This window comes from Acinonyx jubatus, chromosome B3 (assembly GCF_027475565.1).
Source record: "Acinonyx jubatus isolate Ajub_Pintada_27869175 chromosome B3, VMU_Ajub_asm_v1.0, whole genome shotgun sequence".
Taxonomy (NCBI): Eukaryota; Metazoa; Chordata; class Mammalia; order Carnivora; family Felidae; genus Acinonyx; species Acinonyx jubatus.
In genome coordinates this window covers 71424393-71496481 of record NC_069386.1, presented here as the reverse complement: position 1 = coordinate 71496481, position 72089 = coordinate 71424393, and the positions used below count along the sequence as shown (strand labels likewise).

Here is a 72089-nt window from a genome sequence, read left to right as displayed (position 1 = left end):
CTGTGCCAGCCAAGGGGACCTCATTAAGTAAGATACATGGTGCAGAGACCATGGTGCAGAGAAGGACGTGGTTGAATCTCAGGGGATCAGCAACTTCTGCAAGAAAGGAATTGGGAGTCAAGATAGCTGGGACAGACTGAAGAGCTTGCATGCTTGGTCTTAGAGAAATTCCTGAAGTTGCCACATGACATTTACACTTACATTTCATTGACCAGAACTCAGTTCATGGCCATATCTAGCTTCCAGGAAGTCTGGGCAACACCGATTTTATTCTGAGACTGAGTAGAGGAGGGAAAGAGAGCAGAATGGATATTGAGGGGGAAATAGCAGGCTGTATTTATTACACAAGGTGAATAAGAAATAGATGATTTTCTGGGCATTATGCTAAACAGACAGACTTTATGGAGAGATGTGTCATAAACCATAGTCACCAAAAACACAGAAGCTCGGTAAATGAGAGAAAAAAAGCAATTTGCGAGAAGAACCTGATAAAATAAGTAGAAGATTTCAACAGCCCTCTTTAGGAACGTGACAGATTCGATAGAAAACAAAACAAGGGCATAAAAGAATTTAATGATACAATCAAAAAGGTTGAGTACACAGCTATATGCACATATACAAATTCATAGCTTTCAGATAAAATTAATTATGGTTATGTACTTGGCCTCAAATTAAACCTTAACATTTTTTTGAAAAGTAGAGCTTTTATAGGCATATTCTCTGATCATAATCCAATTAATCTAAAAGTATAAAAAATATATATAAAAAGGTAAAATACATTAACTCTTGAAATGAAGAAATGAATTTCTAGATAAACCTTGGAGCAGGGTCAAAATTAAAAGTAGCCAAGGATGCCAAAAGCAAAGGAAAAGAATAGTTCACACCAAAACCTGTGGGACAGAGTGGAAGAATGTAAGACATAAATAGCATAATTGAGGAAAGTTTCTCTTTTCCCAATCCTTAGCATGAACAGACTTGGTAACTGGTGCATCTGATCAGGATGAAGCTCTGCGTGTTTTATGGACCTTCTTGTTGGTAAAAGCTCTGGTCATTAGCAGCAACTGCTGGAAGCTGGGATTCACACCACCAGAAACATTTACGGATATCCCGCCAGGGGTGAACATACTTGGTTTAGTATGCTCTGCTATGTTGATGATGTTTTCAACTCTGACAATATTTTCTTACTATACCATCATACCCTTAAAATCAACTGGTTCAGTTGTGAACACCTGGATTTGTAACACCTAATGATATATTTTCATTAAAACTAAGTGATCCTAGGAGAAGAAAATAAAAAATCTGTGTATTCACAAGTTGTGCAGGGCCAGTAAGGGAGGTGAGAAGAGCTTACTTTTTTATGTTTTAAATTTCAAGTTAATGGCTATCTGTAAAATGTCTGAATCATGCGTGCCTGGGTGACTCAGTTGGTTGAGCACCAGGTTCTTGATTTTGGCTCGGGTCATGATCTCATCATCTCATGATCTCATGGTTCATAGGTTTGAATCTCCCATCAGGCTGCAAGCTGGTGGTGGGGAGCCTGCTTCGGATTTTCCTTCTCTCCCTCTCTCTCTCTGCCCTTCCCTCACTCATGCGTGCTAGTGCTCTCTCTCTGTCTCTCTCACAAAATAAATAAATAAACTTTAAAAAAATAAATGTCTGAGTCATATTCATCTATTTTGGGGTTTGCTTATATTCTTGACCCTAAGAAGACTCAAAAGTTAATTTCAGAATCCAAGTCCTCTCTATACTAAGGACGAGATTTGAGGATTCAAGTGAATTATTTGTTCCTTCAGTAAACTCAATCGGATTGAACAATGATTTTTTTTTCCTGTCATGAATGGTTTCCTTGTGAAACTGCTTTCAACGGCAAAATCAAGGCGTGGTGACATGATGCTAAATGTTACAGAAAGGTTATAGGAAATTTGATATAAAACAATTGTCTGATTATAACAATGCAGAGAGTGAGTTCATAAATGCAAAATAAAAATTTCCTCACAGGAAGTCACTAATAAGGAAGCTTGCTTTGGTAGCAGTTCAGGAAACTTGAAATTCAAGGTACATTATGAACATTTATAAATTTAAGGTCAGAGTTCTTTTAACCTAATCTGTAGGAATGGAGCCTCTGCTTGACTTGAGGGAAGATGGAACCAAGTCAGTTTTTCATGAGAAATTTCATTTTGTCTAAATATGGACGTTATTATAGTCAGTGCTGGAGGTTGTGAGTGGTTTGAAGAGCTTTTGGTCTGTACATGGCTGGAGCTGACCTTTCTTAACCCACCAGCATGTTGCTGTGGATGCTGATTAGCCTGTGGAGATTCTGCCTATTTGGAAAAATAAGATTTTTCATTTTTTTTAAAAATGTGCTGTTGCTTAAGAGGGTCTGAATATTGAAATGTTAAGGTCAGCTTTTACATTGTATTGTTATTTCTGGAATATTTTCACTTAAAGTCCTGACTGAAGCAAGGTTATTATTTTTCTAAGAGTTTTGGAGGAAAATCTGATGAGACTGGTATCTGAGGGTACTGATTAAGCCTTGTGCATCTCTCTTGTAGACCAGAAAACTTGTCTTCAATTATTTTTATGTAAATCTCATTCTTATAGGATGATTTTTCTGACAGGAAAATTTGTTCTTATCTAGCAGAAAAGGGCAAAGTTTAAGTAGATTTCACAATTTAGCAAAATAAAAACAAACAAAAATAGAGGGAGAAGAAGAGGGAACCGGTGGATAATAAGAAAAAATATTATATTCTTCAGACTGGCAAGGACACTCAGTCTTGAGGCAAATCTAGGTCAGATCCAAAAATTAGATTTTTCTGAGATTCCACCCTGCAACATCTTTAGGAGGTGTTCTATGTAGTAGAGAGCTTGGGAGCATGTGAAAAGTGGCTCACAAGGATGTTGGGTCACAATTGCTAGTGGCAAAGAAACAGCCACATTTCAACAGATTTTTTTTTAAGTACAGTTTTGTTAACTGGTAGCTGCAGTATCTTATTTTTCCAAAATTGCTCCTCGGACTGAGAAAGCTGCTCAATCATTGACCCTATCCCATAGATGTGGAAACCGTGGAGGACAGAAAACAATAAATTCCACCATCAAAGACAGTCACTACTGGTGTTTACATAGAACTTTGCCATCTTCCTCAACTTCAGCTTGTCTGAGGTGAGACACCACCATGCTCAGGGCTCTTATACACCTTCTATTTTCCATTCTCCCTCTGCCCGCCACCTGCCCCCCCCCCCCGCCCCAGTGCCAATTAAAAAGGTGGAAAGTTATTAAAAATCTGATTTGCTTTGTGGTGCGCCTGGGTGGCTCAGTCCATTGAGAGTCTGACTTCGGCTCAAGTCATGATCTCATAGTTTGTGAGTTTGAGCCCCGCGTTGGGCTCTGTGCTGACAGCTCGCCGCCTGGAGCCTGCTTCAGATTCTGTGTCTCCCTCTGTCTGCTCCTCCCCCACTCATGCTCTGTCTCTTTCTTTCTCTCTCTCAAAAATAAATAAACATAAAAAAATTTTTAAAAATCTGATTTGCTTTAGAAGATAAGCTTCATGATGAATGGCTCTCTTATTCAATTTCTTCCTTTAAAAAGTTTCCAAGTTAGTCATTAGGGTTTTCTCCTGACTTTATTTCATAAAAGCTATTTCAAATGCTGCTGGAGTAATTTTGGCAAAGAATAGTGTCCTTACTGTTTCCTGTTGCAACTCACAGCACAATTGAAGCCCCATGTCATTTCTGAGGCTTTCACATTTACGAATTTGGGATGATCAGGGAATCTTTTAGTCAAAATAACCTTGTTGGGGCACCTGGGTGGCTTAGTCGGTTGAGCATCCAACTCTTGATTTCGGCTCAGGTCATGATCCTAGGGTCATGGGATTGAGCCCTGAGTAGGTCTCCATGCTGAGTGTTGAGCCTACCTAAGAGTCTCTTTCTCTTTCTCTCCCTTTGCCCCTCTCCTTGCTCTCGCTCTCTCTCTTTCTCTAAAAAAAAAAAAAAGTTTCTTGTAGCATATTTTCTCCTATTCACCCAGTCAGTAAGTTGGGTCTCCCACTCAGTATTTATCAACCAGTAGGGTCTCTCATTCATACAAAAAATCATATTCCTTTGCTATAAAGTTCCAATGATAAAATATGAAAAGAAGAGGAAAAAAGAAGCACCAATGCCTTTAGACCAAGCAGTCCTGCTGTGTTCTCTTAAAATTGTTATTCAGCGACTATAGTATCAAATCCAATGTACAATATGAATAAATCTCTATTTTTATTTGTTGTATCTGTACATTGCTCCTTATCCATTCCTGAATGATGGTGAAAATGGATCACAGGTTGCAGATACAAACACTACTGCATACTCAACGACCAAGAAGCCACATCCCTGACGTTTTATGGCCTGTGTGGATTTTACTGATGTTCATGTAGTGTCACAGGATCTATTGTTCTATATAGTGGAGGAATCTGTTTGAGCTCGGGATTTTGGTTAGTAACTAACCCAGCCCACTCACAAGCATTGCCCAACAGGGAAGAGGGTGCAAAACAAACCACCAGACTCAGGATAGAGACTCTGCTATGTTCTTCAGGAGAGCTGTGAACAGTGCCAATGTGGTAAGAAAGGCAGCCATGGACATTTTGTAGAACAATTAGAGGGAAGCAAAGCCTCTAAAACAATACAGAATTGATATTACGACTTTGAGAAAGTGTATACATAAACACTAGAAATATTCCGAGGTTTCATCAGGGTCTTTAAACCAGGCAGTGACCTCTCATTGCAAACTGTTGCATTAATGCAAACGAGAGCATTACAAGACAAGTAGAGGCATAATGGGACCTGGAAAAAGGTAAACCTAGGTTATATCAAAGTAGATACTACTTTCTTTGGCAATAAACTAACGTGTTGTAACCAATCCCTTAGCGGGGAGATTAGAACTTAATGTGTAATTTTATTTCACTGTATTAAATTGTGCTCAATTCACTTCACAAAAGCACATAGTAGGGGACCTACCAGTGGTAATGTTTGGGTTAGTTCTATTATTTAGGAAGAAAAGCCAGGAAACTATTGTATAGTCGCTGAAGTTATCATCCTTTAGAAAAGGAAGATTGATACTATGGAACCATTATGGTTGCCCTCTTAGAAAACTAGCATAGATCACCTCGGAGAGTCTCATTTTGGGGATAAATCACCCTTGAGTCTCTGAAAGTAACCTTGATTGAAGAGAGGCTGTAGGATTCTCAGGGGTTTTTAAGAATATCTTTCCTGAAGAGGGTCAGGGCATAACCCAATAGTCACTCTGGAGAAAGTGAGCGTAATCAGACCCACAGGGCCTGAGACTTGCAAAACAAAAGATATTTATCACTTAGCTATGGATCTCAGAGGATGGAAAAGGCAGTGTTGTGTGGACCCACCCTATGAATGCCAGGATTACTCTGAACCCAGCGTTCTTTGGTTTTCCAGGGTTTGGGTGATGGTTTTGTGTCTACGAAGAAGAATACAGGTCTCTGTAACCCTGGGAGCCCAAGCGTGAGGCATCCCTTGGCCAGGCTGACCCTGAAGGAGTGGGGTCACCCTTCAGGGGCTGGATCAGTAGATGTCCAGCATTCCTTCTCAGACCATGGGGGGGGGGGCAAGTGCCAGCAAGAAACAAGGCAGGAGTCCACTGTGGCGGGACACTTCGTGGGCGTGGAAGTGGGGCTAGCCCTTTTTGCACTGCCTAAGTCTGTCTATTCTGACAGGTCAAGGGCGGGAGTGGGGAAAGCCTCAAGAGGGAGACAATAAACCTGCTGCTTATTTGGCAGATAGTTGCTCTAACCATTAGCTGGAAAAATAAAAGAGACCTGACGATATTTGTATCCTGGGTTTATAGATCAGGTATGTGCATAACGTTTTCATTTAACAGTGTATGGTCTGCTCTGTCCAATTATTCTTGTCTTGTCTTTTTTTTAAGGCCCTACAATAAGAATATCTCCACTCATTGATATAAATAAGTATCTGGACCATATGGATATTAACTACTGTAGTCAGTGCTTTGGGAGGAAGGTAAGAACCTTCTTGTAGAATGTTCTTTTATAAAGCATTTATTTATTTTCTCCATCCATTGGTAAATGCTGTATGCTGTATTCACATCTAAAACAAATAATAGGTCCATGTTTCATAGGAATTATTTGTGACAGTTGCACTAATGCGAAATCATTCTGTATAGAAGACTAACGGTTTTGACTGAGGCCGTAAAGAAAGAGATCTCATAGTCTCAAAAAAGTCACATTTAGGATTTTTTTCCTCCTTGAATCCTTTTTCCTTTTAAGAACATTTTCACAGTAAGGAAAATAAAAGTGAAAGCCACCATCTTTTCTCATTCATTTTAGAATTTTCCTTGCAGGAAGAGTTAGAGTGACAGTTCAGTAAGCCTCATAACTGTAGTCTCTGCAGCAGGGGTGGCCAGAGCTTCAGCTCAGGTCTCGGTACAGACTGAAAACATGAGGGACAGTGAGCATCCATGGCACCAAAGTAGGTGGCAGAGAGGCCACCTGGGAGGTGGAGGTGTGCAGGATGCCACCACGGGCTTTGGCATCAAGTGAAGCTGTGAATCCTCCTCCTGCTTCATTGCCCCTTTTGAAGCCAATAAAAACAGATTCCAGGCTCTTCTCCAGATCCTGTCTGTACCCTGCAGTCTGAAGTAGCACTTGAATCATTGCACCAGGCAGAACAGTCTTTTCCCTCCTGTGTGCTCAGGGGCAGCAGCTTTGCTCTGCTTTTACCTCTGCATTTAACCCTGTCCAAAGAGAACATTTCAGAAGGAGGAGTATCATTATCTCTGTGATCCAGTTCCTCCCCAAGGAACCTCAGATGAGTCACATGGAGCCGGGTCTCCATCCCTGAATGTTGTATGACAATTTCTTTGCCTCCATGGTTCCCTCTCCAATAAACTCTCAGCTCACAGTCTAGATGAAGCCACAGAGTCACTGTTGGCAGATATTTCTTCCTTCCTTCCTTCCTTCCTCCCTCCCTCCCTCCCTCCCTCCCTCCCTCCCTTCCTTCCCTCCCTCCCTCCCTCCCTCCCTCCCTCCCTCCCTCCCTTCCCTCCCTCCCTCCCTCCCTCCCTTCTTTCTTTCTCTCTCTCTCTCTCTCTCTCTCTTTCTTTCTTTCTTTCTTTCTTTCTTTCTTTCTTTCTTTCTTTCTTTCTTTCTTTCTTTCTTTCTTTCTTTCTTTCTTTCTTTCTTTCTTTCTTTCTTTCTTTCTTTCTCTGTCCAGTTCAGTGAAGACTCAGATTTGGGTGCCTTAAAAGTTAGCTGGGGATCTCCAAATATGTAATATTTGCTTTCTCCAGGGAAGCACAATTTCAGCAGATGTTAAAACTGCTTGGAATCACCTCATGCAATTCACTCGGTTCCTCCTCTTATGCTTTGAACAGAAGTTGGTGTGCATGTATGTGCGCACATGGAAACGGTGTCCCTTGCAGGATATTTTGAGAAATTACTTAAAAAGTAACCCATAGAATTATTGTGTACACAAGTAGAATTTGCTTTTTGTAAGCCAACAAGGTGTTTCTAAATATTTCTTAGCAGCGACGCCTGGGTGACTCAGTCAGTTAAGCCTCTAACTTCAGCTCAGGTCATGATCTCAGGTTTGTGGGTTCAAGCCCCCACCATGAGCTCTGTGCTGACAGCTCAGAGGCTGGAGCCTGCTTCAGATTCTGTGTGTCTCTCTCTGCCCCTCCCCCGCTCGTGCTCTGTCTCTCTCTCTCTCTCTCTCTCAAAAATAAATAAACGTTAGGGGCACCTGGGTGGCTCAGTCGGTTAAGCGTCTGACTTCAGCTCAGGTCACGATTTCACAGTCTGTGAGTTCGAGCCCCACATCGGGCTCCGTGCTGACAGCTCAGAGCCTGGAGCCTGCTTCAGATTCTGTGTCTCCCTCTCTCTCTGCCCCTTCCCTGCTCATGCTCTGTCTCTCTCTGTCTCAAAAATAAATAAAAACATTAAAAAAAATAAAATAAATAAATAAACGTTAAAAAATAAATAAAATAAAAATTACTTAGCAAATTAATCCTTAAAAATCTGGTTGATTAGTCAGGACATTTAGTCAAGTGACAGAAATATAATACAAATAAGCTCAGGCGAAACAAAATAGATGAACATAGAGGAAGGGAAGGAAAAATAAAATAAGATAAAAACAGAGGGGGAGGCAAACCATAAGAGACTCTTAAATACAGAGAACAAACTGAGGGTTGATGGAGGAGAGGTGAGTGGGGGGTGGGCTAAATGGGTGATGGGTACTAAGTAGGGCACTTGTTGATGATCACTGGGTGTTGCACGGAAGCGATGAATCACTAAATTCCACTCCTGAAGCCAATACTGTACTGTATGTCAACTAACTTGAATTTAAATAAAATTGGAAGGAAAAAAAGAAAAGGAGAAAGAAAAGATATTTACAATCACAGACAGCAGATAAACCATGATTCAGCAGTTTAGTACCCTTTCGGCACAAATAATGTTTGGGCTGAATTCTCAGCTGTAAATACTCTTCAACGTAGACAAAAGCAGAAGCAACAAAATAGCAATCATTATATATCTGAAATATATATACAAAAAAAAAATCTCTTCTTGGGAATATATACTGTGTTTGTATGTGCATGCATCTTTTTAAATTTCTTCAATATTTTATTTGTATGAACTACAGTGCCCGGTTAGGAAATGAGATGGAGATTTTGGGGAAAGAGATTTATTAAGGGAGTGCTCTTGGGATAAGCCTGTCAGGGAGTGAGGGAGGCAGGCTTAGGCAAGTGGGGAAGGCTCAGCCAGGATGTGGCCTCCACGGGAGACCACAAGTGTGATCACTCACCAGTGCAAGAGAGCTAGCATTTTGTACCCGTTGTGCAGGGTTTGCAGTATAGAGAATGGTAAAAAAATAGGGGCGGTGATCAACTGAATATGACTCCCATTTGGCCAAGGGTAGCTATCCGGACAAGGACGCTGCCGTGAGTTGTTAGCAGCCAACACTCAGAGCCACTGGGAGCCAGAGCTATGGACTAGTGGTGGGTGAGGCACTAAAAGCACCAACACGATGCACTATTTTTAAAACAACAACTGAACCCCATCCATAAATAAATAAATAAATAAATAAATAAATAAATAAATAAATAAGGATATGTACCGACTGACTTCAATTAGGTAAAAGTGTATTTAAGAATATGTATGAAACATGTCTTTCAGGCGGGGCTCCCTGTCTCTTTGTTGGGTTATCTTCTGCTTCATACATAGTAGGCAAGCAATAAATGTGAAATCAAACAGTTAAAAAATAAACAAACAAACAGAAAACCAAATAAGCTTAGGCCAGAAAAGAAATCCATCGGCTCCTATAACCTTGGCAAACGCAGAAGTACATATGGGTTTCAGGTATCCAGGGTGCCAGGGAACTGAATCCTGCAAGGATTCCTACTCTCTGCATATCAGCTTTACTCACTCAGACCACAAAAAAGGAGACATGGTGGCAACCATTCTCTACCTGGAGTTCATCTCACAGTGTAGCCACCAAGAAAGGACCAAGGATCCCTCTTTCCCACCCCAAATTAAAAAATTCTGGGGTAGGGTTTTGCTTATATTAGTCTGAGTCAGGTTTTCCTCCAGGGGGTCAATCTGTGACTGCAGCAGAGTGTACATGATGTGATTGGCTCAGCTCGAGCATGTGTCCTTGTCTGGGTCATTTGGGGGTGTCCCAGGTGGCTATGTAAGTAAGATGACAGCCTCCATTCAGACCACATGGTTAGAGTTTTTATCTCTTACCAGGAGGGAGTTGCTGTTCTAAGCAAACAAAATATTAGATGCCCACCACAACAGCGTTGTCTCAATTGTATGGACTCTTGGGGGTGGGGGTGGAGATTGGGAGGATGAGAAGGTTTCATTTCTTTAGGACTCCCCTAAACATGAGTAGCTACTTCTGATGAACTGGGTTAGTTTCTGAGATCATTTTGGCTTTCTACAAGCCGTATACCTTTTCTGACTCACATTAACTCTTGGAGAACACCATCACAGCTGCTGCTGCTGCTGCTTCTTCTTCTTCTTCTTCTTCTTTTCTAATGTTTATTTATTTTTGAGAGAGAGACACAGAGAAAGAGAGAGAGAGAGAGAGAGAGAGAGAGAGAGAGACAGAGTGCGAGCAGGGGAGGGGCAGGGAGAGTGAGACACACACACAGAATCTGAATCAGGCTCCAGGCGCTGAGCTGTCAGCAGAGCCCGATGTGGGACTCGAACTCACGGACCATGAGATCATGACCTGGACTGAAGTCGGGTGCTCAGCTGACTGAGCCACCCAGGAACCCCCCATCACAGCTTCTTTAGGTCCTCAAATACCTCTTACACAAGTTGTGGAAAAAAGACAAAATACGATAATAATCATAACTAATATATACAGACCAGTGCTATACTCTAAGCACTGTGTTAAGTGAATGAATGATAGCATTTACTCCTCAGAATATCTTTAATTTATAGAAGAGGAAAGTGGGATTTACAGGGGTAAATGTTAAGCTTAAGATCACGCAGCTGGTGTAGTGATGGGGTGGGATTCCAACCCAATTGCCTAATTACTGAGCTAATGCCTAGTCTTGTGCTTTTCTGTGTAACGAGCTTCTGGTTAGGATTTGGTGGCAGTGATTTTTTTACCCATTGCCCTCACTGCAGTCAGTGTGGGACAATGTGGAACAGCTTCATCCATCTAATTTCTCTTTTTAAAAATCCTAAACCCAATCCTCTACTGTCTCAGGCAAATTCCCACTAAAATTCCCTTTCCTGCATGAACTCTCTATAACTGATAGACCCATTCAGTACTGATTTTTCTTCTTAACAAGGACACCTGAGGAGAAAATGAAGAATATTAGAAGAACTAAAAGACATTATAGTCAAAGGTATGTACCAAGCACCCACCAAGTGTCAGGTAATGTGATAAATGATGGGATGGGAGTATTAAATAATTTCACAAGATCTAGTCTAGGTCTTAATGGAGTTGTAAGTTAGGAAGATTAAAATAACATGCAAAGAGCGAAAGTTAAAAAGTGAAAGCAGTGCAGTTTTTGGGGGTGGGGATGGGATATAGGCTTTCTATAAATTCAGAAAGGAGAGACAGATTATAGGAGACTGCAGGAAACTGATGCAGCCATTTTGGAGGAATTGAGACCAGAAGAATACATAATGTTTGACACAGAGAGAGACAGAGGCATTGCAGGGAACATAGGGAGGTAGCAGTGAGGAGGATGAATTTGTGAGAAAGTGATAAGAAAGGTAGGACTAACATAGAAAACATAGGCTAGGAAAAAGCCTCTGGAAAAGGAGGTGGGTTGATAAAATGACAAGTGGATGATGGAGGTCACTGAAAGCTAGCCAAAGGGGCTTACTTTTGTGTAGAAAATCGGAACTACTATGAGATTTTGAATACTGAAGTGATATATAATGAAAAGATACTTTCTAAAAAAGGGTGTGGCAGTGGTACAGAGGGTGGTTGGGAGTGGGTGAAATGGGGCGAAGGGCAAGAAAGACTTCAATACTGGCAAATGTTTTGTTCAACTTGGTGGGAGGAATTACACATATATGTAGTAAGTTGCTGGGTGTGTGGGGAACATAGAAGAGACAGGTTTTGTCCTTTATAATTTAATGCAGACTTTGGAATTATAAAATAATATAAATTTTTAGGAAATTAGGGTTCAAATGAAAAGTTATAGATTTTTAAAAATTATCCATGTCATCAAAGTCTATTTACACAAAGTATCGATAATTTTAAAAATTCCTTCCTGAGATGGTCTTATATCACCTTTGTCATTCTTAATGTGTATTCGTGTTTTCTCTTTTTTCTTAACAGATTTTCCAGAACTCTTGGCTTAATAAATTCCAACTTTTGTTTTGCTTTTAAATTAATTCCTACTTTTATTATTAGACTTTTCCCTTCTTCATTTTGGCTTATTTTGCTTATTATCCTTTTTTAATTTCTTGAATTGAAGATTTGGCTCCGTTATTTGACTGTTTATTAATAAATGTATCAAGGCTGCACATTTTCTTATGGGTTTTGCTTTGAACAAATCCACGGGTTTTTATATGTAGTGTTATCATTAGTGTTAATTTTTAATGACCCGCAGTTTTAACTTTTAGTTCTTTGAACTGGAAATTATTTAGAATAACGTAAGTGGTTAATTTCCTTCCAACTCATTTATTGACTATCTTTTAATTATTAATTTCTAGCTTTATTGCATTTTCAGAGAATATAGCTCTTATGAATCTTTCCTATTGCTTCTTTGAGTCATAATATATGCTCATCTTTTGGTAAATGTTCTATAGCTGTATATATGTGTGTGTGTGTGTGTGTGTGTGTGTGTGTGTGTGTGTGTGTATACACAAGTTTATTTTTCATGTCCCTCTTTCTCTTTCTTTCTCTGAGAAATATATATTAAAGTACCCCATACTTATTATTGTCAAATTAGTCTTATATTTCTGACAGATTTTGCTTTATAGTTTTCTGATGCAACCTTGTTTTTGAATAAAAGTGGGCTCATTCATGAACTCATTCAATCCATTTTTGAATTCAACAAATAACTGTCGAGAACCCACTGTCTTCCAGGTCCCGGGTTGAGCTCTTAGATTATGACAATGAGTAAGACAGACTCAATCCCTAGTGTCCTGGAGTGTGCAGCCTCCAAAGAAGGTGACATGAACACGACTCAGTGATTGTCACTAGGCATGGAGGATGAGTGACAGGAGAAGTACATAGTGCCATAGGAGATTTAGCAGGTAGTTATACATGAATCAAAAGGGCTAGGAAAGGCCTCCCCGAAGAAGTAACATTTAAGTTCAAATAGGCACATTTTAGGATCTGAAAGCAGACCCTGTCAGCCAGGGTTCTAGCAGGAAACTTGTGCACACAAAAATTGCAAAATTTGAGGAGAGTTCATGTGGCTCTAGTTATAAAAGTACAAGCAAGGTGTAGGAAACATATAAAGGATAGTGCTATGCTCTGGGACAAGGATCCGTCCAGGCCTTAAGTGGAACAAACTGATTACTGGAACCTGGAGCTAGAGAGGCTGTTTGGACAGACCATCTTAAAGAGCTGACCTTGTGATAGAGGGTCAATGTCAGCCTAGGTGAATGTCACAGGGAAGACAGGGAAGATGCTGGGGGAATAGATACCCTGACCTTATGCTCCTCTTCTTCCTCTTTATCTCTGCAGGTGCTCCCCTTGGGCCAAAACCAACTAATGCAGACAAGAGAGTCTGTTGATGCAGTTCCTACAGTTCAGCCATCTGGGGCACAGGGTGCAGAAGGATGGAGAGAGGACCCGGAAAAGCAAACAGGAGATACTAAACACACAGTCCAAGGTGGGGGAAACTGAGAGATGGGAGATAAGCCCAGAGAAGTAAGCCCAGATCAAGGAAGGCTTGTGAGACTTGGTGATGATCTTAGGTTTTGTCCTATGGGAAATGGGCAGTCATTGGTTAATTTTAAGCAAGAGTAAAATTATCACCACTGTGTGTTTCAATAACTGGCTGTAGTGAGGAAAATACCTGGATGGAATGATGATTTCCTTCACTTCACTAGGATGGGGACACTGGAGGAGGTGGAGTGGTGAGATAATGAGCTTAATTAATTTGGGGCCTTTCAAGATTAAAGCATCTAGGTGGGTTTGTACTGAGAAGGGGCTGGGTCACTGACACCAATGTGTCAGTAGAGACCAGTTAATAGGTATTTCAGAGGTTAGGAGTTGATGAGATGGCTTAGAATCTGTGTGTAGTCTAGGGGCAGAACGTTTTTCCTTTCTTCCTTTCTAGGTTCTCTGCCTGGTCCAATAATTAACTTGATATAAGACAGATTAATAGGAGGAAGGAAATTTAATTTAGTGCATATGGAAGCTTCAAAGATAGGAGACCTGAGGGCAAGTTGAGCAGTTGAGGCTTATTTGCCATCCTGAGCTAAGGAAAGGGGAAGGGATAGGGGCCTGGGGCTTCACTAGGGAGGAGGGGCATTCACAGGATGTTACAAAGAGCAAATATTTGGAAATCAGATGTTTGCCCTGCCATATGAATAGATTTTTCAGATATAAAGTTGTCCCTGGTAATTCCTCTCCTGTGCCAGGCTCCCTATCTAAATTCCTTTAGGTAGTTTAAGGGGGAAAGTAAAAGTTTTTAAATCTGCTGGATTTTGATTGACTTCAGCTCAAAATAATCCTCATGCTAAAGTGGCACATTTTGAGGTGGCATATTCTGTTCCCCTTTAGTGGAGGGATTAGGAACCCCAGAACTCAAGAAACTGGTAGAGAAGGTACAACCTTCAAAAGAAGAGAAAAGTAGGGAGGGCTAAGAAGGTAGGAGAAAAAGCTGGAGAACTTTCAGAAGTCATGCTTTTGAGTTCTTTCATGACAAGTGTACTCCCAGCATGCACTGAGTCAGGGTGGGCTTTTGTTATGCCGGATACCAGGACAACACTAGTGAGGTCATTTCAAGTAAGGGGGAAATTCGTGCTGACATTTGATAGACTTTCTTTATCTCCCAGAGTAACTGTGCCCTAGAATTCTGAAACCCTTTAAGGAAGATATGGATTTGAGTTTTCTTTTTGGAAAATCTGCATGCCTGCAGATTCTGCTTTTGTGAAGCTGGTGTCCAAAGCCAGAATGTGCCATGTGGTTGGAGAGAAAGGTATACAGTCCATGGGATTTGACAGTATTACTATAAATGAATCATCTATTTTTGTTTCCCTTCATCACTAAATCCAGACTATTGAAAAATAATTAGGAATGTCTCAAGACATGTGGTCCATTAGATCTCCTCTCACAAAGAAAACTTTAAATGTCTGGATATCAAACTAAATAAAAAATGGCCAGCTATTTTTTCTGTCCAACCTAGATGTGTATGGAGCCAAGATTTTATAGTTTAGGTATCAGGAAGGACTTACCTGATTCAGAGCCAGAATGGCCTTACATGTGCTAAAAAATAAAATTCTCATACAAATAAAGAGTGAGTCTGTGTCCAAGTTTTATTAAAGTTTTTGGTGAGAGAACATTAATAATCAAAATAGCTGATTCCACGAGTGCTTACAGGAAAAAAGATATAAATGTACAGATAGCAAAATAAAATATCGGTAGAGTTGATACAAAAATTTGAGGTTAATTTGTCTTCCAGGCTATGAACTCTTAACACCTCTTCCATTTCTGTAGGTTAACCTCCAATACACAGGAGTGTAAACCATATGAGCCTTTCTCAGTTATGGATTGCTAGGTAAATATGCTGTGACAGCCAAGTTACATTCCCCGAGAGTGTCAGGTAAGTTCTTACTGGGAAATGCTCTTGCATGATAGAGAAAAAAAAAAAAAAAGATCTGGCAATCATCATTTTTTTCTCCCAAGGGACAACTTTCTCTTTCACAATGTTATTAATGAATGGCCATGGCATTTAAAACTGCCTTTCCCAAGATAAAGACACATGTGTGTTTTGTTTTGAGGAGGCAAATTATGCTCAGAGACTGACTTTGTCTTTGTCAGCAATCTATTTAATATGGATTCACGGAGGGAATTTCACAAGCCAATAGCATGCAGGAAAATGTCTCTTAATAAGCCAATAAAGAAATAATATACTCTGAACCAATGATAGATTAATCACACTATTGTCCCAGGCAAGGGGAGATGAAAGGAAAAAAGTTCATATTTAGTTGAGGTGTACTTTTTTTTTTTAATTTATTTTGAGAAAAAGGAACAGCACAACTGGGGGAAGGGCAGAGAGAGAGAGAGGCAGAGATTGAGAATCCCAAGCAGGCTCGAAGCTGCCAGCTCAGAACCCAGGAAACTGTGAGATCATGACCTAAGGCAAAACCAAGAGTCAGAAGCTTAACTAACTGAGCCACTCAGGCACTCCCTGGAGTATACATTTAATAGGAGTTGGTACTTGGGGAGAGATGGCTTAGCCCCACCAAAAGCTGATGTCCAGCTGCGAGCCCCAGAGTAAAAGTCTCCTGTTGCTAGAGCATGTTGCTAGGGAACTATGGGGTTGTTGTTGAGGGACAGGTTGTTCTTCATGGGGCCACTGTATGGCTTTCTTCAATGTTGGTAAAACAGATCTTTACCTTGGCAGAAGCTAATTGCCCCATGGTTTTTTCAGAGATCTCTTTAGGTCAGCAGAGGTCCCTTGTTCAGACCAAGCACTCTCAGATACTCCTCACAAACCCTTGGTAATTATGTTCTAAATGTACCCTTGACATAGTTACTTCTTCTGTTTTTATTGATAAGCCCTCAGTGGGGCCCCTCAGTAGCTCAGCTACTGAGTTCTTATTGGTAAAAATAGATAATATGATAACACTCTGACACAATGTATTTCATTCTTCTACCAAAACAACTTTCCTCCAAAAACCACTTCATTCTTTTTTGTCTGTCACAAACCGGTGGATTAAAACAACTTCATTTAAGTCATAAACAAGTTGATTTGAATTCATAACAAACCAATACACATTAGTGTGCAAAATGACTTTGTGTCACGCAGGAACTCAATCCTTATTGCTTTCTAACTCCTTAGTAGCTATTCTTCCAATCCAGAAATGTCCAACAGATTTGAGGCAATTTATTAGGCTGATTGAAATTTAAGGCTCTTTCCTTCAAATTCCCAGCTTATTTTCCTCACACCTCCTTCCTGAACGAAGACTTCCACTTACTGAGAATGAATCAGTAATATTTAGAGCAGTCCAATGCAGTGATCTTCAAACAAAGGAGCAGATAGATGTTTTAAGGGAATCAACATCTAGATCCTCAACTTCTCTGTGTGTGCTTTCCTGAAAATGATCTGCCGGAGAACTTGACTGTAGTTTTCATTTCACAACTGTGCTTCTTCACATTACACAAGAAAGAATCTTTCTTCTGCAGTTTAAAAACCCCAGGACAAAAAAAAAAAAAAAAGAATGAATGAAAAGAAAAAACAACTCTAAGACATTAAGGAAAGGAGTACTTCGTTTTGTTTGTGTAGGGGAAGCCTCCTTCAATCAAATCATTATAGATCCCAGTCATTTCATTAAGATATGCATTTGCAAAGAACTTTTTACCTTTTATGTTAAAAATCTTTTTGAAATGGTTGTATCTTTAAGTAATTTTTATCAAATGTGCATTATTAATAATTGTGTTTACAATTCAACTCTGAAAAAAAACAGAGCAATATGGTCTGAGGAAATAAAAAGAATAATAATTTCAATCTCATACAGGTTTTTGTCGCAGAAATTTTGAGTCAATAAAAGAATTTTAATGAAAAATATGTGATATTAAATCTTCAGGAGTTGAAAGGAAATATGATTTTAAGGAAAGAAAAAAAGCAATTGTTATTGTATCTTCAATTGTTAATGGAGACTTTGTTCATAAATTTTAATTGGGTATTTATAGGTAGCAAATCACTTTAGTATTAAGATTTCATCACATATATTTAAAAGCTCTTCTAAAATTTTATTTGAAAATGTCAATATTTATAATACAGTGGAATTTATAACCTCCATAGCTATTTAAACATTTATAGTAATGATCAAATATTTTAGAACTCATCTTCAAAATGTGTGATCACATAGTTTCCCTAAGTTTGACTGCCATTAATCTAATGCACTGGTTGGTCTACAAATATGAACATGACTTGATGGCATGCAGAATTACTGTCAATGTATATGTGTGTGTAATCCTTTAGCCATTCTTAAATTTGTATCTTCTGTAGGCTGGTGGAAAATATCACTGAAATTCATGAGGCCGCTTGAATGTTTCTCCTTAAATGTGAGTATGAATGAAGTAAGACAGAACAAGGGACTCTTAGATCTGACAGCATTCATCCTTCTCAATTTGCAGACATTGTGTGCGAGAAATTATCAAACTGTCATTCTGAGATACTGTCTCTACAGTATCTAAGGTTATCTGCCTTAGCTTCCCCATTAAGCAGAAGTGTTTCCTTCTGTCAAGAGATTGAAACTTCTGTTTAAAATGACTGATTCCTGGGGCGCGTAGGTGGCTCAGTCAAGCACCTGACTCTTGACTTCGGCTCAGGTCATGATCTCATAGTTTGTGGGTTTCAGCCCCACATCAGGCTCTGTGCTGACAGTGTAGAGCCTGCTTGAGATCCTATCTCTCTTCCTTTCTCTGCCACTCCCCTGCTTGTGCTCTCTCTCTCTCTCTCTCTCTCTCAAAATAAATAAATAAACAAAAAAAAATGACTGATTCCTGGTGGTGTAGAGAATAAATTGTCCAGAGAGGGGTAGATCTAGGAATAAAAGCCCAAGTTAAGAGGAGAGTGAGTGCTTTAAAGCCTCATGCTGCCAGTTTTTGTTTACCACCAAAGCAGGCTACAAGTGATAGCAAAGCACATTAGTAAGAAGCAAAATAGGCATAGGGATTAACTAATGCAGTCTCCATACCTAAAGGTTCTACTCTGATCAAGTTCTTAAGCAAAGGCTAAGATTAATATAGGCATGTGTAATATTTGTGATTTATAATTAGAAATATATATTTGATCTGTGTCCCCACTTCTGACACACAGCATCCAAAACTCTTGGAATTTCATTTCGTGAAAGGGATAGAGGTGTCTTTTGTTTATGTTAATGAAGCAATTTAGGAAAGGCACCTAAGGATGGCTGGTGGCAGAGGAGCCAACCATATGATTAGAGGGTTGGAACTTCCAACTGAACAGTAAACTCCTGGCTTAGTAAGGGGTCCCCACCAGGACTCTGTTCTAACACTATGACTGTCTCCTTCCAACCTGTGTGCATTCCGATATTCATACCAAATCCAAACAGGCTATTAGATATCAGGCTAAAAGTTTTTAATATCATCCCTACCTGGAGGGAAACACAATACATACAACACATGACAAATATAACAAATAGTCTAGTAGGTGAGAAAAAGCTAATGTGGGCTAATGGAGAAACACAAAGAAAAGGTTTTTAAAGTTTAAATTAAGTATATTGAGATGGGGAAACTATCCTGAAATACCCGGTGTGGAGGCCACTTTCAGGCAAGTAGGCTTGAGCATTGGAATGTAGAAAGGACCACGGCGTCCACCTGGCTGAATATAAACAGGCCCATCAGATGACCCACCTCAAAATATCCATCAGCCCTAACTGACCAATGGGCTACTTACAACCAGGCACAGTTACCAAAAAGGAAGATTCCATATATCACCATACGGCCTCATCTTCTCCCTGTAAATATGGCCCCCACCCACTGCCTTGTTGCAGACAGCCTGTCCTTTGCTGTCCTGCCCACCACTCCCTGGCAGTGTATTCAATAAACTTTTATGCCTTTGTTCTGCCTCAGGTGAATCTTTTCACTGTCCACCGGCTTCCACCTGATCGTCACCCCACATTTGGGGGCCTCCATCCTATCCTGAGACACCCCATTGAGACACCACCCCTGGGTGAGCCCAGTGTAACCACAAGAGTCCTTGTAAAAGGGAAGCAGGAGGGTCAAGACAGAGAAGGACATGATGTGGCAGTGGTAGTAGGGGTCAAAATGATACACTTGCAGGTTTTGAAGATGGAGGTCAGCCACGAGCCGGAAGTGTGGCAGCCGCTGGAAGTTGGCAAAGTCTCAAGGTTTCACTACCCTTCCCCCAACCCCACCCTGAGACTCTAGAAGTCATGCCGGCTCTCTTGCCAATGCTTTGATTTTAGGTTGGTGTGACTTCTGACCTTCAGAAGATAAGATAAAAAATTTATATTGTTTAAACCACTAAATTTGTGATTATTCGTTTCAGCAGCGATAGGAAACCAATACGGCAGGTTATAAGTCTGAGGCTGCTGGTGGCTGTTTTTGCCATCACTTGGCCAAAGCTTACTTCGGAATAAAGCCAAAATAAAGAAGAGCCAGTGCAGGGCAAGTTATGGGTGACATCATTTGAATACTTGGACCCAGACTTCTTGAAGAGGTAGTTAGCTTGGGTTTTTCAGTTTTTTTACACCAACTAGTTTTTTGGTTTTTTGCTTCAGTCACTTTGACCTGGGCTCACTCTTACTTGCATATGATGTGGAAAATACTGGGGCTCAGAGCTGACAGCTAAGAAAGAATTCTTGAGCCGTCTTCAGTGCAAAAAGGTAGTTTTATTGAAGCAAAAGGACAAGACCTGTGGGCAGAAATTGCTGCATTGGGGTTGTGAGTGACTGATTCTTCACTTGGGAGTTGGGAGAGGTAAAGACAAAGGGAAGTTTCCAAAAGGACTTTCATATGTTAAAGAAAACTCTCAAGATCCTGGAGGCCTGGCTATTGTCAAGCTAAGGTTGTTTTCCCTCTAAGAAAGTATTAACAGTAAGACAGTAGGAGTTCCTGGAGGAATGTTCTACTCTGCCTGCCTCAAGTATTTGTCAGTGGGCTGCAGGTTATAAGGAAATTTAATTTGATCTACATTTCTTTCTGCCTTTGTTCCCTACATCACTATACAGCTTATGTACAGTATTTTTCTTTAATACTTCAATTTTACTCATAATAACCCTGGTTTGGTAACAATATACTTGTGCTCATCTGCAAAAGCGACTGATTGAGCAAATTAAGGTACATCCCAAAGATGTAAAATTTTACAGCCATGGGAACTCATGCAATGGAAAAACTATTTATGTGGGAAAGTATTTCAGAATATATTAGTTTTGCACTAGAGGTAAAAAAAATCAGAAAAAAAAGAGCACTCACAGCAATACCCAGTCCTATGAAAAACAGCTCAAAAAGTTACAAAAAAGGTTTTCCTATGATAATTTGGGTTTTTTAAAACTACATTCTTCATTGAATAACACAGTGTGACACTTGGAACATTTATGGAGCACCACTGCCAAAAACCGTGTTTTAAATTTAAAATGTAATTGGGGCTCCTGGGTGGCTCAGTTGGTTGAAGGACCAACTTTGGCTTAGGTCATATTCTCCTGGTTCAGGAGTTCAAGCCCTGAATTGGGTTCCTCACTTACAGGGTAGAATCTGCTTGGAATTTTCTCTCTCTCTCCCTTTCTCTCTCTGCCCCTCCCCCATTTGCACTCTCTCTCTCCCTCTCTCTCAAAATAAATAAATAAACTTTAATAAATAAATAAATAATTTTGAAATGCTATTGAAAAATGCATCAGACAAGTTAAAAATATTAAAAATTAACAAGCCAAATAAGTATAAACTAGTATTAAGGTACAAATTCTCTATGTAGAAGCATAATAATGGTACTACTGTTAATTCTACTTTAACTTTAACTAATAATGATAAATGAAATCAGGTAGTATGCAATTATACCCTAGAAAGAGTGAGAACAGTGTGCATATTATACAAGTGTGTGCACATTATAGCACCATTTTCATGCATTTCTTTCTCAAAATATATCTATGTATCTGTCAAATTAATAAGATTGACAGGCTGTAGCATTTGCCACTCTCTGGGGATGCAGAATGTCCACTGATTAATGAACCATACACACAATGTGTGATTTTAGGCAAGTTAGCCTCTCTGAGGTTTAATTCCTCATATCAAATAGGGTTATCAAGAGTACCTAAAGCATAGATTTGCTCAAACTACTAAATGAAATAATCCATATTCTGCACCTATCAGAATGTGGGGCACACATACATATGCAATAAGTGTTAGCTACTATTATTATTATTACTATTATTATTATTAAGTATTAGCTATTATTATTATCAATATAATATTGTCATTATTAGTCATTTTCTGTATATCATATAGTCTCTGTTTTCTCTGAGTTAGCCCAGAATCAACTTTTGTTGTATCATGTTTATTGAGGAAATAAGGAAAATACTATCAATGAATTAACTTCATTAAAAAAAATCCTATCTGTGAATTAAGGAATATTGTAGGTATTGTTGCCATTGAAATGAATAAAATTCAGTCTCTAATAAGTAAAGCTTGCTCTTAAAACAAACAAACAAACAAACAAAGAATACACTTAGAGTTGAAAACCTAAGGGAAAAAAGAAGAAATGGTCAGCACTACCTGGGGTAGTGCAAGTTGGGGTACAAGTTGGGGACAAGGACTTCGAGAAGAGGAGACACTTCAGAACACCTTGAACACTAGAGAAGTGGCTGAGTGGGGATGGGCATTCCATGCTGAGGGACTAGTTATTTTTATTACTATTTTGAGAATTACTAAGGCTTACAGACATCCTTTCTGTGTTTCCTCTGGTTCGATAGAATAGTATGTTTTTTCTCTGGAGAAGCTGATGATTCCCTCTCTATGCTCCTGGTACCCCAACCACTCACCCTTCCCCTTCCCCCGACCTCTGCACAGATGCTGAGGTCTGAGGTTTCTGTAAACCTCCCTCTGTTGCTCCTGTCACTGTGCCCTCCATGAGAGCACACAAATACATCGCAGCATCCTCCAGCTGGGCGGCTGAGATCCTGAGACTGAAGGATTTGTCTGCCTTCTGGAAGTTCACAGAGAAGCGATTATTTGTTGCATTCTCTTGCTTATTAGCTTCTTGGCGAATAATGAGAACCATCTCCCTGCTGGGAGGCTGTTTGTACCAGAACAAATAATAATTACTGTCACTAGTGTCAAACATGCAGTCCAGGGTCACAGTCTCTGCCTCGTGCACAGACATTTCTGGTTGAGTCTGGGTGACCTTCTGGGCCATGCTGGATCCTATGGGAAAGAGGAGAGGGTATCACACCAGACAGATAAGGCAGGCAGACTCACAAGCTGATCCCATTCCCTACCACCTTTTGTCTTCTTGATCAAACTTCAGGCAGTATCCATAAACTTCTTTGCCCCCAATAGCCAGCACCAATGAGGAGGTAAGATGCCTGTGTTACTGATCTTTCTTCCTATTTCCCAGTCCTGTTGGATAATAGTAAAAGCAAATACGTGTGCCTTTCTTACCAAGATAGGTGGAAACCACGAATACCCACAGCAAACCAGAGCAAACCATGCTGCCGGCTCTCTCTTGCAGGGTGAAAATTCTCCTGCTCTGATCTGAAACTGGGGGATCAGCTGTGCTCAGTGACGTCACTGCTCCAGACCAGGAAATGTATGGCAGGTGGGTGGTTGGTTCTGTCTTGCTTAAAGAAGTGCATCAAAGCTTTTTGTCTTTTGCTTCAGAGAATGAAAGTTTGGTTGTAGTGGCAAATGAAAAGAGATGTCAGAACTGTAATTTATTCTGAGATAACAATCAAGAAGTGAAGGAGCTGGCACATTGTTTTTGTAAAGATGTAATCTAGGAGGGGAGGATGGGGTGGGTGGGGAAAAGACAAGCAAAGCTAATGTAATGACCTCAGTTTTCTCTGACAGCTTTCTCTCTCTCTCTCTCTCTCTCTCTCTCTCTCTCTCTCTTCTTTTCTTTTCTTTTCTTTTCTTTTCTTTTCTTTTCTTTTCTTTTCTTTTCTTTTCTTTTCTTTTCTTTTTTAAAGTTTGGAAGCCAATATCCTAATGGTCTCTGGGTTGCCATACACAAGTTTTGGTTATATTATTCTTTGACTGATTCTGTATTTTAATTATTTCTCCAAACTTCAAAATAATGATAAAGACAACAGCAATGCTCAGATAGTCTAGAGAAAATTGGAACCAGGATTTTGATACCTAATGCACTGTTATTTGCTTGAAGAGTTTATTTTTTATTTTTTTGTAATTTGAGAGAGAGAGCATGTGGGGGAAGGGGACAGAGCAAGAGAGAGAATACCAAGCAGGGTCCACACTCATCCTGATGTGGTGCTCCAACCCATGACCTTGGGATCATGACTTGAGCTGAAATAAAGAGTCTGAAGCTCAGCTGACTGAGTCACCCAGGCCCCGCTCTCCCTTCTTAAAGAATATCTAGCTTAGGTGAGGTCAATGAGCTCTAAAATACCAGTGGCAAATGTTCCCATAAGGACTTTTGTGCACATGTATTCATGGCTGCGTAAATGAAGAATCAGAATAATTGGTATAAAACTTATCTGGGAACAGTCTGTGCTGCCCATTTGACAGTGTTTCATTGGCGCGCCATTTTTCCTCATGCACACATTCTCCTATGAGGAGACAACGGGGCTAAAATGAAAACTCATACGTATGGAACCACCATTTGCATTAATTTTCTCTTCCTACCGAGTTTTTGCCATCCAGTCTTAAAAAAGGCCATCTCTGTGGTCCAGCTTTATGTAAACTTTCCCTCTGCATAACAGAAAGGGGATCAAAAGATAAGTTAAAAGCTGTCTTGCTGTATAGGGCACGGTGGCCTTACGTCTTCCAACCTGTTTATAAGTTCCACTCGGGAAGTGTGGTAAATAGTAGGCATTTTGCCACCGACGCTGCTCTTAACATCAGAAAACTTAAAGCACAGCCTGGTGAATTGCTGTAGTTGGTACAGTCCTTTCTCCTGTTTGTTTTGTGACGAAATTTCTACCATGCCTACCATTTTCTGGTTGGGGTCATACGACATTTGCAAAACTGTGATTATTTTACAATTTCTCCCTTTTTCTTTTTAGTTTTTATAGGAAACTCTAGATTGATGGACTGTCTTTTGTCTCCATCTCAGTCCCACTAAAGCTATGAATTCACAAACGAGGCTCTCAGGAGGGAGTGTTTTCTGCCTCTTGCCTGCATTCACTGCACACGCGATGATGTTTGGGGATCCCTAGCCAGAGCGTCTTTTCCTGATCCTCTGGGCCCCACCAATCAGAATTTTAATATCTTCTATCCATCATCTGGTCAGCCCCTAGCTGCCACAGCTGATCAGGCCATTGAACTCTGAAGATGGAATAAGATAATTCATATGAAAGAATTTTCAAGTGGGCAAATATGGGGGTGGGCAGAAAGCTGAATTTACCTTTCTCCTTTTTCTTTTTTTAAAAGATAGATATTATATCTAGATGATCCTTGCTTTTGTTTTTTTTTTTTCTTTTAAGTCAGAACAGTCATTAGGTTGGGTTGTTTAGGAAACCTATAGAAGGAGGTGAGCAAATCCAGATTATAGATTATTAAGCAGAAAGGAAGGGTGAAGAGAATAGAGGAAGAGGTTAAAAAACAAAAAGCAGGGGCTCCTGGGTGGTTCAGTCGGTTGAGCCTCCGACTTTGGCTCAGGTCATGATCTCAGTGTCCATGAGTTCAAGCCCTGCATTGGGCTCTGTGCTGACAGCTCAGAGCCTGGAGCCTGCTTCCGATTCTGTGTCTCCCTCTCTGTCTGCCCCTCCCCCCACTCATGCGCGCGCACTCTCTCTCTCTCTCTCTGTTAAAAATAAATAAACATAAAAAATATTTTAAAAAAATATATTAAAAAAACCCCAAAACAAAAAGCAGTGCCCCATGCGGGCAGTCTGAGAGAGTTTACTGTGCTCCCTTGGGATAGCAATAGTATCTGGCAACTACCATCACAGGATTCCTCACAGGATTTGACTATAAAAAGTAAAAACTAGGAGAAAAATATGTGGACATCACATGTCTACTCTCACGTTCTCATGGAAGAAGTTTGACAGAGGCAGAAACTAAGGCACTTCAACAACTCATGGCCCAAGTGCGAGAAGCTGCTCGAGACATCAGGACACTCCCTTTCGGCTGGGTGGATCTCACGGAAGAACACTGAGGGTCCCGGCCCCAGTCACGTCTGCCATCTCCTGTGTAGTATTCTCATGATCTCATTTCCGTATTTGAAAATACAGTGAACAAAAACACTGGTGAAAAAATCTTTTTAAAAAGTTTTATTTATATTCTTTATATTCATTGACAATTTTCTTTTGTCAGAGGAGATGATGGGGACTGTTTACTAGCTTCCGACTGGTGGTCCCCATGCAGGGTGTAAGTCCCAGTGCACTTGGGTGCTCTTTGGGGACCGTGAGCTTCCTCTAGCACAGAGTTAGGTGGCTGAGTCTCTCAAGTGCACAGTCTGGATGTGCAGGGAGGCGGGGAGCTGGGACTAACACAGGATCATCCCTTGTGCTCCAAAGCCCTGCTGACCCAGAACAAAAACAAAAGCATTAGATTTATTTTACATACTTTCCATACTATACCCATGGATCTGAAATACTGTTCAAGCAATTACAGTAAATATTAAAATTCTTTCCTTCTTGGATCATCAGTTTTAGGAAGGATTTTTTTCTCTTTTTTCATTTGGTGATTAATTTTCTTAAAAAGAAAATGTTAAAGAGCGGATTACAAAATTCATTTGTTCTTTGAGTCCCTTCTACAAAAGATAGACACTAGTTCTTGGAATCTTCTGGGTCCTCTGGGTTCCTGATGACATAAATTCTCCCAGCTGAAGCCACCAGATCATAAATGTGGCTCCTAGAAGCTCATTTATATTTGGCCTTCCTAAGTCCACGGAAGATTTGATTCTGGAATGTGGAAATCTGACCTAGACTCTTCAGATAAAGAAGGGTTTGTTCCAGAGTTTTCATATGTGAGGGACAGAGATGCTGGAATAAGAGACAGGTTTTTGCAAATAACTGTTGTCAATGAATGCAAGCAGTGCTCTCTTCAGGTCAAAGAAATAATAACAGAGGCAATTCCTATGATTTAGTCCTCTACACAAGAAGAACTTGGTTTTGTCAAGAAATCTGTTCTGGAAGTAATCTGTTTACATAAATTTCAGAATTCTGTTTACACTTAATGAAGAGAACTTGATATTTAGAATTACCTTATTCTTCCCTTTATCACTGCTTTTAAAAATCCTACCTTTTATCCTGTCTTACCTTTTCAAAGAAAACCTTCTGTGACAAGGTTAGAATGTACCGATTTTTCTGCTTAATATTCTGTCATGAATATATGATGATTATTAAATATGTTTTAAGCATAATCTTTAGCTTTACCGAACACTTCCCATCTGCCTGACACTGTGCCAAGAGCATTGAGGAATGTTGAAGTATACAAGGCAAAATTCTGTCCTCCTAGAGACTAGAGTAAGAAGCAAGATCGGTACCTTGAAACAATACCAAATGCTTACAAAGGTAAGTCACGTGGCACTTGGGTGGCTCAGTTGGTTGAGCATCTGACTTGATTTTGTTTTGGGTCATGATCTCAGGATCGTGGGATCAAGCCTGCATTGGTTGGGCTCCATGCTGAGTTTGCAGCCTGCTTGGGATTGATTCTCTCTCTCTCTCTCTCTCTCTCCTTCTGCCCCTCTCCCCTGGTCATGTGCAAATGAACGCGCACTCTCTCTCTCTAAAAAAAAGAAGGTATATCACTAAGAGTCAAATTGTATGGTTCAGATTCAATGTCTAATTGCATGACATTAGAAGAAAAGGAATTCAAGGATTCTCTGTTAGAGACGAATCTTTGGATGAGATAGAGCCTCAAGGTGTGCTTATATAGGACTAATATGATTTAGCCAGCCTGAGATATACATAAAAGTATATTTGGTAAATTTGGGTGAGCAGAACAAGCAGAAAAGAAATTCAAGAGCTTGAAGTGTTTATGGGTCAGTGAGGAGAATAGACTGAAATAGAGCTATGTTTTGGGAGGAAGTAAGAATGAGGTTTAAAAAGTAGAGGGTGAGCAGACATAGGGTAGGGGATAATGATAAAGAGAGTTTAGATTTGGTACGTAAAGTTTCTGTGCAATGAAAAGACATGATCACACATCTGCAGAGCCTGGAGTTTCATATATGTGACCTGTTTGAATCAGATCAAACAGATCTGTTGAATCACATGGAAGATTTCCAATTAATCACTCAAGTACCCACCTGCTGTTATTAGCAACCAGCCCAGTAAAGTTCACCTCAAACTCTCTTCTGTTCTTTCTCTATTAAATTTTCAAAGAATGTGTTAATTTTTCTTGTCCCCAAATAGAGCCTGAAGCAAGGACTCAGGTGAAAGTAGTTTATTTAGGAAGCGATCTTAGGCAGCAGGAGTAAGAAAATAGGTAGCCTAAGATTGGAACTTGATTCTGCCCGGATCTCCTGGTAAGCACACAGGAAGTCCCTCTGGGACCCTCTGCTGGAAGGCAGGGAGCTAGGGCATGCCTTGGTCTTCCCTCCCACTGGTTGGGACTTGCCAGCGGAGGTGGTAATTCTTCTTTCAGGCTGTGCTTACCCACAGCCTGAGTGAGCTCCTGAGGAGTCAGAGAAGGCTCTGGGGTAAGAAGTAAAAAAATACACAGTGCATGTGTAATGTTGGATGTTATCAGCTTGAGATGGGTGTGAGTGTCCACAGAATTATCTACCATACCTATTGATAGAATCAGAGCTGGGCATTTGGACATGGCCAGAAAGCACATCAGATCTTGATTACAATGCTTTCTTTGCACTACTCAGGTGGGTGTTTGCCCTGTATTATTTTCACTACATCACTGAGTCTTCAAGGTTGTGGTGGACTGAATTCCATCTAAAACACTTAATACATGACCTTCAGGCCCCACTTCTTTAACTGGTCCCAAGGCTGTAATTAAAACTCTTCCCCCCCCCCCCCCCCCATTCTCTAGATTTCCTTGCCATTGGATAGCACTTTACTGGACTTAGATTGCTTGCCTGATAGGGCCTTCATTGCTCAGGGGTCTCAGTTCTTGTTTACTTTGTCCTTTTCAAGGCACAACTGCCACTTGCTCTTTTTATTGGGCATGAAATACTACTCAATGTGAAACACAGATTCCAGACACATTCCTTTTTGCCCCCATTGTGTAATAACAACCTGATGCTTCATGATAATCAGAGTCAATTACCCCTCCTTTCTTTGCCTGCTGGACAATTGGCACGAGGAGTTTGAAATGGCGTAGGCAGTGGTCATAGCTGCAGGTTCAGTGGAACCCTTACTGGATCCTCTGGTGGAAGCATTCTTCTGCAGGGTCCTAGGAACTCTAATCCAGCAGAGCCTAGGGCTGTAGGAAAGGGCAACACAAATTCTGGAAATGAGTTACAGGGAGTGATAGTAGAAGAGTCTAGTCTACTTCTAGCTCTTCATTTCTAAATTTGCATAATTTAGCTAGGAAGCCAGAGCACCATGTATCAGCCATTGGCATTCCAACCACTAAGGGTGATGCCGTTGAGCTGGCTTCTTAACTGAGCTTTTAACAAGCCATTCCATCCTTTTTCTAGGTCATCTGACCTAGGTACCATGGGTCTAGGTCAACTTTTTGGTTCACGGTAGGACCAGTGGATCGTTTCCTTGGTCACGCCTTCAACAGTCACATCCACTGTGTTGTAAAATGGGTACTTTGTTCTGAGAGATTCAGTTTTGGACATGGATGGACAATTAAAAGAAGAAGCACCAACCAGCAAAATGGAAAACATTATGAATTTTGGAAGCATGAGCTCCCAGGCAAATTATAAAGATTTGCTGGGCAGAGGACATGCTTAGGAAGTCTGATTTGTCACGTATACCATGCAAAGCGAGAAGGTTTACATGTGACACAATGTATGAAGATACTTCGTAAAACTGGAAAACACTACATATGTTATTATTTTTACTGTTATTTTAAGGATTGTAGCTTACAGATATCCATCTCTCTGTGTTTCTTATATTTGGATAGAAGGAGCTTTTATTCCAAGAGAAGTCAATGATTTTCTATGTTCCTGGTGCCCTAGTCACTCCTCCCACCCTGACCTCTGCACAGATGCTGAGGTCTGAGGTTTCTGTAAACCTCCCTCTGTTGCTCCTGTCACTGTGCCCTCCATGAGAGCACACAAATACATCGCAGCATCCTCCAGCTGGGCGGCTGAGATCCTGAGACTGAAGGATTTATCTGCCCTCTGGAAGTTCACAGAGAAGCGATTATTTGTTGCATTCTCTTGCTTATTAGCTTCTTGGCGAATAATGAGAACCATCTCCCCACTGGGAGGCTGTTTGTACCAGAACAAATAATAATTACTGACACGAGTGTCAAACGTGCAGTCCAGGGTCATGGTCTCTGCCTCGTGCACAGACATTTCTGGTTGAGTCTGGGTGACCTTCTGGGCCATACTGGATCCTGTGGGAAAGAGGAGAGGGTATCACACCAGACAGATAAGGCAGGCAGACTCACAAGCTGATCCCATCCCCAACCACTTTTCCTCTTGATCCAAACCCGAGGCAGCACATATCAACTTTCTGCCTCCCCATAGCTGGGCTCTGAGGCGATGCAGTTCCTGTGCTGTTAATCTCTGGTTCACAGCCCCATTAGATAACACTATGCATGAAGACCTCCACCTTCCTTACCAAGACAGGTGGACACCACGACTGCCCACAGCACACGGGCCAGCGGCATGCTGACATCTGTCCCCTGCAGGGTAAGAAGAGGCTCTGGCTCTCAGCTGGGTGTTCTGTGCTCCGCGGCACTTCTGTTTCAGAGCAGGAAATGATCTGACAGGTGGGTGGCTGATTACGTCTCACTGAGGAAAGTTTTCCTAACACTTTCTGGTCTCCCTTTCAGAAAATAGAACTTTGGTTGTATCATTTAAATGAAAATGTGAAATGTTTTCTGCGTCCTTCTATTCTGGGATGAAAATAAAAGAGACAGGGAGCCAGCAAATTTATTTCTGATATGCCCCAATCTCGGAGACGAGAGTGGGACCTTGGGTGGTGGCTGGAAGTGGCAGGGTTTCCTTTGAGACAATGGCAGACTCTAATTTTTCTTTAAAAAATTTTTTTTTGACATTTGTTTTATTATTGAGAGAAAGAGAGAGACAGAGCATGAGCATGGGAGGGGCAGAGAGAGGAGACACGGAATCAGAAGGAGGCTCCAGGCTCCTAGCACAGAGCCCAATGCAGGGCTCGAACTCACAAACTGTGAGAGCATGACCTGAGCCACCCAGGCACCCCTCTAATTTTTCTTTTTTTTTTTTCAAAAATAAAAATGACAGGGCGCTTAGGTGACTCAGTTGGTTAAGCGTCTGACTTTGGTTCAGGTCATGATCTTACGGTTTGTAGGATTGAGCCCCACAATGGGCTCTGTGCTGACAGCACAGAGCCTTCCACAGAGCCTGCTTCTGATCCTCTGTCCCCCCCTCTCTCTGCCCCTTCCCTGCTTGTGTTCTTTCTCAAAAATAAATAAAACATTAAAAAAAACAAAAATAAAAATGACAAAACAAATATGAAAGTATGAACAATTAGTTATGAATGATGAGAATATACCTGTTATATTAGTGTACTGAATTTTTTTACATTTCTACAATTTCCTAACATACAGAATGAGATAAAGATAGATTTTTTTTTTGAGAGAGAGTGCACATGCACATGCATACACACATACAGTGGGGGTGGGGGCAGAAGAAGAGAGAGAGAGAATCCCAAGCAGGTTCTGCGCTGTCTGTGGGATTTGATCTCATGAATGGTAAGGTCATGACCTGAGCCAAAATCGAGAGTTGGACACTTAACCCGCTGAACCACACAGGCACTCCTAAAGACAGATGTTTGTAACTGGAAAGAGCACTGACTATATTCAGAAGCGGAACATGTGTCTAACTATGCTCGTATTTTCCATGGATTCTTTAAGAAAAAAAAAAAGTCCTTGTTTGTTCTGTATCAGGAAATGCTAAAACAGCTAGCACTGAGTTGCCTCACCCAACTCATATGAAGAATTGTTTTCCTGACTCTCATTCCATCTTGAGGAAATGTTGTTGAACAAAGAATGTTTTAAAAAAGCATACTATGATTCATTAGAATATTGCTTTTCCAGACAGAGTGACAGAGATATTTATGTAATTCCAGAGTTAGAGTCCCCAAGCTGGGAGTAAGAATGGGGTCTTGTCGCAGACAAGTTAGTGTCTGAGGAGCATGGGTTCTCTGTGACACAGAAGTAGGTGGTTGAGTCTCTCCACTCAGAGAGATGTGCAGGGAGTCATGACGGTTGGGACCAGCCCTGAATGAGGCTAGAAAATCCCATGTTCCACCAAACCCAGTTTGATAGCAATGGAGGAAGGAACACCATTATTTCTTCTAGATCATCTCCATCTTTGCCCTATGATTTGAATTCCTGTATCTTGGTTTTGGATCTCTGAAAGTCAGTTCTAATACAAGGATTTGTGTGTAAGCAGTTTATTTCCAGGTCATTCCAGGAAACATTGGTAAGAAGTAAATCAGGAGGGGGAAGGAGGCCAATACAGGATGTTGTCAACAAGCCAATTAATACCATTGGCAGTTGGAGCTTAATCTAACTGGTAAATCTGGGAGACAGCATAGCATACCCTTTGGAGTTATTCCAAGTGAGGCATGAAGGAGCTGGAGAATTCATCCGTAAACTCATTGTTCATCACTGAGTGAGGGCTGCTTTGGGGGCATTAACTCTCCAGCACATCTGGCTAGCCCTGCATGCTGGCCACATGTGTTCCCATGGCCTGAAAATAGTCCTCAGAGTTGCTAGGTTTTTCAGCATGTAGAGGTGACTGTCAAGGGGATATGAACAGAACACCAATAGCCACTGTACAGCCCGTCCCTTGCACTGCTGGTATCCACTCATGCTCTGTGTCAAATCCACCCAGATCATTAGTTCTTAAAAAAGATTAACAAAAGGATTAGTGAGACAAATTGTAATCGCAATAGTTGATTTCATGGCTGTGATTCATATATACCAGCTCTCTCCATCTACCTTCTATACCACTCATTCTTGATCCTCTCCACCTTTGGCTAATACATCTATTGGTCTAAGTTTCTATCTCAGTGAGATAACCAAGATCTTTACCCCTGATTATCAGGGTCTAAGCCCCTGATTATTCTTCCCTTGTCAGGTCATAGTTGTTACAATTGCCTATTTATAGTAATCACTGCCACAAAAGCACTCAAAGTCACCCCAGTAAATCCCCTGAAATTTAGCCGTATTTTCCCAGTGCCCATTAGGTAGCAACCACCCTATATCCTCATGATAATCACAGTTGATTGCCCCTGCCAGTGTTGTAACCCCCTTCTTGGCCTTCTGGTCTTCTGGCACGAAGACCTCCAAATGACCAAGCGATTTATGTAACATCAGGTTAGGTGAAAAACCTCTGTGTTTCCCTAGTAGCAGTGCCCTCCTTTCCCCTTCAAGGGCAACTGGGACCCCTGGTTCAGAACAGTGTGAGGACAGGATACATCAACATCCAAGTGAGTCACTGAAGGTGAGAGTCGATGGGGAGATAGTCCTGCTTCCACCCCTTGGCTCCAGATAGATGTTCCTATCTAATAGGAACATAGCATCATAAAGAATAGCTCTCCAACCTCTCAGAGCACTATCCCTAAACTGGTCCTTTCACTGAAACTTTAAGTGATCATTCCAATGTGGTTTGTGGATAATACTCCATAAGCGTCAGCATAACCAATGGTCACATGTCCATTGTTACACCTCCTTACAATCAAGCGGATCTGTTGATGCAAAGGTATGTGAAATCCTTTACTCATCATGATAATCAACCAGCCACTCTGAGTCCTCAGTCCATGTTTCTGTGTGTGGCAGTGTGGAGGGAAGGCAAATCATGCCCAGGGTATGCATTAACCCCAACAACCCAATAAGAAAAGATTTCTGCTATCTGCAGGGTGGAAGTGGTCTAATGTAGTCAACTTGGCAACCAGCGGCTGGCTGGTGCCCTTGAGGGGTGATTGCATATTAAAGGCTCAGTGTTGTATCTGCTGCTGACAGGTTGGATGTTTGGCAGCAAAGTAGCTAAATCCAATGTAGTGAGAGAAACCCATGCTTCTGGGCTCATGGAGAACCCCTACTCTGCCACCTTGGCTAATGTGTTCACAAGCCTATGTAAGCACTGAAATGGACTAGAGGGGCACCTGGGTGACTTAGTTAGCTGAGTGTCTGACTTTTGATTTTAGCTCATGTCATGATCTCACGGTTCATGGGATTGAGCCCAGAGTCGGGCTCTGTGCTGACAGTGCAGAGCCTGCTTGGGATTCTCTCCCTCTCCCTCTCTTTCTGCCCCTCCCCTGCTCACACTTGTATTCTCTCTCACTTTCTCAAAATAAATAAATATTTAAAAAAAAGAAAAAAGAAATGGACTAGAGACAGGCTGGTGATGTCCTCTGAATGGGTCATCTTTTCCACATGGACATTGAGCTCCTTGTAGTGAATGCTTTGTGGTGGGTATTGATGTGAGACACAATGACCAGAACACCGTGCTTGCACTCACTGCTTCTTGAGTTCATCGTTGCCCCAAATGTGACTCGTCCTCCTCCCACTCACCTGCTCAGGGTTCTGATCCTAGAAAGAGCAGTTGTTTGGGACTTTGAAAGACCTCTGGCTAGTAAATTCTGATTATACCCCTTGACTCTTCCCTAACCAGCCAGCCTCCACTTTTCAGGAGGAACCAGACTTTCTATCATACTGTTATCTTTACACTTTGTCCTTTATAAATGTTATACCATTTTCCCTCAGCTTTTTGTTCTTGATCTTCTAAGCCAGCCTTTTCAGAATGTCAAAATATATTTTCTTTCACTACTGAATTTGATGGTCATGGCTTTTAAGATTTTGTATTTTCAATGTATTTGTAAAAGTCTACAAAAGAGCTCAAGGGCAAGAATTTTATTCTGTTCTCTCTTTGTTCTTTAGTGCTCTCCCCTTTCTGGTATTAAGCCTCAGGATCTTGGACTAGGTTTAATGGAGTAAGGACTTCACACTGAGAAACAAAATACATTAGATGGTATTTGAAAACATTATCCCTCTGCCCAAGATCTTCAAATGAAATATTTGACATCAGGTTATTAAAAGTCCCTCGTGTTTGCTCAAAGTTAAGTTCAGCGCCCTGGAGCCCTTGTAGAAGTTGGCGCAGGGCTGAGCAGGGTTTGGGTGCAAGGCACAGGTGTCTGAGAAGCACTGTGCTATCCACTGCACACAGGAAGGTGGCTGAGTCGTAGAGGAGCGAATCTTTCAAGTGCAGAGAAAAGTGCTGGTCCCCTTTGTTAGACGTGGCTGTAAATCTTCCTCTGATCTTCTCTTTCTCATTTGATCGAATATGTATCAGAGTGTGGATGCCTTCCGTGGGATCCTGCCTAAACCATTGGAAGAAATCCAGAGTACTGTCTTTGTAAGTGCAGTTTATTGTGAAGCTCTCGCCTTCCTGGACTGTCAGGGAAGGAGGGCTCTGTTCCACTGGACGCTGTCCATTTGACCCTGTTCAGAGAGAGTGAGAAGACTTTCATACATAAGAAACTGTTTTGTTTTGTTTTGTTTTAAAGAATTTTCCCTGAGGGACCCCGAGGATCCCTCTGGATTTCATTTCCAGAGCTGCACCCTATCCCTTCCCCTCCCTCTCATGCACAGGTTAGCTTCACACACAGGAGCATCAGCAAGGCTTGTAGGGCAATCTCCATTCCTGCTTCTTCCTGGAGTCTCTGACCATTCAGTTTGGAGCCCTGGAACTGACAATGTTCATTGAGCCTGGTTCACTGTTCTGGATTCTTCTGCCTCTTTTGGTTTGGAAGCTTAGGTGATCTTCATACTGTTTTCACAACCAATCAAAAGCTGACCTGTCACGTCAAACTCATCATTGAACATACTCTTTCCTGCTTCTCCCATCACTCAGTCTAGTTCCCAGCCAATCACTTTTGCCAGTGGAATCACTGCCCCCAGGTGGTCTGAAGTTTTTTTATTATACTTTTTTCCTTTTTTTTCCCCTTTAATACAATGTAACTCATTATGCTAGATCAAAGGATGATAGAACATACAGAGAGGGGGGAAGCAAACAAAATAGAAAAAAACCAAAACATAGTGTTAAAATGTTCTCCAGTAATGACTGTCTGAATCTTCTTAGTGCCTGGAATGCTCTTCCTTCCACTGCTCACCTTTAATGAAAATCTACAAAGTTCATTGCCTATATGGCCCCATACTACATTCTAAGGGATATAAATCAAAGGTTGAGAAAAGACCTGATCCTTCTCCTCAGTTGATTAGGGTCTGTCATGGCTTTGTTGTATCTTTCAATCTGAACAGGTTAAATTAGCTGAAAAAGTCAGAGCTCTTCCAGATTCTCCCTGAAAATATAAAGGAGGGAAATATAATATATATATTTTTAATTTAAAAATGTTTTTATTTTTTATATTTTATTTTTATTAGAAAGAGAATATGCAAGGGGGAAGGGGTGAGGGAAAGGAGAGAGAAAGAGAATCCTAAGCAGGTTCCACACCCAGCACAGAGCCTGACATGGGGCTTGATCTGATGAAAACCATGAGATCATGACCTGGGCAGAAATCAAGAGTCAGATGCTCAACTGACTGAGCCATCCAGGCGTCCCCAATATCTTTTCTTTTAATACATTCTCAGATGTGAGAAAGCATCCTGGTGTCTGGCTAACTCTGAAAATGGTAGTGCTTTTGCAAAAATCTGAGTGTTTCTTATATTTCAGTCTGGGCACCTGTGCAAAGTCCAGTAATTTCTCCTATTTAGTTTTTACATATTAGTTATCTGAAACCCTGTTTTATGGTCGCCTATATTTACAGAAAGGATTAGGAACTGGAAGAGGAGAGATTAAGGAAGAAAGTTCTCTTCTATCCTTTGCATCCAGTCCTCACTCTGATGATTCTAGATACCGACCTAGAATCGACTTAACCACATTTCCTCAGGTACCTTCCATGGCCGAAGCCCTGGCCCTGGCACACCAATCCCCATCCTTCCGTCCTTCACTTCTTGCTGTGGGGCTGAGCTAAGTGGCTGAGAGTTGGTGATGAGTAAAGGGCTGTGATCTTCTTTGATGTTCATTGTGGATGTCAGTCTTCCACTCTGCATGTATGAAATTATGTACAACAGGGAGACTGTTGTCTCCTGAAGCTCCATGTCATAGTAACTCAGCTAGGAGTTAGCTCCCTCTTGGATCTGCAGAGTCAGAGGAGAACTATGCTTTACCTTCCCCTGTCCTCTGATTTCTGCTAGAGAAGAAAACAACAGACCCATGGGGTGGTCAGCGTAGAATCTGGCTGCTTGTAAATTGCTGCACTTTCTTGGGAACATGATGGTTCTTTTCCTAATCAGAGCACTGTCAAAGGGCATCAGATCTGGAACCACAAAAATACTAGCAAAACTTCTTCGTGTCTTTTTAAAGATTTTCTCTCCACTGGTGAGGAATGTTCTCAAAGGTGGGAATTTTAGTCTGGGAAGAATAAAAGGAATTGTTTCAGTTGTTTGGGAGAAGTAGCAATTATATGAGCATTTCCCTTGGAATTTTTTTCTTTCCTGTCTCAGGTATGATAATTTCAACCTGCCAGATAGGTGCCAACAGGAATATGTCTGGTTAAAGGTGATTTAACAATTTTCCTGAGCAATGATGGACAGGGGTTGTAGTAGGTCAACAATAAATGTTGAGTGCCTGCTATCAAAAGCTCTTTCAACTTAACCCTGTGGGGATGTTTAATAAAATGTACAAAATAGAATATGCTAATTATGCAGTTGGGGGAGACTGGAAAAACACGTGTAAAATTAACTAACTCTAGAGGGCACTGGATGATAGGTATTAGCACTTATAACAATATAAGCAAAGTATAGGAGTGAAATATTTGCAGTTAAGAATGAATAGCTTTGGGATGCCTAGACGGCTCAGTTGGTTAAGTGGTTAAGCATCTCACTCTTGATTTCGTCTCAGGTCATGTTCTCATGATTTGTGAGTTCGAGACCCACACTGGGCTATGAGCTGACACTGCAGAGCCTGCTTGGGGTTCTCTCTCTCACTAGTGCTCTCTCTCTCTCAAAATAAATAAATAAATAAACTTAAAAATTACTTTTAAAAGAACGAGTAGCTTAATAACTGGCATAAGAGCTAGCAAGAAAAATCATGTTCATCTCCATTGATATGGAAAAGGCATGTGACAAAATACAAAACCCATTCATGTTAAAAACACTAAAAAAAAAAGGAATTACTAACAAATTCCTTAACACACAAAAAATGCATATGCATATGTCACAACCCCAAACCAACACCTACTTATGGGGAAATGCTAGAGACTTCCTTATGAAAGGTAAGGGAAAGACAAAGTCTGCTATCCTCACCACTATTTAACAGCATTTTGGAGCTACTAGATAATGCAGTCAGCTCAGAGAAAAAGAATTTGAAGCATAAGAATTGGAAAGAAGTAAAACATCATGTGCACGTTTGCAGAAGAAATGATTATATACCAGAATATCTAAAAGAGAAAAAGACAGGTTATAATATAAACAACAGTTTAAGTACAGTATTCATAGCATTCACATGCAACCCCCCCCAAAAAAACATAAAAAAACATGTAGAAGAATTGAGCACATTATTGCATAAAAGTAAAAAGAAAGAGAAAGGAAGGAAAGTTCTTTTTTTAAAAGTTTATTTTGAGAGAGAAAGAGCAGGGGAGGGGCAGAGAAAGAGGGAGAGAGAGAATCCCAAGCAGACTCAGCACTGTCAGCTCAGAGCCTGATGCAGGGCTTGATCCATAAACAGTGAGATCATGACCTGAGCTGAAATCAAGAGCCTGACAGTTAAATGACTGAGTTACCCAGGTGCCCCAAAAGGAAGGAAAATTCTTAAGTGCAAACAGACTAGGCAGACAGGTGAGTTAAATGGAATGGCAAGTTAATAAATCGGCCCAACTGTGTATGGGTATTTAGCACATGACTGACAGCATCTCATATCAGTGTGTGTGGGTGGTGGGGGGAATGACTCCTCAGTATGCTGTAATAACTTGTATCTCTTCTAACTGCTTCTATTAGATTGTGATAGTGTCCCATTTTAGAACCAGTGGTCTTCAAACTGGGGTTTATGTGCTCTTGGAGTTGTATGAAGAGTTTCCATGGGTTCTGCAGGCATAGATAATTCTAGAGGAATCCAACTATATATGATTTTCTTAAAACTTATCTGCTCTAGAAATGCCTGAGATCCAGATGTCATGCTGCTGCTTCTTTCCCATTTCCCTTTCCACTCTACCCTTCCCTTAAAAAAAAAAAAAAGAAAAGAAAAAAAGTAGTATACATCTCAACCATCCTGAATCTTAGTATGGTGTATTACTTCAGAGTGCCAAATCTCCAAGGTACCATACAAGGAGATAATTCAATGGCTTCTTCAGAGGGAGAATTCTTAACAGCTAAGCAAGAACTATAACAAGACAGGGCTATACTTCAATTAGACAACAACCTCTAGACAAGATTCCTTGTTTCTATCTATCTATCTATCTATCTATCTATCTATCTATCTATCTATCATCTTAGAATTAGTGTTTAGAAATGAATTGGTTGTTGCAGGAGAAAGGGAAACATTTCCTTTCTTCCCTTCTAGGTTTTTTGGCTGGTCTAATAATTAAAGTGACATAAGACAAATTAACAGAAGAAAAACATTTATTTATTTGTAAGGAGTTCAAAGATATATGAGTCTCAAAGAAGGACCAAAGCAGGCAGCTTTTCTTTTAGACAAAGAAACAATACATTTGTCAGGAATTGACAAGACAAAGGGGCTTGGGTTTGAAGTAGTAAATTAGTAAAGAAGTAGCAACTTTGTTTATACAGCCTTCTCAGCCTTAAATTCCCTACCCCTAGTAATAAGGATCCCTTTTACCCTCCAGGAGCAGGAATGGTGGGCTTCACATGGGGAATTTATTTCCTGCTTTCAGGAGGCCAGAGGAGGGTCAGAGTGACCTTCTTGCCCTGGCTGTGTCTTAAGTGACTGTAATTCAAAATAACCAATATGCCACAGTGGCATAATTTGGGGTGGCCTGACATGAACCCCATTACTGTCACTGAAACCCAGCATGTAACATCATTATTTGAATTGAAAAACGAAGTCAGACTTCTTCTGACAGGAAATAAATCTTATGTGGCCAGTTTGTTTGACAGTGTGGGGTATGAAGAAAAAGAGAATTAAAGACTCCAAGGTGTTTGGCTTTAATATAACTTCTTTTCTTTTCTTTTCTTTTCTTTTCTTTTCTTTTCTTTTCTTTTCTTTTCTTTTCTTTTCTTTTCTCTTTTCTTTTCTGTCTTCTCTTCTCTTCTCTTCTCTTCTCTTCTCTTCTCTTCTCTTCTCTTTTCTTCTCTCTACTTTTCTTTTTGAGATAGAAAAGAGCAAGGGAATAGCCTATGGAAGGGAATCAGACATTATGTTTTGGATATGTTAAATATAAGATGCCAATTAGACATCCAGTGTAGATATTATACCAATTACAGTATATATAAGCCTGGCTTTCAACAGAGAAGGCTGGGTTGGAGATGTAAATTTGTGAGTCATCAATGGGTAAGTCAGTGGTAATTAAAATCATATTTCTAGATGAGATTGTAGGGGAGGCAGAGCTTTACCTTTTCCTCCAGCTAGGCCTGAAAATTAACTTGAAAGAAAATGGATGAGCAGGGGGAAAACATGTAGATTTTATTTAATAATTTTTACATGTACAGGGAAGCCTTTATAGAAAAATGGGAACCCCAAGAAGTAGCCAGGCCTAAGTATTTATATGCTAAGTTGAACAAAGAGAGACAACTGTGGACAAGTAATAAAACATATGGGTAGATCGAAGGGGAAGAGGGGAGTGACTTTAACAAGGTCTGTTTGCACAGATTTCCTTCAGCACAACCTCCATCTTTGGTGTTATGAATGCTTCTTTTCTGGGTGAGGGAGGGTATCGTTTTTCACCTCCTTCTCTCAGGAAGAAAAAGAGGTGGTGGGAGAGGGGTGGCATGCCAAAAGCGCTTTTTGCACCTGCTATTTTCCAAGTGCCTTCTGCTCAAAATAATCAATATGCCAAAGTGGCACATTTTGGGGTGGCATGTCCTGACCTCCTTTAAGATTATTTAAAGAGAACGAATGTAGATAGAGAATATGTTTGAGAACTGAACCCTGCGACAACACAACATGTAGAGGTCAGTGGGAGGGGGCAGGTCTAGGGAAGGAGACAGGGCAGGAGTGGTTTGTGAGGCGGAAGGCAAACCAGGAGGACATGGACAAAGGTGGGATTCAGGGAGAAAGTAGCTGTGGTGTCACATTCTTCAAGATTCAATGAGATAAGGAATGGTAATGGATCATTGGGTTTGTTGATGGGAGACTCATTTGGGACCTTAGCGAGAGTAATTTCAGTGGAAAGGTAGGAATGAAAATCTGACTAGAGTGGATTCAAGTATAAAGGGGGTAGGGTGTAGAGATCATTAATTTAGAAAACATTTTAAAGGAGTTTTGTTTTTAAGAAAGACAAGAAACAGAAAATGTGTAAACTGGTTTTACCCATTGAGCCACTAATTCTAGTTCTAGGGTGCTGTCCTAATGAAATGATGAACATTTTAAATTAAAATTTAGATTTAAGGGTGCTCGCTTTGGCAGCACATATACTAAAATTGGAACAATACAGAGAAGATTAGCATGGCCCCCGCACAAGGAGGATGCGCAAATTTGTGAAGCATTCCATATTTTTAAAACATAAGAGGGGCGCCTGGGTGGCGCAGTCGGTTAAGCGTCCGACTTCAGCTCAGGTCACGATCTCGCGGTCCGTGAGTTCGAGCCCCGCGTCAGGCTCTGCGCTGATGGCTCAGAGCCTGGAGCCTGTTTCCGATTCTGTGTCTCCCTCTCTCTCTGCCCCTCCCCCGTTCATGCTCTGTCTCTCTCTGTCCCAAAAATAAATAAACGTTGAAAAAAAAATTAAAAAAAAACCAAAAACAAAAAACATAAGAGACTCATAAATATGGAGAACAGAGGGTTATAGGAGGGGGTGTGGGAGGGGGATGGGCTAAATGGGTAAGAGGCATTAAGGAATCTACTCCTGAAATCATTGTTGCACTATATGCTAACTAATTTGAATGTAAATTAAAAAAAAATAAAATTAAAAAAAAAGAAATATCTGTAAAAAAAAAATTAGATTTAATTTTAGTCCATGGAGTATGCTACTATTGATCTCGGGGTTGTGAGTTCAAGCCCCACGTTGGGTGTAGAGATTGCTTAAAAAAATATTTAAAAAACATTTAGATTTAAGATGGTTACCATAATGCTATTTAAAATTATTTAGGGGCACCTGGATGGCTCAGTGGGTTGAGCATCCAACTCAATTTCTGCTCAGGTCATGATCTCACAGTTCGTGAGATCGAGCCTCAAGTCGGGCTCTGTGCTGACAGCAAGGAGCCTGCTTGAAATTGTCTCTCCCCACCTCTCTGCTCCTCCCCAGCTTGTGCTCATGCTCCTTCCCTCTCTCAAAATAAAAAAAAATTAAAATTATTTAAAATAAGAAATAAAGAATCAAAATATATCAAAACATGACAATTATAAAGTTGAGTATGGTATACTTATGATGTAGAACAGTAGATCATCAATCAGTTTAAACTATGAACGCAAGGCTTTAAAAGACAGAAATGGAACTGTTAATAAAAGAACATAAAATTTTTCCTACAATACGATGTAACGAAGTACAAAAAAGTGAAAGAGAAAAAGTGAAAATAATGAGTGCTTATCTGTGAATGTTTTTAGTATTTTTTTCTATTTTTTCCACTCAGAAATTTGTAAACATATCTCAGACTAACATGACTGATGTTCACTATAATGAAGGTAAACTGATGATTATCCGCCTCTATATAATTCCAACTATTTTGACTAGACAATGCTTCTAGGCACCACAAATTCAGCCCATAAAATAATGCAGAATCAATCAAGAGTCTCTCCCCATCTCTGGGTATTAATTATGGATCTATTGGTTGTAAATGACAAAATCTTGACTCATGCTGGCTTGTTCCCCAAAGACAGTGTTTTGACTTTTGCAGCTCCAGGCAGAGCTGGATCTACAGGTTCAGATTATGCTCTCTGAAATCTGTCCTTCTTCCTGTCTCAGCACTGTCTTTCTGAGTCTTAGACTAAGATGTGAATGATACTCCCAAATGTTGTGCAGTGAATAACTTGCACAATTCACAAAAATTTGGAGGCTTTACTGGACAGAAAAAAACCATGAAAGCCACAGGTATCCACTTAAAGAAATCTGTCTGCAAAGCAGTTATACTAACTGACTTCTTGCGTCTTTGTGTTTACTCTCTTGTCCACAGTGGTTTCAACTTTTGAGATGCTGGAAGCCTATTTAATAACAAATCTTAAGTGTGCCCTTTTGGACAAATCTTCTCTGTCCATGGCCCATTCCTATTTCTCCTCTCTTTCCTTTGAATTGTTCTTGGTCTCTTCCACCACTCAAGATCCTAAATGAGTCTGTCATAGCATTGCCCAACATTCTGCACCAAGAAAATCTTCCCCTGACAGGAACAGTGGTGAGTGACATAATTCTAGCTCTAATGACTGTTTTTTCAGATTGGATTGTAGATATTTGATGGAAATAAAAGGTGCAGACTTTGAAAATTTCTACATCTCTCACTTCATCTATCACCAAATAATGTTATAGAAAGCCTTTTATTTGATAACATAGATTTCTCTTTCTCACTGTTATCAGTCTCTAATTTTAAAGAATGTCTTTCTTTTCTGAATGATGTGGAGATAAGATGAAATCACCAAAAGGCAGAGCAACCATTTTAGTTTTACTATAGAGTTGGTGTCTATTTTTTTTAAATGTTTATTTATTTTTTTGAGAGACAGACAGAGTGCGAGCAGGGAAGGGGCAGACAGACAGGGTGACACAGAATCTGAAGCAGGCTCTAGGCTCTGAACTGTCAGCACAGAGCCTGACACAAGGCACGATCTCGTGAACCACGAGATCATGACCTGAGCTGAAATTGGTCACTTAACCAACTGAACCACTCAGATGCCTCTATGTCTACTTTTTAAAGTGTTTACTTGAGTCTCAAAACCTGCATCAATTAATAGAAAAAAAGAACTACAAGTCCCCTAAAAACTTAACATATTGCTGCCTGAAGAACCATTCTGTTTTACGTACACCCAACCATATTTTTCTAAGAGTTAATGTGAAACAGAATGTAGCTATGTTTTATTTGTTTGGTCTGTAGTATTTGATTTAAAATTTTGTTCTTTATGCGGTTAATGAATTGAAAAAAGCAATTAGTCTTCCCCTTCCTGCAAACAAAACTCAGGCTGGAAAGTGATCATAAAATTGAAACACACTTGAAAAAGCATTTAGATTTTTCCTTTTCTCCAATATGGGCTATTCATTGGTGGTTGAATTGCTCAGAGAAAAGAAAATTTATATGTTCATTGGATCAATTATTACAGTAATCCAGTATTTCCATACATTTAGAAATGTGCTTATAAAAGTAAATCTTTGATGTTATTTAACAATTTAAATTTAGACGAACATCTCATTCTGAAAAACAATTTCAAGTTATTTAACAATTTAAATTTAGATGAACATCTCATTCTGAAAAACAATTTCAAGTTATTTTTTAATTTTGTTTATGGTAAAGACATATAATCTCATGATTTCTCTTTGTCTGGGAGGAACCCGGTTCTGGGCTGTGTGTAGTCTCTTGGATTAATAATTGGCTCAAACTGACATTTCGTATTATCTCACAGTACTACCCAATAAAAATTATCCCCTTTAGTAATACTAAAAACTTCTAATTTTCATTCAGTTTCCATGAATCTGGAAGTGATTTTTTTTTTATTGGTGGCAAAGTTTAGAAGCATTTTAGTTAGGTTCTTTTATGGCATTTTCTCCATTCAAATCTTAAATTCTTAATTTTGCACAAAATCATATAATTTTGTAATTCTTTACAATCACTGGGAAATGGACATTCCACTTTTCTTTGAATATTTTCTGTAATGAGGAATATTTTACACTTCAAAGCAGTCTGTTTTGTTTTGAAAAACCTCTAGCTGAAAATTGTCTCCATATAAATTCTAACTGTTGGCTATAAAGGTGGTTATTAGCTATAAATATGACACGTGGGTCATTCATTCATTCAACCATCATTTAGTGAATGCTTATTGGTAAGAAAAAATTTGATGTCTTCAGAAAGCTTAAATCAGACTATTGGCTAAAAATCTAAGAGTATTTGTATACATGTGGATTATGGGAGATGATGTAAGTAAGGTAATGTTATTTCAAAACCTTGGGAGCTTCCTAAGTGAAATCTGAAATTGACCCTGATACACAGGGAGTGAGGAAAGACAGAACCCTCCAGATTAGTAGGTAGCAAGTTTAGTAAGCAAGGAGACTTACATGTGAGGTTTGTCTTGGGTGGCCTCAGGACGAGTAGATGTCTGCCCCTGCCTGTCTGAATCTTAAGGTCATATAGAGGCCAACTGGGTTCAGTCACATATTCAGCCCAGATGGTCTCAACAACACAATGCTCTGTCTCTCTTTTTTAATGTTTATTTTATTTTTGAGGGGGGGAGGGACAGAGACAGAGGGAGACACAGAATCTGAAGCAGGCCCCAGGCTTTGAGCTATCAGCAGAGAGCCTGATGGTAGGCTTGAACTCACGAATGGTGAGATCATGACGTGAGCCTAAGTCAGACACTTAACCAACTGAGCCACCCAGGTTCAGCCACCCAACACAATGCTCTCTTAAGGCTGCATCCTTGAAGTGACTGCTAGTGTGGGAATGGTGGGTAGAATATACATTTCAAAGATAGGGAAGGGGGTGAGAAGCCTCCAATTGCTGGGGTCCAGCTTGAGGTCCAACCAGTGGTCGTATTGCTTGATGACTTCCTCTAACAGGTGGAAATCAGAAGCTATAAAGAAACAGTGTATTTGACTATATGAAATTTGAAGTATATTCAAAAACAAAATATACCATGCCATATACTATTAAAAAAGTCAAAAAACAAGTGGACTGAGGAAGTGTTGGAAAATTTGTACAGCCCTAGCATATATTTTATTGATGAGAAGTAAATAACCTAAAAGAAGAATGGATACAGATACAAAACACAATTTACACAAGAGAAAACCCAATCTGCCATAAACTTTTGATCTTGCTGGAAATCAGAGAAATGCAAATTGGAGCAACAATGAGTTAATTTTTGGCCTATCATATTTGTAAATTTGAAAGACTCCATATTGTCTAAAACTAGTGAGAATAAAGGGAAAATCCACACCAATTGTGTGACATGCTATACCTTTATTTGAAAGTAATCCAAAAGTCTGTTAAAAATAAATATGAAAATATCCTTTGATCCTGTAATCTAATTTTTAAAAATCTATATGTAATATAGATCTATATAATATAGATATAGTTATTTATCACAGCAGTTGTCCTAAATAGACAAGATAATATCTATCCATAAAGAAATGCTTGTGCCAGATGCATGGGTTTGGGCCCAAGCTCAGGGCCTTGGAAGATTATAAAAATATGCACTTTTATTTATTTTTTGAGTATATCTCCTGAGGACTCTCAGTGATATTGCAAAGAGATATGGGATCTTCTGGGTCCAGCTGTGTCAGGCAAGGACAAAAAGAAGAAGGTGGTGAGAAGATCCTTAAGAACCTTGTTGAATAAGAAACATACTTATTGAGAGAGAAGCTTAAAGAAAACAAGTGGATTTAGTGGGAATCAGAGTGAGAATACTTGAGGAACAGGGTGATGGTCTGTTTCTTTAACTTAGTATTACCCTATAGACATTTCCTATTTCACTTTATAATCTTTATATTTTAGAGGTGTTTTTTTCTAAACATACTCTAACATGGCTAAATATTAAAAATAGTTTTAAAATTTTGGAGGCAGCACCTCAAATTTCATGTTTCTTGTGCTCATTGCTCTCTTGGCAGATTTTCTCCTTAGGGAAAATGCAGTGGGATGCATGGGTCACAACTCATGGTCGTTTACCTTTTACCCGTGTGAGTTATAGCCAAGAATGAGAATGACCTTGACCGGGTAAAAGCCTGTGTCCCAGTGTATATCATTGCATTCAGCCATGTGTGGGAAGTCTCATAAGACCCCTCCCTACTACGCATGAAAGAAATGTCTAACATTATGAAATATTTTAAACAGATTGAAAATCCGATAAAATAATTTAATAGACTTCGTTTACATGCTATATGGATCTAATAACTGCTGAAATTTTGTGATCCTTTATATCAAGCCATAGGTAGGCACTTCTATCCATCTGACTGTCTTAAATGCACTGGAGACTAAGCCTCTAAGAGGTGTCTTGTATGGGAGAACTTGAGGGCATGTGCACACTGTAAACAGCTAAGGGTAGGATGGTTTTTGCAGTGAATAATTAGAGTTGATGTTGTGAATTTTTTTTTATTTTTCAATTTTTGCCTTTTATAGATCTTGATGACTAAAGGGGGGATGATAAGATAAAAAATCCAGTTCACACACCACTTTCGGGGAACATACCTCATGTGTGAACGATGGCCACCTGTAGAGCGATTACTTACTCGTCTTCCTTTGACTCTTTTCTTCCTGGGTCTTCAAATGAAACAAAACAAAACAAATATATCTTCTTCCTATTGTTTTTACTTTACAGTATTTCCCTTAGAAACACTGGGGAGACTTACCCAGGATTTCCCACTTCTATCTTATAATCTTAAATAAAGAAAAGCTGGATTCTCCTCCCATCTCCACATCTTGGTTTCTGGCTCTTGGTGTAGATAGAAAAGGGGGAAGAAGAGAAAACGGGCAGAGGCATGTGCAGGCTGAAAACCAGCAGGTACATTGCAGTCGTTTTTATCCTATTTCTTTTCCTTTTCCTTGAATAACTACTGGCCCTTTTCCCACACTGTCTCATTTCCTGGACAGTGGAATCTAAACTGCACTCAACTGCAATGCATTTCCTAACAAACTCATGAGTTCAAGCTGCCTTTACTGTCTTCACTCGCCTATGATAATAGGGCATTAAAACACTCCACGTACAGGAATAGTCATTAAAATCAATTATCAGGAGAGGTAGGTCTTTTTGTAACTTTTACACCTTCCCCACTTAAGGGAGCATTAGTCCACAGTGATTTGAAGGGCTAGCAATCAAAAATCTTGTTGTAATACTGTGTCGCTTGGTCATGTATAGTTAATCATTGTAATCCAGCTAAACATGAGTGTCAGATAATAACCACAGAATGCAGTTTCGCCTTACTTGGGTTTTGGCATTTTAAAATAGAGGGTATTGTATATTTTTTTCTATTTGTGAAATAATCCTCGGTATTGAGTTCCTGTGGGGTTGTTTGAAAAATAAAGACTATTATAAAGTAGAAAATAAACAGTGTTAAGCCCCATACTCAAAAAATACCGATACAGTGATAAACATTGTGGTGTTATTGTGAACATGTTATTTTATTCACATGGCAAGCACATCTTATTCCAGTGTTTCATGTACTTTTTTGGTATATAACTGTGGTCACACTGTTGGTAATTATTTTTCTCCTGGGATATTTAACATGGGGCATGTAATGGAAAAAGCATGGCCTTCAGAGTCAGATGGACTTGATTTCAAATTCTAGCAGTTATTTTTCAGAAGGCAACTTTAATCTTCCCAAATTTGCATTTCCTAACCTGTTAACTGAGAAGAACAATGATCCATCACAGTTGTTTTGAAATTTTAATGAGGTAATATTTGCCAAGCACAAGGCCTATCATGTTTACTCTCAAAAAACAGTAGTCTCCATTGCTAACTCTGTAAACACAATATATATGAGTTCATTTATTTCACTGAAAAAATATACCGTAATAGAGCTAAGCTAAGTGTATGTTAGCTTGGCATTAACTTAGTTTAGCTAGCCTTCTTCTTTTGGGAGACTGCTTCTGGCACTAAGTTTTCAAATTAATGTGCAAGCTCTCGAGAAAGCTACCCTCATGAAGCACCTAGCTTAAGCAACCACCCAAAGATGAAGGGAGTAAGTAAGAACACTGCAAGTGACGAAGAAAAGCTTTTGTTTGAATCAAGTAATGATGTTTTCTGGTTCCCACCCTTTGTTCTTTGCTAATAGTCCAGCAAGAAAAGTGGCAGGCAGAACTCTACCTATAAATGTGCCTATTCTAGGTGGAAATAGCTGACTCAAATCAACCAGACTTTCTATCCATCATGCTGTTAGGTACAGTCCTTGATTTGTGGTGCACATACAAGTTGCTGGTGCAATCCTGGCAAAAGGGCTTTCTTTCTCCCCCAGGGCATGATGGTGTTGTTATAGAGTTGGTATTGTATGAGTGACCCTGTAAAAATATTTGTTATGCAGATGTCCATAAAAAGCACAGACAAGGTAGTGAATGCAGGGATCGGACTCAGTAAGCCACAAGTAATTGTCAACATGGGCATGAGGGTCTTAACTGATGGTTGCTTTTCCTTACAGTTTACTTTTGGGGTTGTGCCTGATTTAGCAAGGTCCCCATCTAACAGTCGCAGGAGCCTCAGCTGTACTATTTGGGGACGGGCTGCAGCTGACTAGACCACACTGTGCCTCCACTGCACACAAGTAGGTAGCTGAGTCTCCGAGCTGGGTGGCTGTGATGTGCAGGGTGCTGAGAAGTGCTTTCTTATCTAATGTCCCTTTTAACCTTCCTGACTTCTGAATCCCATTTGAAATTTGTCTAAACAGAAAGGTAGGAGCGTTCTCTTGCTGCTGAAACCAAAGTAGGCTTTGAAAGTTGGTCACTTGGTAACTGCAGTTGAGAGTTGCACTGTCTTCCTCCTGGACAACCAGAGATGGGGGGCTCTGTATCACCTTGTCTTCACTGCTCACCCCTGTTCAGAAAAAAAAAAAAGAATTAAATAAATCAGTCAGAGAAAGAGTGATGTCAGATCAAGTCTTCTCAGAGATCATAATTAGTCTCCACTGGAACAGCAGATAAGTCAAGATGAATGCCACTTTTCTGAGAATCAGTCCTCAGGTTTTCCAGGTTGTCCCTGCCGTTTGTGATAATGCTACTCACAGCTCAGCTGCAGCCAAAAGATTGCTAGTGAAGCTAGTGGCCACTTCTCCATCCTTCCACTCTTGAGTTGGTTTTCCTGAGCAAAATGTGATTCACTGCCCTGAGCTTTTCTTGTTCTTTTTTGAAACAACACCCTTTCCCCCAGGACCCGCCCCCGCGCCCCCCCCACCCCCAAACACACACATAATCTGAAAGGGAAATAGCAATTTGGCTCTTCAGCCAACCAGAAAAATAAATGTCATTTGGCCCTAATTCAAATTCAAATCCTTCCCACTCAGGCAGTCAGGAGTCATTCAAAAGAGAGCACTGCCATCTTGTGAGCTGGTGCAGAATAGCTGAAAACTTGTATCCACTTGTTTTACCGATGATAATAGATTCTTCCAAAATTGTCTCATGGCTGAAGGATAGCCTATCCAAAGCTACCCACAGTTCTAATAGTCCAGGGTTCTTTGGCTCAGTGAGGGCAGAGAGGGATGGGAAGTAGGAAAAGGCTGAACTAACATTCAAGTAGGAACCTAGCCTGTGAGGTAAAGGACTACAGCACTCTGGAGACTTGGAGGAAAAGGCGGGGAAAGAGGCAAAGGTCCTTCCAAAAGCTCTTTGAAGGTTCACTGTTGATCTCATTATCCTGGAACACATACTTAGAAAGCAGTATTTCTAATAAACAGCAGGGTCTCTGATAATTCACAGGGTATATTTGGATGAAAGGCAGTTGTTGAAGTGTTCTTTCCTGTTTCATCACAATTTGGTCAAAACAAATACCAAGACATCACCACTATAACCTCATTTCTAAATCCACTGAGACCCTTCCCTCCTGAAAATATTGTTTTCTACCCAGCAATTCATTGTTTATGCTATTCGCTTGTTCTATAGACTTCTATTTTCATGTTTTGTTTTTTGTTTTATTTTATTTTATTTTATTTATTTATTTTATTTTAATTTAATTTTATTTTATTTTATTTTTTAAGTAGGCTTCATGCTCAGTACAGAGTCCAATGTGGGGCTTGAACTAATGACTCTGAAATCAAGACCTGAGCTGAGATCAAGAGTGGGACTCTTAATTGATGAGCCACCCAGGTGCCCCATAGACTTCTATTTTCTTTAAATTCCTGCACTAAATTCATTTCCAGATGGTGACAACACAACACTGGGGAACACATTTTGTACTGTATATTACTAAGGTATATTCATCCATATATTTTGGGATAAGTATTCCTACATAAATCGTGATGTGAGTCTCTCCCCTTTAGAAGTTAAAAAATGATTTCTACTTATTCTTTGAAAATACATTTTTTCTGATTTAGTAAAGAAATAAATGGACATTGCAGAACATTTGGGAACCACAGGGAAGCACCAGGCAGAAAATATAAATCCTTTGCAATTCTACCCTATACCCCCAACATGTTGCCATCCAAAACTTTCTTTTTTTGTATCCTATCATAGATTTGTTCAAAATAAAGTTGCTTTCTTTTCTCATTTTGTACAATTTTCTAAAGCATTATAGACTTTAAGCAATGGTGGGGGGATGGCTAGATAGAACGTCAGCTTAACATTTAGAAAGAAGTGGCCCCTCCCCCAACTGTCCCAGTGCATGATAATCTAATGTACTCAATTCTGGCATCCACCCCACCTTCTCACCCAGGTGCATGGTTGCTAGAGAACCTCCCAACCATCCTGCTAAGTGTCCAAGACACCATTTGGCCTTGAGTTGTTCTAAAGGTGCTGTAAGGTAATGTATTCAAGTGTGGTTGGGGGCTGAAAGGGTTCTTGCTGCCTAGAGAGAGAAGTGGCCACTTGCATGAAGTGTGAAAATTTACCTGGAACAGGATTTAGGGGCCGTCAGCCTTCTGGACACTTACCTGGAGAGCAGGCTAGTGGGTGGGGAAGGCCATGAACTAGCTTGGCTCTTGAGCACTTAAACTGTGTCTTAGCAGCTGCTCCTTCTTGCCTCTTGCCCATTTTTAATTCCTTTCTTGCATCAGGGGCCTTGACATCGCATGTCCCCCTCCTCCTGACTCTCCAGCATCTCCTGGCTTCCCTTACAAATCCTCTTTATCCCTTCACATCAAAAGTTTCATTATCTTCTTTATTCATTTGTTTCTCCTAGAAGAGTCTCCATGATTCATTCAAGCAGAACTTTATGCTTTAGGAACAGGAAATATGGAGTCTATTTCCTTGAGTTCTGGGGAAGATGAGATATTTACGATCCTTATCAGGCAAGGTGACCTGTCATGACCCAATCCATAAGGGGTTGAATGAGAGCGAAAAAAGACAAAATGGCTAGATTTTCAAATCAAGGGAAAATGAAATTTAAAGGAAATAAAATTTTATTTTATTTTATGGTTATTCTGTAACTCATTTGTTTGTCGCTTGAACAGTCTATGTTAAATGTATTTCCACACCATTATGTGAGGTTCTACTTCATTTTTTCTTTAATGACTGGAGTGTTCTGTAGTATAGATGTTTAATTATTTAATCATTTACTGAGTGCTGAATACATAGTTCCTAGTTTCTCTGCTCACTATCATGTTTATTGTGAATTTTTAGTTGATAATTTTATTAGACTTAGGGTTCTTCTAGTCTTTTTTTTTTTTTTTTTGTAATGTGACTGTAAGGGCAAGAATCTTAGCACAACATTACCATTTAGTTTGGGATTCTTTTAATTCTTACATCTCTCTGGATACTTAGCTAGATGGGCTGCACGACTAATTTCCATTCTTTAGCCAGCTGAATCCTAAATTCTTTAATTTCAGGCTTCATTACAAAAAAAAACTCCCCAATTCTAACATAACACACCAGAGTAAGTTCATAGCAGCCCCTAAAAGACTCTCATTTATATTCTAGTAAATTGCACTGGGATGTTTACCAGTAGTATGTTTGTTTGTTTGTTTTTTAAATGATATTTTTTTAATGTTTATTTTTGAGAGAGAGAGATAGATCATGAGTGGGAGAGAGGCAGAGAGAGGGAAACACAGAGTCTTAAGTGGACTCCTGGCTCTGAGCTGTCAGCACAGAGCCCGATGTCGGGCTTGAACCCACAAACCCTCAGATCATGACCTGAGCCAAAGTCAGACGCTCAACCAACTCAGCCATCCAGGTGCCCCACCAGGAGTATGTTTGTAATCAACACTGATTCAGGGGTCACAAAAAAGAGAGAGGGAATGAACTGTACTTACCTGTTCATAATCCTTTACTTCCAAATGGATGCCTGCACAGGTTATTTGTATAAACAACCAAGTTTTAGAAATACTGCCAAGTCAAAGAGAAGGTTTTAAAAGCAGTCAGAAAATAAAAGAGGCTATTGACAAGGGAATGGCAAAAACACCTAGGCAGACCCCTTAAAATCAGCAATGGAAGCATGATATACTGGAAAATACCTTCAAAGTGCTGATAGAAGATAGCTATGAACCTAGAATTGTAAGTAAACTATCTTTAAGGGTGAAGTTGAAACTAAAGCTACAGAAGTGTATCCCCAACAAAACTTCAATTCTAAGGGATGTACCTCAGGAAGGAGTAAAATAATCTCAGAAGAAAGGTCTGAGATGCAAGAAGGGATAGTGAGCAAAGGAATTGGTAACACAGGGATAATCTAAATAAATATCAGCAGTAAAAGCCAATATTAATAATTAATAATTTCTTTTCCTTTTTAAAAAAAGATGTTTATTTTTGAGAGAGAGGGAAAGTGTGAGGGAGAATCCAAAGCGAGCGCTGTGCTGACAGCAGAGAAGCCTGATGCTGGGCTCGAATTCACAAACTGTGAGATCATAACCTGAGCCAAAGTCGGATGTTCAACCTACTAAGCCACCCAGCTTGCCCCAGCGATGTTTTTTCCTTTTAAAGTCATGATCTAAAACAGCTGATGATAGCATGGAAGCCAGTAAAGTTCAATTTAAGTTATAGTATTTTAAGGTTTGAAAATTTTTCAGAAAGGTGGTTAAGCCATAGATTAACTTTAGATTTTAGGTATGCATGGTAAATCTTCAAAGATAAATACTAAAGGATTATTTTTAGAAGGAGCATGTAACTTCCAAACCAATAGAGGGGGAAATGGGATAAGAAAAAAACAAAAGAAAAAAAATAACAAAAAAGAAGACACAAATTGAATCACTTCCCCACATGCAAAAGGGGGAAAAGGAGAAAACAAATATAAAGAATACTTTAAGGGGATCCTGGGTGGCTCAGTTGGTTAAGCAGTCCAACTTCAGCTCAGGTCATGATCCCACAGGTCATGAGTTCAATCCCCGCATCGGGCTCTGTGTTGACAGCTCAGAGCCTGGAGCCTGCTTCAGATTATGTGTCTCTCTCTCTCAAAAATAAAAAAACTTTAAAAAATATTAAAAAAAAAAGAAGAATACGTTAAGATGGTGGAATCAAGTCTTAATTCTGAAAAATTATAAAAAATGTAAATAGAACTAACCCATTAAAAAGTAGAGATTGTAAGATTGATACAAAGCCAGAATCTAGTCACATCTTTTTCAAAGAGACCATCTTAAACATAGGAGTCAATGAAGTTTGAAAGTAAAAGATGGAAAAATATGTGCAGGGAAATCCTAACTAAAAAAAAAACCTTATGAATCTATGTTAATAATGGAAAAAAATACTTTAAGGCAAGAAATATTTTTAGGGATAAAGAAGGTCTTTAATCAATAATAAAAGTTTACTTAATTCCAGTATGATGGAATGATTCTTAACTTCCATGTATTTAATATTAAATACATAAAGCAAAAATTGATGGAATGGTAGAAATTGAAAAATTCACTTATAGTGATATTTCAATATATCTCTATCAATTACTGACAGGACAAGGAGACAAAATGTTATTTATTATACAAAAGACCCACACAGAGTTGATTTAATAGACATATATAGAACTCTGCACAAAAAAATGAGAGGATATTTCTTCTCAAGCACATGCAGATAATAAAAAATAACTAAATATTAGACTATAATGTATATTTGCACAAATCTCAAAGAATCAGTATTATCAAGGTATTCTTTAATAAACAAATAATACTGCTACATATTTTAGATGTGATCATGTAATTCTGATTATGTTAAAAATACGGGCCTATCCCAAGGGATGTATTTTGAATTATTTATGGATGGAATGACTAATGTTTAGAATTTGCTTTAAAATAATTCAGCTGGGTAAGGGTCAGAAAAAAGGAGTATGGATGAAAAAGATTGGTCATAGAGTGATAATTTATCATTGTCGAATTCAGGTGATGAGTACATATTTATGATATTATTCTTTCTTTTGTGCTTGTTTGGAGATGTCCATTATAAAACATTAATTTAAAAATACTATTGGGGCACCTGGGTAGCTTAGTCGGTGGAGGCAGCAACTCTTGATTTCGGCTCAGGTCATGATCCCAGGGTCATGGGATCAAGCCCTGCATAGGACTCCATGCAGAGCGTGGAGCCTGCTTAAGATTCTCTCTCTCTTCCTCTGCCCTTCCCCCACTACTCACATGCACGTTCTTTCTCTGAAATAAAAAATAATAATAAAAAATCAAAGTACTACCCATTGAGATACTCGTCATTTTTCTCCTTTAACCTGCTAATGTTGGAATTATATGAATAGATTTTCCTAATGTTAAGCCTTCCACACATTTCTAAGATAAACTTTACTCATAGTATTTTATGTTACATATTCATGATTAGTTTATATTTGTCCATATTTTTCAGTTATTTTCATAAATGAAATTTCTTTTTAATTTCCCTTTCTTAACTGTCTTAATTGGTTCATTTATTTTTTATTTATTTTAAATTATTTTATGCTTTTTTAAAATTTAATTCCAGGGGTGCCTGGGTGGCTCAGTCAGTTAAGTGTCTGAGTTCAGCTCAGGTCATAATCTCACAGTTCGTGTGTTCAAGCCCCACATCGGACTCTGTGCTGGCAGCACAGAACCTGGAGCCTACTTCAGATTCTGTGTCTTCCTCTTTCTCTCTGCCCCTCCCCTGCTCACATTCTGTCTCTCTCTCTCAAAAATAAATAACAATTTAGAAAAATAAGAAAAAATTAATTCCAGTATTATTAACATACAATGTTATATTAATTTCAGGTGTACAATAGAGTGATTCAACAATTCTATACATTACTCAGTGCTCATCATGATGAGTGTACTCTTAATCCCCTTCAACTATTTCACCCATCCCCATCCACCTTCCCAGTGGTAACTATCAGTTTGTTCTCTACAGTTAAGAGTCTGTGTTTTGGTTTGTCTCTTTTTTCTTTGTTCATTTGTTTTATTTCTTAAATTCTACATATGAGAGAAATCATACGGTATTTGCTTTTCTCTGACTGACTTATTTTATTTAGCATTATACCCTCTAGATCCATCCGTGTTGTTGCAAATGGCAAGATATCATTCTTGTTTTATGGCTGAGTAATATTCCATTATGTGCAAATCCCTTGCCCATTTTAAAATTGGTATTTGCCTTTTTATTGTTGAGTTGTAAGTTATTTTTTATATATTCTCAATACTGTGTCCTTATCAGATATATGACTTGCAAATATAGTTTTCCATTCTGTGGCTTGTCTTTTCATTTTCATTGGTGGAAAACTTTGTGGTCTCTGACAAAAGTTCTTAATATGGATAAAGTGCAGTTTATTTTTTTCTTTGGTTGCTGTGCTTTTGATATCATGTCTAAGAAATGGTTGCATAGTCCAGGATCACCAAAATTTTGCCTGTATTTTCTTCTGAGAGCTTATAGTTTTGGCTCTTACATTTAGATCTTTGATCCACTTGAAATTTTTTTTCAGTTTTCATTTATTTATTTTGAAAGAACCAGAGAGAACATGAGTGAGGGAGAGGCAGAGAGAGAGGGAGACAGAGAAAATCTTCGCCATCAGCACAGAGCCAGATGCAAGCATCGAACCCATGAAACCATGAGACCATGACCTGAACCAAAATCAAGAGTCTGGATGCTCAACTGACTGAGCCACCCAGTGCCCCAATTTGAGTTAATATTTGAATAGGTGTATATTCTTTTGCACGTGGCTATCCAGTAGTCCCAGCACCATTTCCCCATTGGATGGTCTTAGCACCCTTGTTAAAAATCATTTGCCCATGGATGTCTGGGTTTACTCCTGAACTCTCAATTCTCCTCCACTGATATCTATCCATTTTTAAAGAGAGATGTGTTAAATCTTCTACTGTGATTTTGTACTGATCATTTCTCCTTACGTACTGACAAAATAAGTAAATAAATCTCTCTACATATTAAAAAGGAGTTGTGTTCATTAAGCAAAGAGCACAATCTTTAGAAGATAAAGCCTTGAATACATGAGAGTTTGCAGTAATGGCAGGTGAGAATTCTACCACTGAACCACCAATGCCCCATGAGAGTTTGCAGTAATGGGAGAGCAGGGCACATAGGTTGTGTGTATGATCATATTTCATGCCAAGAGGAGCAGCAGCTCGAGGCAGCATAGTGACTAGGGTTCCAGCTGCAAGTTTATGTGCAGGTTGCAGGTGCTCGGGGAGCACAGTGCTGCACACTGCAGAAGTAGGTGCCTGCATGTTTAGTCTCAGAGGCTGAGATGTTCAAGAAGCTGTCCATTCTCGTTGTGCCCAACTGAGCAGTCAGTTTTCCACTTCTGGTCACTTCACCAGCCTTATATGAGGCTATCAGTAGGACAAGGCCTTCCCCAGGATCCTGCTTGAACCATAGTAAGGTGTTGATTGTACTTGAGGAATTGCAGTTCATGGAGATATCCTCTCCTTCCCGAACAGACACAGACTGAGGACTCTGATTCACCTGCTGGCCATTCACCCCTGTTTAGAAAGACAAAAGAAGGTATTCAAAATCATTTTTAGGTCATTTTTGTTGGAGCTGTGATGGGCACTCTTCCCTAACTCCCAGCTTTACCACTGTGCTTTTTTTCTTTCCTCCCTCCCTGTCTAGCTTTTCTCCTTCTGCTTCTCTTTTCATAGACCTGACTAAAACATCACCTTTTGCCTTCACAGAATTTCCACCTCTTTAGAATTCTCTGTGTGAGACTCAGAAACCCCCAAGACTCACATGTCAGCTGCATCCACAAGAATATTAATGAACCTTTGAGGAGCATCCTTATCACAAGTCGTTCAGCAAAGAATTATTTCCTAAAAGGGTTTTTGCTTCAAGAAACTCCTCTGGGCTTCGTGTAACGCTATAAATACCACCGTGATGTTAAAATATCTGTTCTGTGTTTCAGCCAATCTGATCTCTAACTGGAGGTTTCTCTGAGTTTGGAGCTGATCTTGAAGGTTAAGTCTGAATGGAGACACCGCCCCCTTATGACTTGTCACTGGATTGCTGTTCTTTCATGCCACTATTGGAGAGTTGTAAAAATAATTCTATTTCTCCCATTCATTTGATGAACCCTTAGGAGTACCCACTATCTGCTAGGGAAATACAGAGATATGAACAAGACAGACAGGAACTCTGCACCTGGGCACCTTATAATATCTCCCTGGAAAATCAGTGAGAGCTGGATTTATGATTAAGCATGGTGAATCGGAGACATATTTTTTTCTCTGTGCCTTTCTCAGAAACCACTGAGAGTAAACATTCTTTTAAAAGTCACGAACCTCACGGGGCGCCTGGGTGGCGCAGTCGGTTAAGCGTCCGACTTCAGCCAGGTCACGATCTCGCGGTCCGTGAGTTCGAGCCCCGCTTCAGGCTCTGGGCTAATGGCTCGGAGCCTGGACCCTGTTTCCGATTCTGTGTCTCCCTCTCTCTCTGCCCCTCCCCCATTCATGCTCTGTCTCTCTCTGTCCCAAAAATAAATAAGAAAACGTTGAAAAAAAAATTAAAAAAAAAAAGTCACGAACCTCAAAGGACATATAGAACAGAGACAAGAGATGATGACGGCCTGTAAGACGTTTAGGGAACTGATTGTGAACAGATAACTGGTAACTGGTTTAGCTGACTGAAGAAAGTTGAATCCTAAGGGCCCACAAAGGGCAATGCCAACAAAAACCCAGGTGCTCTGAAAATCTCAAGAATTTGGGCACTTGATACTTCAGAAGATCAGAGTGAGGGGTGCAGGGTAAGGGAGCTTTAAACAGAATGTACCAGGTATAAAGTATAAAGTATCAAGTTATACTCTCAGATCTCCCATCCTGACCTGGAAAAGTCAGATGTCCACTCCTTTCCACCTGCTTTCATGGAGAAAAAAAAAACAACCCTATTTTTTTCTAAAGATATTGACTAAAGAGGCATATAAGAGTCTGGGATACCAAGTTCAATTGAGAACTAAATGAGGCAAATACTGAAAAACAGAGGAACCAGAGCCACCTCCTTTGCTCAGATCCCATGTTCATATCCCACTAAGTATGAATGAGCATCTGGGATCACAGGGCATTTGACAAGATTACCTTAACATGAAAGGCAGAGACGAGAACGAAAAGAGAAAAGGACCCTGACAGTGACAATGCAGGAAAAAGGTTACCGTTGCTTACTGACAGAGTAGGGTGAACATTCTGACTTTTTTAAAAGAAGAAAATAAAACTTTGAATAATAGCAAAGGCTCATTTTTATAGAATGGAATTTTAGAGGGGGAAGTTTTGTCTTTAAGAAAAAAAAATGATCTGACAACTTGGAGTTTCAAATGCCGAGGATCTGGGCTGAGTGCCTGAGGAACACCTTGTAGCTTCTATCCTGATTTACATAAATGAGCTTCCTACCTTGTACTGACCAGGGCATTCATTTTCTATCCCATTGTGCTTCTTAGACTTAGGAAAGCAGGGCTTTTTTAGGGTCAATGCTAATTGTAGGTCTAGGTTTGCCAGAGGGTTACTTCTGTGTGTATATTTACCTTGTTTCTTCTCTATTCCTTTTCCTAAAGCAAAAATACTGGCAACCTAACATTCTCTTTTTTCTCCCTTTCCTTTTCTTTCTTTCTTTCTTTCTTTCTTTCTTTCTTTCTTTCTTTCTTTCTTTCTTTCTTTCTTTCTTTCTTTCTCTCTTTCTTTTCTTCTCTATACCCAATGTGTGGCTTGAATTTACAACTCTGAGATCAGGAGTCACAAGCCCTACCAGTTGAGCCAGCCAGGTGCCCTTTCTTGCTTTTTAGTGACGCTGCAATATTTTATTAAAGTAATGCATTTTTTAAAAAAGAAACAAAGCAAACAGAATAAACAAAAAACCAGGACATCTCCTTTTAGATAAAAACAAATTTGCATTAATCTGGTAATCTTTAATGATATGTGGGAGGCATAAAGAGGACAGGTCAAGTTTATCACTAGATCTACTGCCCCCTTGTAATCATCAAGGTGGCTGTTGCAGTCTCCCTGATGATGAGCCACTGTTCCAGTTCTCCATGAAGCCCTGATGTCTTTGGGCTTGAAAGCACCCCCATTTTCTTGAGATTGCTGGCAGAATATTTATGTCCCCTAACAGAGAACAGGCCAGGTAGCAGTGTATGAAGGGTGACAGTAAGCACTGGGATAAACATGTCATACTTTTCTGGATCCTGAATTTAAAGCTTTTTTTTTTTTTTTTGGTATTTTGAAACAAATGAGGGCATATTACAGAATAGAATGTGACACATGAATTTTAAAGACAGAACATGAGATTTCAAAGAGATATCATCTCTATAGTAGACAACATCTCACAGGCCTATGAGCATACAGCCTCACTCTCCTAGCTGTTAGCAGGAATTTGTAGGAAAACTTTCAAAAACACTGAGGTTAATGAGAGGACCCATATATGTCTTAAGTGTGCAAACTACAACCTAAGAAATACAGTTGCTATGTATTCTAATTTAATTGTTCAGATAATTTTCTAACTAGAATGACTCTGCCAGAAAATCAAGCACAGCAAATGGCTTTAGTGAGCTTGTGCAGAATGAAAACCCTGCCAAAAAAGGGTAGATTATTACTATTTAAAGTTGGAGGAGAAAAAAGATACCAATCAGGAACCCCAGAAAAATAAAATAAACTAAAGTAAATATGAGAAGCCACCACTTTTAAGTGCAGGATACTGATACATAGGCTGCATACATTGTCCCAGTGGAGAGATTTGAGACTCAAAAAAGGTCTAACTCAGTTACCTGGTGGGGTCAGGAGCAGAGTAACCCAGTGTCCATCATTTTTTAATTTTTTTAAGTTTAGATTCAAATTAGTTAACATACAGTGTAGTATTGGTGTCAGGAGTAGAATTTGGTGATTCATCACTTACATACAACACCCAGTGCTCATCCCAACAAATGCCCTCCAAGTACATCACCCATTTAGTCCATCCCCCACCCATCTCCCCTGCATTAACCCTCAGTTTGTTCTCTGTATTTAAGAGTCTCTTATGCTTTGCCTCCCTCTCTATTTTTATCTTGTTTTTGGTTCCCTTCCCCTATGTTCATCTGTTTTGTTTCTTAGATTCCTCATATGAGTGAAATCATATATTGGTCTTCCGCTGCCTAACTTATTTCACTTAGCATAATACACTGTAGTTCCATCCACATCGTTGCAAATGGCAAGATTTCATTCTTTTTGATTTCCAAGCGTATATACCACATCTCCATCATTTTCTGATATGCATTTTACAGAATGCAGAGCACAACCTGCCTTCTGGCTTCAGAAAATTTGTTCAGGGGCACCTACTAAAAGGAAGCAGGCAAGGTAAGGATTCATCACGTGATAGGCGAGTGGCCTCTATGTCTCTGGAGTGGCTGTGGCGTCCAATGTGTTCCCCTAGAATTCCAGTTTTCAAAAGCATTCATTGATGCTAATATCTTCTCTCACTCAGCTTTCCCATGAGTAAAATGCACATAATAATATCTGTCATTCTATGCCTTTTATGGTATTGAATCTAAATGGCCATGGTTCTTTCCATGTTGTGTGTTGCACACATCTATCACAATGATTGTGCGCAGATTGTGTCTATCTTAGATAAGAGATACTACAAATTACTGTGTGTAGTGTCAAGCAATAGAATCTCTGTTCTTTTTCTTTTCTGGATTATATTATCCTTCTAAGCAAATTTGAATAATAACATATTTAAAAAAATTTTTTTTGCAGTGTGGTGCCTGTACCCTTGCCCACGGGAGCCACCCCAGATGGGTACACCATGGTTTAGCAGTGTGGGAAACAGCATTTGACACAAAATCTCCTTTCTCTCCAACAGTCACCCTAAGAGAAAGGGCACCATTGGAGGTGACTCCCTTTGAATCTCCTCCAATGTTCCCTTTTCAAATACAAGCAATCCAGGGAGAGCTAATGTAGAATGTTGCACTGAGATGTTAGGTTACAAACCAACTTCATTTTGGAGACTGAGCTGGGAAATGGATATGGAATCAATAAAGTGGGAGAAGATTTTGGAAAGCAATTTGGTGACTGGGAACATTAGGCTTTGGGTGGGCAAAAGGGTGTTAAAAGGTCGCAGAGTACATAAGGAGTTTGGGGAAAAGCAGGAGTGGCTGATAGGAGGGAGGTTCATAAAGGTGTGGGGATGGGGAAAAACTAAGGACAAAATCTCTGCATGCGCATCTGGCCTTAAGTGCACATCTTTTATCAAAGACAATGGATAAGACAAGTGGGAAAAATGTCTGTAAGATGAACGCTGCTGCAAGGATGAAATATAATTTGTTTCTTCTTGAAACTACATCAGCGTGAGGGGCTGCAGCCAATGGGCAGTGAGAACGGGTGAGGCCCTATTGTTGGAGAAGAGAGGGGCAGTCTGAGAACTGTTTTCAGTCTCTCTGTCATTTATCTATCCATCCATTTGTCTATCTCTATATTTGTAATATAAACTTAGGAAAAAAATATTGCCCCTGACTCCTCCCAGTACGACAATATTGCTGCCCTGATTCTCATGGTATAGGCCTAAAATGCCACAAGGAATCTCCTAAATGACTCAGAATTTCTTTCTGTTAATAAGCTGAGTGAGTAGCAGAAGGGAAAGAGTTTCCTTGGGACACTAAAGGCACAAGGTTTGTGCACAGTTATTGCAAAAATCACTGAAATCCATGCCATTCTTATCCCAATTTGAGGTTCTATCTACTAAAAAGTACGAATTACCTAGACAGAAAATCAAATGAAATTAGGGAATCAAGGTAGAGCTTCCCCTACTCTCACTCCAGAACTTTCTTCTTCTTGTGTGTGTTTTTGTTTTTTATTTTTTTGTTTGAATTTTTGCTTTTGTTTCTTTGTTTTGTTTTTGTTTTGCAATGAGACTACGGCATCTTCCTAAGGCTTCTCATCTTGGCAAGTGTTCAGTCACCCTTTTGGAGCCCTGTGTCAACAGAGCATCTGTGGCCCAGCTGCATGTTTGGGGACAGCCTGCACAGGTCTGGAGATCACAGTGTATCTCCTGCACAGAGATAGATGCCTGAGTGGCTGGGCTGGGAGGCTGTGATATGCAGGGAAGTTTGCTGCTTTTTCTCATCCAACTTAGCAGTAATTTTTTCATGACTCTTTTCTTCCCCACTTTTCTGTAACATCATCAAGGAGCTTAGACCTTCACCATTTTTTTGCCTGTACCAGCCCAGGGTATAGAAAGTCTTTGATGAACTGCAGTTTATGGTGAAGTCTTCTCCCTCTTGGATGATCAGGGAATGTGGACTCTGCTCCAGTTCTTGGCTACTGACCCCTGTTCAAAGAGACAATATAAAGAAAATACAGAAGACCGGCGTAAGATCATCATGACCCCAGTAGGGATGGTTTTTCTCCGCCGAGCTCTTCACCTCCCCCCAGGAACAACGTTATCACATCAACATAGAATATTGTCTATCTTTCCAACATGTAACTGGCTCTCAAATGGGCCTACCCGGGACAAGAAGAGGACTCAATTCCTGCCCTCCGGGAGCTGTCACCATCCCCTGACTCTCCTAGATGAATCGTATACTTACAGGCCACTTGCAACTCTAATATTCCTATGAGTACTTGGAGGAGAGTCTCCATCCTTTGGTTCATCAGAAAACACAGTCCGATCAGGTGTTGTCATACGAGCTTTCACAGCACAGTTTACTTTAGCTCAGGGGTCTCTCATGGGTGGGAGGAGACTGAGCCAGAGACCAGACTTGTTTTCCTGTTCTTCCAGCGCTGCACAAACCTGAACTCAAACACTTTTTAAACACTGCCACCTTTTGGCCAGACTGAGAAATATTGAATAATGGAGGACTTCCAAAATTAATTTATATATATGAGGTACACTTATTTATTACACCAGGTATGGTATTTATTATTAGATATAGAAAATATCCTGTTACCTTTGCATGCTTGAAACAGTTTCCCCTTGTAATAAAAGGAAAATGAAAAATTCTGCTCTCTATAACACTGATTAATTGGTTTTCAACATTTAGTTCTGCCTGCTTTTGATTTAGGTCTTTCAAAAAACTGCTTTATTGAGGCATACTTGACATAATAAACTGCATATATTTAAAATGTACAATTTGATAATTTTTGACATGGGCATACAAATGTGAAATCATAAGTCACTGAGCTCTCTAAGTCGTGGATCTTGATCTTTTGCCTTTGTTTCCCTCTTTTTTCTGCTACATTATTCTCCATAATTTTATCTTCTAAAACACTGAGTCTCTGCTCTGCTTCACCCGTCCAAATGTGAAATCATCATCACAATCAACATACTGAGTATATGCACCTCCTCAGATCCCCCCCCACCTTGTGACCCTATTCATCGTGCTCCTTTTTAACCCCTCTGGTATACTTTCCTGGCATTTCACTCCAACCCCTATTCAGCCCCAGGCAATCAGTGGTCTGCCTTCTCTTACTAAAAGGGCTTGCATTTTCTAGAATTTTATGTAAATAGAATCATAGAGTGTGTATTCTCTCATCTGGTGTCTTTTGGCATATTTCTTTTGAGATTCATCCATGTTGTTATATTTATCGGTAACTGATTCATTTTCATTGTTGACTGGTATTCCATTGTGTAGCTATACCACAATGTATTTATCCATTCACCAGTTGATGGACTTCTTGGTTATTTCCAATTACCGTTTTCCAAACAATTGTGAAGATTCACTTATAATTGTTTATATAGACATAAACTGTAATTTCTTTTGGGTTAGAACCCAGAAGTGTAATTGCTAGGCTAAATGGTGGGTTCATGTTTAACTTGTTAATAAACGGTGAAACTGCTTTCTCAGTGATTGTACCATTTACATTCCCAACAGTGTAAGAGTTCCAGTTTCTCCAAGATTTCACCAATACTTAGTATGGTCTGTCACTTATATTTTAGCCATTCTAGTAAGTGTGTAGTGGTATCCTGTCATTTTAATCTGCATTTTCCTTAAGAATAATGATGCTAGCATTTTTTCCACGTGTTTATTTACTATACATAGGGTTTTTGTTTGGTTTGGTTAAGTGTTTGTTCAAATCCTTAACCCATTAAAAAAAAATTGACTGTCCTTATTAAGTTCTGAGAGCTTTTAAAATATATATTCTAGATGTAGGTCTGCTTTTAGGTATATGTTTTGTAAAGATTTTCTCCTAGGCTATGGCTTCTGTTTTCTATTTTCCTAACAATGTCTTTTAAAGAACAAACATTTTTTTAAGTTTATTTATTTTTGAGAGAGAGAGAGAGAGAGAGAGAGAGAGAGAGAGAGAGTGAGTGTGTGTGTGTGTGTGTGTGTGTGCGCGCGCGCATGCACAAGGGAGGGGCAGAGAGGGAATTCCAAGCCGATTCCGTACTGTAAGCACAGAACCCAATGTGGGGCTCAATCTCATGAACCGTGAGAACATGGCCTGAGCCAAAAACAACAGTTGGATGCTTAACCAACTAAGCCATCCGGGCATCCCTAAAGAGAAAACATTTTTAATATTGTGAAGTCCATGGTACTGATTTTTTTAAACCCACTTTATTGAGGTATGATTGACATACAAAATGCTAAATGTGTTTAATGTATACAACTGGGTGAGTTTGGAGATAAATCTATATTCACGAAACTATCCTTACAATCAATGCCATAGATATATCCATACCTACAAAAGTTTCCTCCTGCTCTCTATTTTTAAATTTTTATTTTTTTTTGTGATAGAAACACTAAACAGAGGTCTACTGTCTTAGCAAATTTTAAAGTATACAATATAATATTGTTAGCTATAGGCACTGTGCTCTGCAGTAGATCTCTATGACATATTTATCTTGCATATTTGAAACTTTGTGCCCTTTGACCAACATCTCCCCACTCCTGCTTCCTCCAGCCCATAGCAACCACTATTCTATCCTTTGCCTCTATAAATTCGATGATTTTTAGATTTGTTATATAAGGGGATCATGTAATGTTTGTTCTTCTCTGTCTGGCTTATTTCATTTAGCATAATGTCTTCCAGGTTCATCCATTTGTCACTAGTGGCAGGGTTTTATTCTGTTTTAAAGGCGGAATCATATTCTACTGTATGTAAACACCACAGTTTTTAAGTTTATTTATTCATTTTGAGAGAGCAAGAGTGGGGGATGGGCGGGAGAGAGGGAGAGAGAGAGAATCCCAAGCAGGCTCTGTACTGTCAGCACAGAACCCGATGCAGGGCTCGAACTCACAAACTGTGAGATCATGACCTGAGCTGAGATCAAGAGTCGGACACCTAACTGACTGAACCACCCAGGCGCCCCCACATTTTCTCTATCCATTTATCTGTTAATGGACATTTAGGTTACTTCCGTGTCTTGTCTATTGTGAATAATGCTGCAGTGAACATGGGAATACAGATATCTTTGACATCGTGACTTCAATTCCTCTGTACATATACCCAGAAGTGGGATTGCTAGATCATATGGTAGTTCTATTTTTCACTTGTGTAGATTTTAAAATCTTATGTCATGTATCCTTTGCATCATAATTAATTGATTTTTGCCAAATCCACAGTATCTAAGATTTTCCCTGCTGTTTTATTCTAGGAGTTCACAGTTTTAGCCCTCTCATTTAGTTCTATAATCTATTTGGAGTCAATTTTTTATATTGTGTGAGCTAAGGGTTAAGGTTTATATTTTTGAATACGGCTATCCAACCATGCTATTAAGCTATTAAGCATGATTTGTTAAAAAGATTATTTTTTCCTCATTGACTTGTTATGGTACTTTTACTGAAAATCAACGGACCATATATGTGTGAGCCTATTTCTGGACCTTTTATTCTGTTCCAGGGTTACATTTGTCTACCTTTACATCGATCCCATAGTTTCTCAATTATTGTATTTTCATAAAAACAATAATATTAGTAGTGTTGGTTCCTTAAATTTGCTATTGCTTTCAAAATGTTTTTACTAACATAGTCCCTTTTAACTTTCATGCATAGCTTACAATCCTTTTGTCAATATCAACAAAACTTTTTGCTAGGATCTTGATTGGTATTACATTGAATATGTAAATCAATTTGGAGAGAATTAACATTTAATATGGGTCTTCCAAGCCATGAATACAATAATTCTACATTTATTTAGCTCTGAAGTTTCCCTCAGAAATTTTTGTATATCTTTCAGTGTACAAGTGTAGCACATTTTTGTCAAATTGGCTGCTAAATTTAGTTTGTTGATGCCATTATAAACTGTATGATATGTATTATATTTTATTTCAATTTTGATTGTTTATTATTAAAACATAGAAACACAGTACAATTCGTATTTTGAGACTGTATCTTGTAACTTTGCCAAACTCACTGATAGCTATATAGTAGCTTTAAAAATTTTTTTAAGTTTTTTAATGTTTATTTATTTATTTTTGAGAGAGAGAGAGAGAGAGAGAGAGAGAGAACGAGCAGGGGGAGGGGCAGAGAGAGAGAGAGAGAGAGAGGGAGACACAGAATCCCAAGCAGGCTTTGCACTGTCAGCACAGAGCCACATGTAGGGCTCTAACTCACTAACCGAACCATGAGATAACCACCTGACCTAGTCATCCAGGAGCCCCTATAGTAGCTTTTTAAAATCACAGATTCTGTAGGATTCACTGCATAGACAATTATGTTGTTTGTAAACCAGGAGTTTCTTTTTCTTTGCGCATATGATTGTCTTTTCTTTTTTCTTTTGGTCTCATTCATTGCATGGATCTTTCTTCTGTTCCTTTCTCTCTTTCTTCTACCCTTGGCATTCCCATTATGTGTATGTCACACCTTTGTAGTTGCCACAGTTGTTGGACATTCTGTTCCTTTTTTTCAGTCTTTTTTCTCTTTGCTCTTCAATTTTTAAGGCTTCTATTAATATACTATCTAGCTCGGAGAGTCTTTCCTCAGCTGTGTCCAATTTACTAATAAGTCCATCAAAGGCATTTTTCATTTCTGATACAGTGTTTGTCTTCTCTGGCATTCCTTTTTTGGTTCTTTCTTAGGCTTTCCATCTCTCTGCTTACCTTGCCCATCTGTTCTTACGTGCAGTCTAGTTTATCCATTAAGTTCTTTTTTTTTTAAGTTCTTTCATTAAAAAAAATTTTTTTAACATTTATTTATTTTTGAGAGACAGAGAAGGAGTAGGAGAGGGGCAGAGAGGGGGACAAAGAATCCAAAACAGGCTCCAGGCTCTGAGCTGTCAGCACAGAGCCCAATGCGGGACTTGAACCCACAAGCAGTGAGATCATGACCTGAGCTGAAATGGGATGCTCAACCAACTGAGCCACCCGGGGGGGCCCCTATCCATTAAGTTCTTTAGCAAATTATAGTTGTTTTAAATTCCTGGCCTGATAATTCCAGCATCCTTGCTGTATCTGATTTGATGCTTGCAGAGCACCTGGGTGGCTCAGTCAGTTAACGGTCTGACTTTGGCTCAGGTCATGTCCTCACAGTTTATGGGTTTGAGCCCAGCACTGGGCTCTGTGTTGACAGTTCAGAACCTAGAGTCTGCTTCTGATTCTGTGTCTCCCTCTCTTTCTGCTCCTCCCCTGCTTGCACTGGCTCGCGTGCACTCTCTCTCAAAAAAATAAATAAACATTAAAAAAATTTTTTAGAACAGAGTGCCCTTGCCAGTCCCCCCTCCACCCCCCCCCCCCGACCCCTCCTGCCACCACCTGCCAGAAGCAGAAAGGGATTTTTCTCTGAAATTTACTTTGGAAAACCTTTGGAGATCTATTACAAAACTGTGGGCACACCCTGTTACCGGGGCCTCCTGGAGTTTTAATTCTCAGACTTGTCCACACTGAGCCTCCAGCAATTCATGAATTACAATTCAGGTTTTCCTATCAGGCTTTGGCTCCTGAGGTGGTTTCTGTTTGTGAATCTCTGCTCCAGTAAACAGTGAATCCCTGTAGTATTTGCCTGTCTTTCCAGTCTAGGGTGTGTGGCCCGTTGGCCTGTGGCCTCCTCACCAAGAAGAGTTGATAGTTTTTCAGTTTGTTCAGCTTTTTACTTGTTATTAGAATGGAGTGATGACTTCCAAGCTCCCTCCATGTGGAAACTGAAACCGGAAGTTTCTGCAATGTACGTCTTAATTTATTACAATCGCTTTTAGATTAATGCTAACTTAATTGCAATAAAACACAGAAACTTTGCTCTAAGGTAGCTCAATTTCTTCCCTCCTCCTTTGGGCTATTCCTGTCATATATATCATGTCTATATATGCTATAAGCCCAACAATAGTGCATTATAATTTTTACTTTCTACTATCTTCTTTTTTAAAAATTAGGAAGAGAAAGGAGAAAACATATTTAAAGGACCTTTTATAATAATCCAGATATTGACTATTTGCAGTGTTCTTCCTGTGGTTTTGCATTATTGTCTGATGTCTTTTCTTTCCTCCCAAATGGTTCCGTTCCCTGGCCCCTTCTTTTGTTATTATTACATATATTATAAGTTTATAAACTACAAGTATGCCATACAGTTTGAAACTTATTGTTTCATGCAATTTTCTTTTAAATCAATTAAGAAAATGAAAGAAAAACATATGTATACTTCCTTTCTATATATTTGCTTGTATAATTATAATTACTTTTACTTGTGCATTTTATTTCTTTAGATGCATTCAAATTGCCATCTGAGGGGTGCCTGGCTGGCTCAGTCAATAGAGCATGCAATTCTTGATCTTGGGGTCATGAGTTTGAGCCCCACGATGGGTGATTTCTTTTTGAGACTATATTTTTAAAAATTACCATCTGATATCATTTCCTTCCTTCTTCTCTTCTTAATTGAAGTCTAATTCACATATAGTGTTATATTAGTTTCAAGTGTACTAATATAATTTCATTTCATTTTGAAAACCTTCCTTTAGTGTTTCTTGTTAAGCAGATCCCTGTTAGCAATGGATTTTCTCAATCTGAGTTTATGTGGGAATGCCTTTATTTTGCCTTCTGAGGAGAGCATTTTCCTGAGCAGCTTCTAGTTTAGGGAAAGGAATAAAATAGATGTGTCACTTCGAGTGAAGAACATCACAGGCACAAGTGTGCAAGGGCACCTTGGCTGACTGATGGGGAGGCGGGAGGGTTCCTATCCTAGATCTCACCCACTTGGAAGGAATTTGAACAATGTAGCCTGTGCTAGGGCGGCTGGAACAAAGTACCACAAACCGCACAGCTACAAAAACAGAAATAAATTGTTTCACAGCCCTGGAGCCTAGAAGTCTTAAGTCAAGATGTCAGGGGATTATTTCCTTCTGAGGGGCATGAGAGAAGGATCTGTTCCATGCCTCTCTTCTGGGCTTGAAGACTCATTACTCTGATCTCTGCCTTCATGTTTACAAGGCATTTGCCTTGTGTGTGTCTGTCTCCAAATTTTTCTCTTTTATAAGGATAGAAGTCATGTTGGGTTAGGGCCCACCCATAATGATCTGATTTTAATTTGATTATCTCTGTAAAGACCCTATTTCCAAATAAGGTCATATTTTGAAGTACTGGAGGTTAGGACTGCAATGTGTGTGTGTGTGTGTGTGTGTGTGTGTGTGTGTGTTTGAATCTCATGTGTGTGTTGGGAGGGTGGCACAATTCAACCCATAACAAACGGTAAGGTTTTTTTTAAATCAGTAAGTCTGTTACTTTTTGGTTTTGAAATTCAACTTACGTGGCATCTCTTCTATACAAGTAAAGTGCAGAATTGTGGAGTCCATCATTTTGATCAAGAGTCCTGTCTCCCCTCGTCAAATATCTAACCCTAGCAGGGCTCACAAGTTCCTCCTTCAAACGGATTAAAAGAATGTTCTTGATTAGAAGAAAATGTAAGAATTTCAATTTATCAACTTGAGATAGGTAAAGTCTTCCTAGAAGGCTTAGATTTGATGGTATAAAAATTACAATATCCCCAATAATCATTGAATAAGCAAACTTAAAAGATGTAATACATTTGGAGAAAGTCTGTGCAATATATATAACAGGGAAAGTAATTCATATTATTAAAAAGAATTTTTACAAATAAACAAGAAAAAGATAATCTATAAAAGTGCAAACACACAAGCTAAGTTGTTCAACTACCCTATGTTGTTGAACCATCAAGAAAATGCAAATGAAACCAACAAAATACTTGCAAGGTGTCTAAATTCTAAAACATATAGATAATAGTGTTAACCAAAATGCAGGGAAATAGGTTTCCTATATGCTGTGTTTTGCAGTGTAGACTGGTAGAGCCATTTTGGAAGGCAAATTTTCAATATCTGTAAAAATATAAAATAGGCATATCCTTTGACTGGCAGTTTAACTTCTAAGAAATCATCCATATATAAATATATATGTATATACATCATATGTATATATATTTGTTGATTTATGATTCTGGTTAAGATAACTAAGAGAAGTAAAAAAATTTAAATATTATTAGTAAGTGTGCAGGTTAATTAAATTTTTATGCAGTCATACTAGAAAGTCTGTGTGTGCACATGTGTGTCTATGAGCACATCTCAAAAATACATTTTTAAATTTTTTTAATGTTTATTTATTTTTGAGAGAGACAGAATGTGAGTGGGTCGGGGGCAGAGAGAGAGGGAGACACAGAATCTGAAACAGACTCCAGGCTCTGAGCTGTCAGCACAGAGCCCGACGTGGGGCTCGAACTCATGAGCTGTGAGATCATGACCCGAGCCGAAGTCGGACACTCAACCAACTGAGCCACCCAGGCGCCCCTCAAGAATACATTTTTACATAAAAAAAAACCCAAGCTGCAGGAAAATACACATGGTATAGTCCAATTTATATAAGGGAATTGGGTATTTATATGAACGCTCTTATAAATGAAAGGGGATGAGATTGTCAAGACATACTCTAAGATGTCAGAATGGGTTATCATAGGAGCTGAGAAGGAAATGAAGTGGAGATTGGGAGAGTCAGTGTTGGACTTTCAGGCTTTGCTCTACGTCCTTATGTAATAATATCTTGAGTCTTTTGCAATGAGAGAAGATGTGTGTGTTTGTGTGTGTGTGTTGTGTAATAATAATATCTTAGCATAAAACCTAAAAATGAAATATCCACATATTTGTCCTATAGTTACCCCTTTCCCCAAATTGCCTCTATCCCAGTGATGTGTGTTGTACAGATAAGCAACAAAGAAAATTCCAAATTTTTCTCAAGGGCAAACGAATCAGTTTCTGAAATTCATTCCCATTTTTGAGAAGTTGGAAGGACTAATTGGTGCGATATCCAGAGGTTGGGTGCCTCCTCCGATCTGAGTGAAGAAAGTCTGTGAGACAACCCAATGGTTGTTCCCACCTATTTTGGGGAGACCTATATAGAAAGCAACATTTGATGAAGACAAAGAACTGTGGCAGCACTGGGTGTTATATG

General features: G+C 39.6%; 1 long non-coding RNA gene, 1 other non-coding gene and 5 gene segments (V, D, J or C); 1 reads left to right on the top strand and 6 right to left on the bottom strand.

Annotated features, from left to right (window-relative positions):
- Nucleotides 1-21968: 21968 nt before the first annotated feature.
- Nucleotides 21969-23155, bottom strand: LOC128315994 (T cell receptor alpha variable 38-2/delta variable 8-like). The segment is given in 2 exon segments: nucleotides 21969-22577; nucleotides 22815-23155. Coding segments are annotated over 2 exon segments (435 nt in total).
- Nucleotides 23156-29418: 6263 nt separating this feature from the next.
- LOC113601239 (T cell receptor alpha variable 38-1-like) lies at nucleotides 29419-30126 on the bottom strand. The segment is given in 2 exon segments: nucleotides 29419-29801; nucleotides 30029-30126. Coding segments are annotated over 2 exon segments (432 nt in total).
- A 4230-nt stretch (nucleotides 30127-34356) lies between these two features.
- Nucleotides 34357-35271, bottom strand: LOC113601230 (T cell receptor alpha variable 21-like). The segment is given in 2 exon segments: nucleotides 34357-34898; nucleotides 35047-35271. Coding segments are annotated over 2 exon segments (594 nt in total).
- A 5750-nt stretch (nucleotides 35272-41021) lies between these two features.
- Nucleotides 41022-41128, top strand: LOC113601721 (U6 spliceosomal RNA). Its single transcript, XR_003422995.1, has one exon. It is a non-coding gene; the product is annotated as a U6 spliceosomal RNA (small nuclear RNA).
- Nucleotides 41129-48670: 7542 nt separating this feature from the next.
- On the bottom strand, nucleotides 48671-49588 carry LOC113601235 (T cell receptor alpha variable 36/delta variable 7-like). The segment is given in 2 exon segments: nucleotides 48671-49275; nucleotides 49464-49588. Coding segments are annotated over 2 exon segments (420 nt in total).
- A 7336-nt stretch (nucleotides 49589-56924) lies between these two features.
- LOC128316166 (T cell receptor alpha variable 35-like) lies at nucleotides 56925-57767 on the bottom strand. The segment is given in 2 exon segments: nucleotides 56925-57244; nucleotides 57492-57767. Coding segments are annotated over 2 exon segments (366 nt in total).
- A 4831-nt stretch (nucleotides 57768-62598) lies between these two features.
- LOC128315999 (uncharacterized) lies at nucleotides 62599-63515 on the bottom strand. The gene is made up of 2 exons (XR_008299276.1): nucleotides 63298-63515; nucleotides 62599-63038 (listed from the first exon to the last, which is right to left on the bottom strand). It is a non-coding gene; the product is annotated as an uncharacterized LOC128315999 (long non-coding RNA).
- Nucleotides 63516-72089: the final 8574 nt, after the last annotated feature.